General features: G+C 39.5%; 2 protein-coding genes across 3 annotated transcripts in view; one reads left to right on the top strand and one right to left on the bottom strand.

Moving 5' to 3' along the window:
• Positions 1-3,192: 3,192 nt before the first annotated feature.
• LOC140143028 (3-hydroxyisobutyrate dehydrogenase, mitochondrial-like) lies at positions 3,193-29,923 on the bottom strand. The gene is given in 9 exon segments (XM_072165060.1): positions 3,193-3,781; positions 10,417-10,573; positions 11,614-11,690; positions 12,378-12,511; positions 13,525-13,560; positions 13,563-13,645; positions 15,952-16,205; positions 17,111-17,127; positions 29,719-29,923. Coding segments are annotated over 9 exon segments (1,020 nt in total). The 5' UTR covers positions 29,819-29,923; the 3' UTR covers positions 3,193-3,619.
• A 9,687-nt stretch (positions 29,924-39,610) lies between these two features.
• Positions 39,611-50,503, top strand: part of LOC140143042 (synaptic vesicle glycoprotein 2A-like) — a 21,194-nt gene continuing 10,301 nt past the window's right edge. Inside the window, exons 1-2 of one of the 2 annotated variants that reach the window (XM_072165086.1) lie at positions 39,611-39,688; positions 48,116-48,504. In XM_072165086.1, the coding sequence (XP_072021187.1) occupies positions 48,186-48,504 (319 nt within the window). In that variant the 5' untranslated portion in view covers positions 39,611-39,688; positions 48,116-48,185. Of the gene's footprint in view, positions 39,689-46,544; positions 46,671-48,115; positions 48,505-50,503 lie in introns of those variants that run through there. The other variant, XM_072165087.1, reaches the window with a different exon arrangement.

Here is a 50,503-nt window from a genome sequence, read left to right as displayed (position 1 = left end):
ATAAGAAAACAAAAGAAACTATATCTCAAAATTGTTGTTTCCAACATCCAACTCAGTTTTGTTTGATCTCATATTGTTTTGAGTTTGACAGTTCCTAATATTGATTTGTCTCGTTGTTAAATTCATGTTACGGCATTCAGAATCATAGAACAGGGGATCAGCCAGCACAGCACTGCACCATTAACTAACCCTGTATATTCCACCCTCTGGTTCATCATCACTCATCAGGGACTGTCTTTTGGAATTTGCAGGAGAGCATTAAATAGCTCTTCTGGAGCCTTCAAGGAGAACTGTTTAGAGCATTTACATTGTACAATAAAATGTAAGGATAGAATAGTCAACTAAAGAGAGCTAAAAATCACTCTCCTATATCAGATTTAAGGAGAGCAGTAGAGAGAGACTGCTCTCGCTCTCCTCACAGGCAGTCCCTGACTCATGCTGAATCACTGATAAATAAATGATATGCTGCCCTCTGTGATATGCTGCCCTCTGTCTCTTTATATCTTATCCCCTCTTCGCTGATTCAAGTGAATTCATGAGTAACATGAAGGCAAATCGATATCCGGCTGTCTGCCAAACTCATAACAATATCTATCTAAGAGATTATTATTTCTTATACAAATGCTACATCTTTCTGTTCATGTACGCCAGTTAAATTTATTGAAAATCAGTCAGTCGCAGCCGATTTTGAAATGATTTTAACTGGAATACGAGTAGAAGTTATTCTTGGTGTATGAATGGCAATCTCCCAGTTATTAATAACACCTTTACCCCACCAACACATTATGGCACATTCAGTAATATATATCTGAACTTAACTTATATATAAACAATACAAACAAATAAACATGAAGTAACTACATGGTAGCTATAGGTTCCAAACCAAAAGGTGGGAATATTGCTCCCTTCTGAATTCATACCCTTTTCTTGTGCAGTTCTCCACCTCAAACCTTATGAACTGACAGTACAAACACATGGCCAATCAGAAAAGCAGTAAAAAAAATGTGAAGTGCATACATATTTAATTGCACTACTGTACAGTCACATCTTGCAGGATTTATTGACTTTTGGAATTTTTATTATTTTGTTTATAAAAATAGCAGAAATTCTTTGTCGTGTATGAAATCGCTTAATGAATGTGGGTCCCATATTGCTCAACAGATTGGACTCACAAATGCGCTGAATGTTGATACGTCCAATGCAACTCCCTGCGGGGCTCACCCATTGGACACATCAACATCTCAGTGCGCATGCATTATTGAGTCCTGATTTCTCTCTCAAAAAGTGATACACATTTATTAACCTGGTAAGTAATGATAAATACACTAAAATGATGAATTCCCTTTAAGCATAGTCCTCGTATAGGACGCACATATGACATCAAGCATATTACATCTGACCTTGTTCAAAATAATATGAGCTGGACAATTAGTCGTCTGCGAATTTGGTAAAAGGGATTCTGATTCCGATTTACCAAAAGATAGTAATTCCCCACAGAACATGAAAATAACATGATCCGAGTTTAATCTTCAGGAGAGCTATTCTGCACCTGCACACAGCACAGTATACCCTGCTTATCCTGTGGGCAGAACTGGGTTACAGCAGGATTACATGTCGTCACTGGGCGGGAAAAACCTCATATGTACTTTTGTCCCTTTAACATGGATGTGTAGACTTTTTATTGAAGAGGTTGCTTCATCCATGTTCAAGGGCTAAAACTACATGCAGGAAACACCTCATTTTTACTTTTGGCCCTTGAACATGGATAAAACCTTGTAGGTGTAGACTTTACATTGAATGGTTTGCTTCATCCATGTTCAAGGGCAAAAAGTACATATGAGGTTTTTCCTGCCCAGTGACGATGTCATTTTTGTTTGTTCATCAAAGAGCTGATATTTTATATCATAATTATCATATCAGTACCCTTCTTCCATTTACAGCAGTAAAAAAAGTGTGAAAAGGCTCTGATGAAGGTGTTGGAAAGTACAAAAGTTCTGCTTTTTACCAAACATTTGTGACCTAATCAGGAAAAATGAAGACAGTTACTATTTGAAATGTTTGCACTAGGCCTGGCATTTTCGGGTAATTTTGTACCCGGGTACCCGGCGTATTTTTAGGTCAACCATGAATGATCCTAGCATTTTAGGTCTAGGTCCAGGGACACTACAAAACCGAAAAAATAAAAAACTTAAAAAATATATATATATTTTTTTTTGAATTTCGGGTGCCTGGGTAATGTAATCTCGGACGGGTACCCGCAAGCCCGCCGAAAATGCCAGCCTTAGTTTGCACTCTCACAAAAGTGTTGCAAAATGATGCTGATAAAACAATGGAAACTACAATATGTTTAAGCACTCTATGAGCATACCTGTACTTCAAAACTTGCATCATTTTTAGTCCTGCTTAATTTGATCGAGTTGGAATAATTCTGGTATACCCTGCGCACATGTATAACCCTAAACCCTAACCTATCCCTAAAACAGGGTAAACCAGTATTGTACCATATAGGAATACAGGGTGCGTAGGGTAAACCAGAATTGTACCATTGAGTCACATTTGAGCCAGTCTTTCCCACCAACCAACAAAGGGATTAATTCCAAACCACATAATCATAATATTGTATGGGGATGAGGGAAAACATATAAATATATTGAACATGATTATCTCACTGTTTTAATGAGTACATTACAAATCGTGCAGGAATGGACAAATACATGATTCTTTTGACTACAATTCAAAATTTCAAAAGCATGGCAAGCTGCCCCTTAAAGTCTTAATAGTTATAATCATTTTTTTTTGCAAAATGCAGTTTGACTTCATCGCAAATATGGGTCAAAATTCATTCATCAGCTGCCATCAGACATTTTACCAATTCTTTATAAACTACTACTTTTTGTTCACAACCAAACTGAATGGACAAGGTTAGTTTTTTTTTTGTACATATAAACCTAAAATTGTTGTGAATTTTTAAATAGTATACACTAGGTTTGCTTGCTCAGCACTGACATTGTTCAAAAAAGTTACAAAGCAATAGTTTCATTGGGCTATTCTAATTGACATCCACACAGACTTATAGTACTCGAGTACAATACTGTACTTTCGAGTACTGAGTACAAAATACTTTTTGGTACTCATACTGTACTCATGCATCAATACTCGTACTGCGTGACCAAGTACTCGTGACTTTCGTACTCATGGCTTGGAATTTTGCTGTACTCGTACTCGTGCCAATCTACTCGTACTCATGAAAAAATACTCGTATTCATAGAAAATACTCATAATAGTTTTCCTGTAAGTTGTTACTATGAAACTATCATAGTGTGGAGGATCCACACTATCCATGTGGAAAATGTTGGAAATATCTTCCACAGAGGGAGTATGTTTTTCAAACATAATTGATCAGAGTTGACCATTTTGAAACCCATACTCCCCCTGTATTATAGCTTTACTTATATCTTCCACAACTGGAGTGAGTATAATGGAAGTTACCCAATTATCTCTTTTATTCAAAACTCATACTCCCTCTGTGGAAGTCTTAAGCTAAATCTTCCACAGGGGTAGTGTGGATTTTAAATGGAATAGCCCATTTTGTTTCTTGTTGTGTAAAAACTGATTGCGATTACTTGCTGCTGGAATCTTCTTTGAAATACTGGAACACGGATGAGAAGTCTTTCATTGCAAAGCCTTTGTTACACATGATTCTGTAGATTTGATGAGCTAGTGACCCTAATGGTGTGGGTGTCTTGGTCATAGTGGCTGAATTCTGTGCAAGGCCAAGATCCTGTCAAAGATAAGATAAAAAGTTATATGCATTATACATGCCGATCTGATGGACTGCACACCTTATCAGTTCAGTTCAGTTTTATTTCATCAAATTCAATCCATACAAATAAATACAATATAAAAAAGCTTTTACAAACACCGTATAATATGGTGAAAATGATGAGGATGCCACTGAAACGCAGTGGGTGGTCAGATTTGTTATATTCTCTTTGATATCTTACATTTAAAAAAACCTGTTACCAAGCTTTGATATGGGAAGCAAAAATGTGTATAACAATACCCCATATGATATACTTCCGATAGTGGTTACCACTTTTCGTTTCACACCATCAACAACAAAACACATTTTGGGTGTTAAATTTTACTGGGGTAAAGTAATGAGAAAAAATATGAGCTTTGATATCAAAAAATCAGTTTTTATGAGAACAAATGGGAGATGAGGCAATTGATCTGGTCATACATATTTAAAATGGATTCGGTATCTTGGTCATATGTTCTGAGCAGGGCATGTCAAAGAAAGTTGAAATGCATTGATATGGAGATCCGGTCTGCTAGAGAACCATCTGACTGGTGTATATTGCATCTTGGTTATGGTGGCAGAGGGAGAGTTTCTATACAAAATTGTATGTGTCGTTACACCAACACCTGCCATGTTTTATCTTACCTTAGTCATAAGAGCTGTACCAAATCCTCCTTTATAATCATTACTTGATGGTACACCTTCAAGTACTCCAGGTACAGGATTGTATGTGTCACTGGCCCAACACCTGTCACTACTTGTCTTGTCTTACCTTAGTCATAAGAGCTGTACCAAATCCTCCTTTATAATCATTACTTGATGGTACACCTTCAAGTACTCCAGGTACAGGATTGTATGTGTCACTGGCCCAACACCTGCCGCTACTTGTCTTGTCTTACCTTAGTCATTAGAGCTGTACCAAATCCTCCTTTATAATCATTACTTGATGGTACACCTTCTAGTACTCCAGGTACAGGATTGTATGTATCACTGGACCAACACCTGCCGCTACTTGTCTTGTCTTACCTTAGTCATTAGGGCTGTACCAAATCCTCCTTTATAATCATTACTTGATGGTACACCTTCTAGTACTCCAGGTACAGGATTGTATGTATCACTGGACCAACACCTGCCGCTACTTGTCTTGTCTTACCTTAGTCATTAGAGCTGTACCAAATCCTCCTTTATAATCATTACTTGATGGTACACCTTCAAGTACTCCAGGTACAGGATTGTATGTATCACTGGACCAACACCTACCACTACTTGTCTTGTCTTACCTTAGTCATTAGAGCTGTACCAAATCCTCCTTTATAATCATTACTTGATGGTACACCTTCAAGTACTCCAGGTACAGGATTGTATGTATCACTGGACCAACACCTGTCGCTACTTGTCTTGTCTTACCTTAGTCATTAGGGCTGTACCAAATCCTCCTTTATAATCATTACTTGATGGTACACCTTCTAGTACTCCAGGTACAGGATTGTATGTGTCACTGGCCCAACACCTGTCACTACTTGTCTTGTCTTACCTTAGTCATTAGAGCTGTACCAAATCCTCCTTTATAATCATTACTTGATGGTACACCTTCAAGTACTCCAGGTACAGGATTGTATGTGTCACTGGCCCAACACCTGACACTACTTGTCTTGTCTTACCTTAGTCATTAGAGCTGTACCAAATCCTCCTTTATAATCATTACTTGATGGTACACCTTCTAGTACTCCAGGTACAGGATTGTATGTATCACTGGACCAACACCTGCCGCTACTTGTCTTGTCTTACCTTAGTCATTAGAGCTGTACCAAATCCTCCTTTATAATCATTACTTGATGGTACACCTTCAAGTACTCCAGGTACAGGATTGTATGTGTCACTGGCCCAACACCTGTCACTACTTGTCTTGTCTTACCTTAGTCATTAGAGCTGTACCAAATCCTCCCTTATAATCATTACTTGATGGTACACCTTCAAGTACTCCAGGTACAGGATTGTATGTGTCACTAGCCCAACACCTGTCACTACTTGTCTTGTCTTACCTTAGTCATTAGAGCTGTACCAAATCCTCCTTTATAATCATTACTTGATGGTACACCTTCAAGTACTCCAGGTACAGGATTGTATGTGTCACTGGCCCAACACCTGTCACTACTTGTCTTGTCTTACCTTAGTCATTAGAGCTGTACCAAATCCTCCCTTATAATCATTACTTGATGGTACACCTTCAAGTACTCCAGGTACAGGATTGTATGTGTCACTAGCCCAACACCTGTCACTACTTGTCTTGTCTTACCTTAGTCATTAGAGCTGTACCAAATCCTCCTTTATAATCATTACTTGATGGTACACCTTCAAGTACTCCAGGTACAGGATTGTATGTGTCACTGGCCCAACACCTGTCACTACTTGTTTTATCTTACCTTAGTCATAAGAGCTGTACCAAATCCTCCTTTATAATCATTACTTGATGGTACACCTTCAAGTACTCCAGGTACAGGATTGTATGTGTCACTGGCCCAACACCTGTCACTACTTGTCTTGTCTTACCTTAGTCATTAGAGCTGTACCAAATCCTCCCTTATAATCATTACTTGATGGTACACCTTCAAGTACTCCAGGTACAGGATTGTATGTGTCACTAGCCCAACACCTGTCACTACTTGTCTTGTCTTACCTTAGTCATTAGAGCTGTACCAAATCCTCCTTTATAATCATTACTTGATGGTACACCTTCAAGTACTCCAGGTACAGGATTGTATGTGTCACTGGCCCAACACCTGTCACTACTTGTCTTGTCTTACCTTAGTCATTAGAGCTGTACCAAATCCTCCCTTATAATCATTACTTGATGGTACACCTTCAAGTACTCCAGGTACAGGATTGTATGTGTCACTGGCCCAACACCTGTCACTACTTGTCTTGTCTTACCTTAGTCATTAGAGCTGTACCAAATCCTCCTTTATAATCATTACTTGATGGTACACCTTCAAGTACTCCAGGTACAGGATTGTATGTGTCACTAGCCCAACACCTGTCACTACTTGTCTTGTCTTACCTTAGTCATTAGAGCTGTACCAAATCCTCCTTTATAATCATTACTTGATGGTACACCTTCTAGTACTCCAGGTACAGGATTGTATGTGTTGCTGGCCCAGCACCTACCACTACTTGTCTTGTCTTACTTTAGTCATTCGAGCTGTACCAAATCTTCCTTTATAATCATTACTTGATGGTACACCTTCTAGTACTCCAGGTACAGGATTGTATGTGTCACTAGCCCAACACCTGTCACTACTTGTCTTGTCTTACCTTAGTCATTAGAGCTGTACCAAATCCTCCTTTATAATCATTACTTGATGGTACACCTTCTAGTACTCCAGGTACAGGATTGTATGTATCACTGGACCAACACCTGCCGCTACTTGTCTTGTCTTACCTTAGTCATTAGAGCTGTACCAAATCCTCCTTTATAATCATTACTTGATGGTACACCTTCTAGTACTCCAGGTACAGGATTGTATGTATCACTGGACCAACACCTACTTCTACTTGTCTTGTCTTACCTTAGTCATTAGAGCTGTACCAAATCCTCCTTTATAATCATTACTTGATGGTACACCTTCAAGTACTCCAGGTACAGGATTGTATGTGTCACTGGACCAACACCTGCCGCTACTTGTCTTGTCTTACCTTAGTCATTAGGGCTGTACCAAATCCTCCTTTATAATCATTACTTGATGGTACACCTTCTAGTACTCCAGGTACAGGATTGTATGTGTCACTGGACCAACACCTGCCGCTACTTGTCTTGTCTTACCTTAGTCATTAGGGCTGTACCAAATCCTCCTTTATAATCATTACTTGATGGTACACCTTCTAGTACTCCAGGTACAGGATTGTATGTATCACTGGACCAACACCTACCACTACTTGTCTTGTCTTACCTTAGTCATTAGAGCTGTACCAAATCCTCCTTTATAATCATTACTTGATGGTACACCTTCTAGTACTCCAGGTACAGGATTGTATGTGTCACTGGACCAACACCTGCCGCTACTTGTCTTGTCTTACCTTAGTCATTAGAGCTGTACCAAATCCTCCTTTATAATCATTACTTGATGGTACACCTTCTAGTACTCCAGGTACAGGATTGTATGTGTCACTGGACCAACACCTGCCGCTACTTGTCTTGTCTTACCTTAGTCATTAGAGCTGTACCAAATCCTCCTTTATAATCATTACTTGATGGTACACCTTCAAGTACTCCAGGTACAGGATTGTATGTGTCACTGGCCCAACACCTGACACTACTTGTCTTGTCTTACCTTAGTCATTAGAGCTGTACCAAATCCTCCTTTATAATCATTACTTGATGGTACACCTTCAAGTACTCCAGGTACAGGATTGTATGTATCACTGGACCAACACCTGCCGCTACTTGTCTTGTCTTACCTTAGTCATTAGAGCTGTACCAAATCCTCCTTTATAATCATTACTTGATGGTACACCTTCAAGTACTCCAGGTACAGGATTGTATGTGTCACTGGCCCAACACCTGCCGCTACTTGTCTTGTCTTACCTTAGTCATTAGAGCTGTACCAAATCCTCCTTTATAATCATTACTTGATGGTACACCTTCAAGTACTCCAGGTACAGGATTGTATGTGTCACTGGCCCAACACCTGCTACTACTTGTCTTGTCTTACCTTAGTCATTAGGGCTGTACCAAATCCTCCTTTATAATCATTACTTGATGGTACACCTTCTAGTACTCCAGGTACAGGATTGTATGTGTCACTGGCCCAACACCTGTCACTACTTGTCTTGTCTTACCTTAGTCATTAGAGCTGTACCAAATCCTCCTTTATAATCATTACTTGATGGTACACCTTCAAGTACTCCAGGTACAGGATTGTATGTGTCACTGGCCCAACACCTGCCGCTACTTGTCTTGTCTTACCTTAGTCATTAGAGCTGTACCAAATCCTCCTTTATAATCATTACTTGATGGTACACCTTCAAGTACTCCAGGTACAGGATTGTATGTGTCACTGGACCAACACCTGCCGCTACTTGTCTTGTCTTACCTTAGTCATTAGAGCTGTACCAAATCCTCCTTTATAATCATTACTTGATGGTACACCTTCAAGTACTCCAGGTACAGGATTGTATGTATCACTGGACCAACACCTGCCGCTACTTGTCTTGTCTTACCTTAGTCATTAGAGCTGTACCAAATCCTCCTTTATAATCATTACTTGATGGTACACCTTCTAGTACTCCAGGTACAGGATTGTATGTATCACTGGACCAACACCTGCCGCTACTTGTCTTGTCTTACCTTAGTCATTAGAGCTGTACCAAATCCTCCTTTATAATCATTACTTGATGGTACACCTTCTAGTACTCCAGGTACAGGATTGTATGTGTCACTGGCCCAACACCTGCCGCTACTTGTCTTGTCTTACCTTAGTCATCAGAGCTGTACCAAATCCTCCTTTATAATCATTACTTGATGGTACACCTTCAAGTACTCCAGGTACAGGATTGTATGTGTCACTGGACCAGCACCTACCTATACTTGTCTTGTCTTACCTTAGTCATCAGAGCTGTACCAAATCCTCCTTTATAATCATTACTTGATGGTACACCTTCAAGTACTCCAGGTACAGGATTGCATGTGTCACTGGCCCAGCACCTACCTATACTTGTCTTGTCTTACCTTAGTCATTAGAGCTGTACCAAATCCTCCTTTATAATCATTACTTGATGGTACACCTTCAAGTACTCCAGGTACAGGATTGTATGTGTCACTGGCCCAGCACCTACCTATACTTGTCTTGTCTTACCTTAGTCATCAGAGCTGTACCAAATCCTCCTTTATAATCATTACTTGATGGTACACCTTCAAGTACTCCAGGTACAGGATTGCATGTGTCACTGGACCAGCACCTACCTATACTTGTCTTGTCTTACCTTAGTCATTAGAGCTGTACCAAATCCTCCTTTATAATCATTACTTGATGGTACACCTTCAAGTACTCCAGGTACAGGATTGTATGTGTCACTGGCCCAACACCTGCTACTACTTGTCTTGTCTTACCTTAGTCATTAGAGCTGTACCAAATCCTCCTTTATAATCATTACTTGATGGTACACCTTCAAGTACTCCAGGTACAGGATTGTATGTGTCACTGGCCCAGCACCTACCTATACTTGTCTTGTCTTACCTTAGTCATCAGAGCTGTACCAAATCCTCCTTTATAATCATTACTTGATGGTACACCTTCAAGTACTCCAGGTACAGGATTGTATGTGTCACTGGCCCAACACCTGACACTACTTGTCTTGTCTTACCTTAGTCATTAGAGCTGTACCAAATCCTCCTTTATAATCATTACTTGATGGTACACCTTCAAGTACTCCAGGTACAGGATTGTATGTGTCACTAGCCCAACACCTGTCACTACTTGTCTTGTCTTACCTTAGTCATTAGGGCTGTACCAAATCCTCCTTTATAATCATTACTTGATGGTACACCTTCAAGTACTCCAGGTACAGGATTGTATGTGTCACTGGCCCAACACCTGCTACTACTTGTCTTGTCTTACCTTAGTCATTAGAGCTGTACCAAATCCTCCTTTATAATCATTACTTGATGGTACACCTTCAAGTACTCCAGGTACAGGATTGTATGTGTCACTGGCCCAACACCTGCCGCTACTTGTGTTTAAGATTGATGCCAACATCTTTGGATCAAGCCCTAATCTGTTAGAAGTGGTGATAAAATATATCAGAGAAATTAATTAGAAATTGGTGCAACCTTTGAACTAGGTAGGCAGTCTTCTCATACACCCTCTGTTTATTTTAATGGGGCATACAGAATAAAGCAGCTTGTGGGTGGTGCACCTGTTTGTAAAACCTTGCCTAGAAATGGGGCTGTTCAAGTTGAAATCCATACTCCCCTTAACTTATGGAAGACATAACCTTCATCTTCCACACAGGGAGTGTAAACTAAGTCAACTATTCAGGTAACTCCATTTGAAATTCACACTCCCGTGTTGGAGATTAAGGGCATGTTTTCCATAAGGGGTGTGTGGATTTCAACTGGAATGGCACAAATAACACTATAACATTAACCTACAAATCATGTGCTCATGCTTGGAAATGATTCATACAAAATGTTTTTATTCCTAACTTTTCATCAAATTGTGACCTGTCACCTGATATCAGACTCATTATGTGACACAATCCAGTCCATGAGAGTAAAGGCAGCAAATTTGAAATTGAGATAAGGCAAAAAAAAAGGAGTAAAAAACAATAAAATCCAGAAGAAAATATTATACATCACAAAATCTCATAACTTTAGAACCAAGTATGCTAGACCTTTGTTGTTTTCAGTATATGATAGCCTAATGTTTGTATAAGGTAATATTTAAATTGTAGTAACTCAATTTTCAAAAATGCCTCCTTTGGCTCCCATGGAGCAGATCGTGGTACATATATAAACTCTTGGAAGTAAAGGTCCGTGCCCTTTTAATTGATGCCTCAGCAAGCCTTATATTAAGTATGCCTGGACCAGGAGCTAAAATGGGCTCCTGGTCCTAAAGATGGCACCAGGGGCCAAAACTTGGCAACCATGGGGTAATAAAAGCCTGGGATCCTGTTTAATGTAAGCCTTGTGCCTCAGTTGCTTTGAAGTTAAAAATCATCTGCTAAAACAACCTGTGGTTTTCTGTCCAAGACTTGACTACATCTCAGGTGATTTGATGCCAACTTGGTCAGAATATAAATTAGTACATACATACCTCATTCCCAAGTTCATTGTTTCTGATACCCCGATCATTGATATTGCCAACATCATATTATTACAAATTTTAGCAGCCTGAAAAATTAAGGAAAACACACACAGAAAATGTTAAAATCAAGTATAAAAAGTTGTCTGTCTTGCCCTAAAAAGAGTTTTATGTTCTCTTTTGTTTCTTGATTACATTGCATTGTGAAATTATAATTCACAATAATTCCTACATTTATCTTTGGTGGAATCAATGGCAGCACCAGGAAATTTCTTGGGGGAATGTCATTGGGGGAGAAGTGAATTTATTTTTTTTTTGGGGGCAAAATCAACCAATTTTGTGCAAACGTCCTGCAAAAAGTGGAAATTTGTGTAATTTTGGGTTTTTACTGGTGGGGGGGGAACAAGAAAAATATTTGGGGGGAGGGGCAAATGAAGATTAAATAAATAATCTGTAAAACGTATAAACAACATCTTCTGGAAAGCTATTTTTAAATGCTTTTACCATTATTATCATGTGTACTTGCATCACTAATTTTGGACATAAATTTCATTAATTTAGTTATCACTAATTAGTATTTGACATGTGTTTTTTTTTTGTGTTTTTTTTAATGTTCAACATAGGATGTCATTGATGGACATGACAGTTGGTTGGTTGGACTTGTCTTCTTTTAACTTCAACCAACCTGCTGCCAACAAATCTACAGGCAATAGATAGTGAAGGTCTCCTTCGCTGTCTATGCCAAATGGACAGGCAAACCAACAAAACCCACTCACCTGGCCAGTCCCAACTGGTCCTGTATTTACAATGTTTTTACCCAAATATTGTAGTATTTCTTTTGCTGCTTCAAATTCATCCGTTTTAGCACCCACCATAAATGTTAATACTCCATCTCTGGCTGCATTTACACCTGAAAATATGAAAATAGATTACTTGGAATATGTTTTCTGTAATGGAAAATATACCCCAAACCAACTCATTTGTTGCACTTCCCCCATACAAGGACAACATTATAAGAATGACTTCACTAATAAGATATTATGAACTGCCTTATGAAAAATACCAAGAGACTTGCTCATAATTATATAGAGAAGAGAACCACCATTAGGTTGGTTGAAAATTTCAACCAGCCTAATCATGAAGCTCCCGTGACGCAGGTCTCGTCAACCTGAAGTCCTGGGTTCGATTCCCAGGCGGGATCACTTTTTCTACTTGTCTCCTTTATTATTTGCGTAGGGCTAACCTGGTGAAAAATTATGTTTATTTATATAATTCCCCGATCATGCCACTGTTTTTCCAAGAACCACCATAGCCACGAACTATGAAAAAAAGACTTAACAGCTCCTCCTACATGCATACATGTATATGTTCAAAGCAAAAATAGGAACAACTGCTATTTTTGCGTGGAGCAATGAAGTGGAAACTTAAAATAACACACCACCTGTGTTATATCAGGCAATAGAGATATCTCTATATATTAAGTTTTTACTAAAACATGAAGTTTAGCTAAAAATCTAAAAATCACAAAAATAACCACTGTTACACTGACTAAGGCATCAGACTACAGCGTGATAGCATTTGATTATTTGTGGCCAAAATTGGCAGAATTCAATATTTAGCAGAAATGTTATTTAAAGAACAAAACAAATCATATTTTTGCATCAAGATGTACTTACACTAACAGATGCAATTTCGTCCAATATTTACCAATAATCACAACAACATGCTGTGACATGGTCGTGGCCATTTTGAATTTCAACCGGAAAAATTGACTTTTGACAAGTCATACCGTTTTGGGTGACTTGTTTTATTAGTTCTCTGTGGGACACAGATGGTGTTTACCAAGATTTTCTAAAATCATTTTTGGATGTGAATGTATTGATCTGCAACATATGCCTTGACCAAATAAGATTTTTTTCTCACCTCCTGACACAGGTGCGTCCATATAGAGGGCGCCTTCTTATCTGCCATGCCCGCTACTTCCTGAGCCACTGTTGGGTCAATTGTGCTGCTGTCAATAAGAAGGCAGCCTGTTTTTACAGTTCTGTATAAAAATAAACAATTGGTCGCATGTCATAAGTTGGGTACAATTTCCATTACATGGTCAAAAATGACAAAAAATGTGTTTTTGGATATGTTGTATATATTGACAATCTCTAATAATTAACACCATTTTTAACCTTAACACATGCTTAATTTTTGAGATAATGCTTAATTAGTAATTAATTAATACACAGGTGTCTATGTAAATCTCAATTTTCAAATGCTTTTTCTCAAATCGGACCTCAATTACAAAAATGACTGTAAATTTTTTATTTTATGCAAGAATGTCATCAGATTTGGAGGATATGTTCTCAATACATTAATGCTTCAAATGAACTTTTTAAAATAATTGCACGTAAGTTAATTACATTGTGAAGGTCAATGACCTTTTTACGAGTAATTAGCAAGATGGTTATTCTATTGTTGAGGAAATGAATATCAAGAAGAGAAATGTACATTAGCATATTGCTAAAACTACTGAAATTCAACTAGGATTTCATTAAAAATGAAAAAATGGAACATATAACCCTTAAGGTGGTACTACACACCTTAATAAATTTGTGACTATTTTTGCATTTTTCTCAAAAAATAATATCACACTGGTAACAAAAGTCATGTATATTAGAGGGGTAAAGAATCCAGTTACTACACTGGAATTTCAGTGACTCAAGACAAGCGGTACGTTATTTATGATAAGAAAAGAGGTACTGCTAGAAAGTACCTCATTTCTTAACATATATAATGAGCCCTTGTCTTGAATCACTGAAATTTCAGTGAAGTAATTGGATTCCATGCCCCTATAATATACATATAACTTTTGTTACCAGTGTGTAGTTACTTTTTGAGAAAAATGAAAAGTTAGTCACAAAATTTATCAGGGGTGTAGTACCACCTTAAGTAGTCAGTAATTGTTTTAATTGTACAAATTCAACATTCAAAGCTGTCAATACATCATACCCTCCCTAGATTTGAAAAAGTAACCAGCAGTTTTGACATGCTGACATGTGAATTTTCACATAGGCCCTATTGTACACTCCCGCATCCGCCTGCTCCACATCCGCCTGCTCCTCCACCCCTGGCATTTTTCATTTCAACTGATGTGATTTTTTTACAGAATAATGTATAATTATATGCTTCAGTAGACTGAAAGAGTATAATATTAGGCTTAAAATGAGGTATCAACCACTGCTGTAGGATATGGGGTTACGGAAAGCCAATCAAATTTGTTTCGCAATTTTCAGAAAAGTGTAATCCCTCCACCCTTTTAGCATACCCAACTTATGACATGCGACCAATTATTACAAATTACGAGCTTGATGAAGTCATTTTTGTTATGTTTACAATTCTTAATTTACTAATAAAAATGTAATTTTACATTACACATGTACCCGACAGTAAATAAAATATTCTAAACCCTCTTACTATGTGAAAAGACAAAACTATGGCTCCAATTACCAAATTATCTCCTGAAATTCCAATATCTTTTATTCAAATCTTTTTAAAATAACTTTTATTTTTTTTGAGTTTGTAATTGCTGTCTGTCTGACAGACAGAAATTATAACATCTGTGAGTGGACACTACGAATGAGCCGTAAACTCGGCAAATTTCATTCTGAGTTACAGTGTAAAATATGCGTGTCGGTCGTATTCATAGGTATCTCAATTTGGCGCGACAAGTATCTCATCAAACACTGTTTAAACTAATCAATAATCCTATTGCTGAAGAGGATAATAATAAGCTTCTACCTATTTCTATAGAATCCTTTAAATAGTTCTTGTCTTTGTTTGCTTTGGCTAAATCCTGTTCCAGTGGTGGATAACAAAGCATTGTATTTTGTCTAGGTATGTATAACCAACAATTAACAATGAGAGGACATTCCTGAACCTCGTTGACTTGGGGATGATTTAAAATGACCGCCAAGTATGACTGTTTGATATTTATTACCAGAAATGTGGAAAAAGAGACACATGTACAACCGAAAAAAAGTACAATTTTGTTGAAGGAACAGATTTCAACAAACCATAACCCGCTAGTGGATATCGTTTGAAGTCAAATGATATACCATTTTAAAGCTTATGATACATATTTTCTAAACACGAAATAAAACAAAATTGACCGGGGGCCGACTTTACGGCTGATCCGTGGTGTCCAGTCACATTATAGTGTTCTATGGGGCACTGAAATACACGCAATTATTCGTAACTTGCAAATTCAATATCCACATCCTGAATCAATTGAAATTTATACTTTTTTGCTGAACCGCTGCCCGAGCAAGCAAACAATCACAAAATGCCTAAAATACTTACTCAAATATGCCACCTGTGCCAGAATACACCTCTATTACATTAGGACTTGAGGGCAGCATGGTAATAATCCTGTCAACTTTATCAGCAACTTCTGCCGGTGTATCTACTACCGTGGCTCCCAAGTCTTGTAGCTCAGCCGAGGCTTCTGGGTAGACATCGTTGACAACCAGTGGGTATCCTTGTTTATGTAGATTCTTGGCCATGTGGTTGCCCATGTTACCAAGGCCTATGAAGCCTATTGGGGTTCTAGATGACTGAAAAACAAGAGCAAAAGTAAATATTGAGAGCTAGTTCACTTAGCCATTATTAACACTTTGTAGGCCTGCCCTGTCAATCATTTGGGAAAGGTTCAAATTGTGATTGACCACATTTTGGCTAGATGGAATCAGCTGGGTGGATGACTGAGGTCAATAATCAGTGAGTAATTTTCTTGACCCAATCCCAACTATGTGAAATAATCTGGGTATGCCTGGTCATGAAACACAATATGTTCACCCTGACCCCTTTCAAGTTCCTCTACTCCATTAAAAGCAGAATTAGATTAGAAGAATTTTTGACTTCAACACTAAAAAATTTGATCGCTTACCGGGAGCGCTTTCACAGTACCAACTGCGTCCTCAGCCTCAGAATTAGATTGATTTGAGTTTTTTCTCTTTTTCATTGAGTCATTCACTTTCTTTTGGGGGGGCAGCTACATCATATTGCTATCATTTCTCACTTTTAAATATTTTTAAAATCTAAGGGCTCATATTGAAATACCCTACCACACTTTCACACAGAAAGAAGGCAGGATTCCCCTCGCTAAGCACCCGCCTCAGGAAAGCTTGGTCATAAAACGGATGGAGTACACCCTGCCTTTTGATGTGGTCTGGTGACAAGGATTATAATAAAAGTTTATCAAAGACTGGCAATTTTATTGATTGTTGAACTAATTGAACTAATCGGCTCATCGCACAACCCAGGAAAGCACGCCCTAATTTAAGTGGCTAATTGCAGTGTTATAATCACACAGGATTTTAACAAAAGAAGGCTAGCACAGGAAAGCTGCAGGATGGCGCACACCTTCCTGTGTAAGGGAATTTCAATATGAGCCCTAATGTAGGCCTACTTTTGGTGCAATTAATATTTTCATGCTGTCTTCAATTTCAACTCAACTTACCTCATTTGTGGTAGAAACTGTGGAAAGTAAAAAATATAAAACAAATAATTAATATGATTCTACTATGAACGGTATACAATGTACTCAGAATAAGTAAGTACATGTACTATGAACATATTAAATTATTGTTATGACATGTATACATGTATCATGAAACTTCTACACTGAGTAGATTTCACTAAATGTGAATTAAAGCCATTTTTGTTATTGTAAAATTTGCTGCAGAAGGACACCCTCAATATTTTTCAATGGATTGTTACCCCGGAGGGGTCACTCCCATTGTGGCCTGTACACCATCCGTGATAATCAACTTTTGAAAAGCACCCTAAACAAGGATTTAACCCTTGGCTAAAACGATACCCTAAACACGGATTTTCTTCCTTGCATCAAATTTCATACCATAAATTTCATTTCCGCGTATTAACAATTTCAATTTTGCTACCCTTTTTTCCTATATTTCATGTTTTTGACACCCTGCGCCAGTTGATTCATAGTTGTGTGCCCTTAAGGTGCACTGAGCCTGGATGGGCTCTCTCTCTCTGTCTCTGCACTCGTGGAAGCTACATGTGCCTGGTTGTGATTATCACATTAGATTAATCCCTAATCCTTTTATTGGCGTGGTGACAGCTTGGATTCAAACCAGTCATCTCTGAAGTCTCTCAGCTGACCTTCCTGACGAAATTGGTGGTCATCTTGAACCCTAAATGTGTGATCTTTCACAAGACTGTGAGCGACCAGTAAGCTTAAAACAGTAAGCTTAAGCCTGCAAGCCTGCAAGGCTGCATATTAGCTTTTATTCTGGTTCACATACACGAGTGTAAAAACAATCAGCAATGGCCACAACACATCGTGCGCCGAAGCAATGGCCTCTAACAAAGAACGAAACAATAAACTCATTTGAAAGCTGGAAACATAACCTCCAGTATACACTGTCATTAGACCCAAGCTTTTCTCCCTACTTGGTTGAAGGAGCGGTATGGGGCAAAAAGTCAAAAACTTCCCCTCTTCGAGGTCTCACTAACGACGGTGAGGACATACAGGAAGCCCAAAGGAAAACAGCAGTCCAGAAAAATGCTGCATTAAAGCTTATGCTTGGACAAATAGCCAACTATTGTCCAATTATCTCACGAAATACAATACTCAAAAACTGCACCAGCCTGAAAATGATATGGCAAGCCATCCGTCTCCATTTTGGCTTCCAAACAACAGGTGGCCACTTCCTAGAGTTCAACAATATTACCCTTGGCCCTGATGAACGGCCAGAGGACTTGTACCAGCGCCTAGTAGCATTCACCAAGACAACCTCATGCGTGAAGGAGGCGGCATCAGTCACCATGACCAAGTCATCGATGAAGATGAGGAGATTACGCCTACACTCGAAAACTTTGTAGTGTTAACGTGGTTGCGCCTTATAAACCCTGATCTGCCCCGATTAGTAAAGCAGCGTACGGTACAGAGCTAAGATCCGCACCTTGGCTTCTATCAAAGCCGAAATTTCTCAAGCTCTGGATTCGCTCCTGGATGAGCTGAGCTCAAACGATGCTGCTCGCAGCATGCGCACTAGTAGTCAGCGTGAGACCGATGCCTAAATTGAAAGCTAAGAAATCATTTGGTAAATCCTGCCCTCTGTGTGAGCAAGCTGGTCGGCATGACCATGCGCATTTCTTAAGCGAGTGCTCGTATTCTCCCTGAAAAGGACAGAAAATACCTGGCCCAAGGCCACAGCTTAACATCCTTGATGATTGTGACAGCGACTCAGATTTAGCATGCGCCTTTGTTGACCAATCTGACCTTAGTGCGCAGCCCAATGTTCAGACAGCGCTGTAATTCATGTTGATCAGTCTCCTTATGTAGATGCATTCCACAAGCACCATGCGGTCCGCATCACCATTGACAGTGGATCCACTGGTAATCTCATTCGCGAAAACACTGTCCAACGATTAGGATGCCCCATTCATCAGAGTTCGCAGTCTGCCCGTCAAGCTGATGGGTCATCCCCTCTTAAGGTAGTTGGGGAAACAACCTCACCTTTACTCGTGACAGACACTCCTTTGTCTTTAAAGGTCTAGTTGTTAGAGACCTTGACGAAGAAATCCTTGCAGGTATTCCCTTCATGAAATGCAATGATGTCGCAATTCGCCCTGCTAAGAACCAAATCATCTTGACAGATGGTACAATTATCACTTATGGCGCCAACAAGAGCCCCAAATCCCAGCACACTGTTCGTCAGTGCCCATATACTTCGTGGACCTTCTCAAAACACTACCATATGGCCAGGCTCATACGTTGAGGTAAATCTCCCTGCAGACATCGTTGAATCAGATGCTACTTTTGCCATTGAGCCCGTGTTGATACCCCCGCCGGTAGGTTCCTACCGCCCAAACAAGCCTGGCCCAAGCCTGATGTAATCACAAGTATTGCAGGCAGGGTTCGCATTCCCAACAATACTGGTGTGCCACTTGTCATCAGAAAGCATGAACATCTTGGCCAGATACACACTGTTTTTTCACCATCACTAACTTCTAAGCCATCACACACTGCTGCAGCAGCATCAGTCAGTGTCCCAAAGCCCAGTTCACCGGTTAACTACTCAGCTGCTGTTGCCCTTGACCCAGATGGTATACTTGGCACTTGTGAGCAATCCAACTTCCGCAGTCTTCTCGATGAGTACGATGAGGTTTTTGACCCTAGTTTCCCAGGTTACAATGGTGCTGTCGGCCCTTTCAAATCTGTGGTTAATATGGGACCGGTCCAACCCCCCCAACGCAAAGGTCGTCTCCCATTGTATGCACAGGATAAACTCCAAGAGTTGCAATCAAAGTTTGATCAGCTTGAAAAAGCAGGCGCCTTTGCTAGACCTGAAGATGTCGGTGTGTGTGTCGAATACCTTAACCCGTCCTTTCTTGTCAAGAAGCCTAATGGAGGCTTTCACCTGGTTACTGCATTTGCTGATGTCGGTAGATATAGCAAGCCACAACCCTCTCTAATGCCCAATGTGGACTCAACATTATGCTCAATTGCCAAATGGAAGTATTTGATTGCCACTGACTTGACTAGTGCTTTCTACCAAATCCCTTTATCCCATGAGTCCATGAAATACTGTGGTGTTGCAACTCCCTTTCGTGGGGTGCGTGTGTATACACGGTGTGCCATGGGTATGCCAGGTTCTGAAACAGCCCTTGAGGAACTGATGTGTCGTGTCCTTGGTGACCTCTTAGAGAAAGGCGTCGTAGCAAAACTCGCTGATGACTTGTACTGTGGTGGTAATACTGTGGATGAACTTGTTGAGAATTGGCGCCAAGTTTTGCAAGCTTTGTCTAAGTCTGGGTTACGCTTTTCTGCTTCCAAAACAGTCATTTGCCCCCAAAAGACAGTAATTCTGGGTTGGATTTGGTCAAATGGAACCCTTTGTGCTAGCCCCCATAGCATCGCCACACTTTCCAGCTGCTCGCCTCCAAGCAAAGTTGGTGGCATGCGGTCCTTCATCGGTGCATACAAGGTTCTGGCCCGTGTCATTCAGAATTGTGCCAGTCTGGTAGCCCCATTAGATGATGCTATTGCAGGGCACCAATCAACTGAAGAGCTTACATGGTCTGATAGTCTGCATACTGCTTTTCACAAGGCTCAAGCAGCACTGTCTTCCGCTAGGGCAGTCACACTTCCCCATCCCAATGATCAGCTTTGGATCATTACTGATGGATCCGTGAAGAAACATAGCATTGGGTCGACATTGTATATTTCCGCAATGACAAACTCTTCCTCGCCGGGTTCTTCAGTGCTAAATTGCGTGATCGACAGCCAACATGGTTACCCTCACGAAATTGAGGCGCTGTCTATTTCTGCCTCCACCAAGCACTTCAGTCCCTATGTTATTCAGTCCAAACACAAGACATGTATCCTCACTGACAGCAAACCTTGTGTTCAGGCATATGAAAAGCTCTGCCGGGTGAGTTTTCAGCCAGTCCTCGCGTGTCCACATTCCTCTCCACTGTCAGTCGTTTCCAAGCATCTGTTCGTCATCTTGCAGGATCAGCTAACTTTTGCTAGTCGTAATGCCCCTGACTGCACTGAGCCCACTTGTCAAATATGCTCCTTTATCAAACGTGAAGAGGAAGCAACTGTCCTTCGTGTTTCCGCACATGACATTCTGTCCGGGAAAGCTAAGCTCCCTTTGCCAGCAAAGCAGCCTGGCATGCTATTCAGCAGGAATGCCCGGATCTGCGGCGAACACATGCTCATCTAGTTCAGGGCACTCGCCTTCAAAGAAAGCTACTTCTGTCAAAGATGTGAAGCGCTATTTGCAGGTTGCATCTATCGCTAGAGATGGCCTACTTGTTGTTCGTCGTGATCAACCATTGTCCCCAACTCGCGTTTTTATTGTTGTTCCCAGACAGGTCTTAAATGGTCTTCTCACTGCCCTGCACATCCAACTTGACCATCCCTCCAAACATCAGCTCAGTTTGGTGACCCAGCGTTACTTTTATGCTCTTGATATGGACAAGGCTATTGATCAAGTGACATCAACTTGTCACCAGTGTGCTTCTCTGTCCAATGCCCCTAAGACATTGATCGAGCAGTCCTCAAGTGACCCTCCCGATGCAGTTGGCATTTCTTTTGCAGCTGATATCCTGAAGCGTAGCCGCCAGCTAGTCCTTGTGCTGCGCGAAACCTCAACGGCCTACACAGCTTCTTGCATTGTCGAGAATGAACAACATGGCACGTTGTGATGCCCTGATTCAATTGTGCATTGAACTTCGTCCACTTGATGGCCCCCTGCAGTCATTCGTGACTGACCCAGCACCAGGGTTTGTTCGACTCGCCAATGACAAACTTCTCACACGCTACCATCTATCGGTTGAGATCGGTCGTATTAAAAATAATAACAAGAATCCTGTTGCTGAGAAAGCCATTCGTGAGCTTGAAGATGAGTTGCTCAGACAAGATTCTACAGGTGGTCCGGCTACAGCATTATCACTTGCCATTGCTACTGCAGCCCTTAATACTCGCATCAGATCCCGAGGTCTTTCAGCCCGTGAGATGTGGTTTCAGCGAGACCAGTTTACCAATGAGCAGGTTCCTTTCACTGATTGTCAAATGATTCAGGCCCAGCATGCCTTGCGAAAAGCCCCATTAGCCTCTGCCTCCCCAGCAGCAGAGTTGGAGGTTGGTGATCTTGTCTACCTCTACTCAGATCGCAAGAAATCTCATGCTAGAGATCGCTACTTAGTCACTACTATCGAAGGCCCATGGTGCAACATCCGCAAATTTGTGGGTTCTCAGCTTCGAATACTTCTTATCGTATCAAGAAATCTGAGTGCTTTAAGGTCCAGTATTATCCTGACCTGGATTCTCGCCCCTTTCCCAAGTCGTCTCCACCCACCGAGGATTCCGAGTTTGTTGAAGTGGTCCCTGAATGTACTCCTCCAGAGCCTCCTTTCATACCTGGCGAGTTGTCCACACCTGCTACTTGTGACCCCTGCCCAGGAATGCTAATCACTCGCACCCCAGTTCTGAGTCAGATCCTCGCGATCCCTTGCGCGATAGCGGTCATAGCTCCAGCAATACCTCCGGTTTGGTTGCACAGTCTAATCCATGTACGGGTAACAGCAGTGAGGTTAGTGAAAGTATCCCCCAAGCTAGTATGGTTGGCCCTGAGATCATGCCACCATTGCTCACACAAAGGCGTTCCGCGCGCCCTCACAACCTTCCTGAGCACCTAAAAGACTATGTGTTAAACTAAATGGACAGGTCACTGTGTACTATGACATTTATCCATCATCGGTGTCCTCCTATATGGTCACTTCATTGAACTTTGAACTGATTTACGTATGGCATGTGGAATTCTAAAAGAAAACTCAGGAACTGACGTTTACTTCTTTGAACTTTGAACCATTTTACATTCATGTTGAATGTCAGTTTGTCATTGCAGACAAAAAGACTCTTGAACTGTTGATGTTATTGACTGTTGGCACATTGCCTATTTTGAGTGTTCTAACCAGCAGTGTCTTCATTCACATAAGCTGTTTGATTGGTTTCTGCAAGTCAGTTGTTAGTAGTAGTTGTTTAGTAGTGTTATCCTCACTTCCTTGTGAGGAAAGTGATCTTTTTTTTTTTCTTAAAAAAAACAAAAAGAGAGAAAGAGGTAGTTACGCCAGTTGATTCATAGTTGTGTGCCCTTAAGGTGCACTGAGCCTGGATGGGCTCTCTCTCTCTGTCTCTGCACTCGTGGAAGCTACATGTGCCTGGTTGTGATTATCACATTAGATTAATCCCTAATCCTTTTATTGGCGCTGCCTAAACTCGTTACGCGCGTATCGTGCCTACCCACGAAAAACTACCCTTTTTACGCGTTTTCATTATCACGGATGGTGTACAGGCCACAATGGGAGTGACCCCCCGGGATTGTTACTTGTAAACAAATTGTTTCGCTGACACATTTTGAGAAGGTGAAATTCATGATCTTTTGATAATTAGTTTGGGATTGTTTTATTTTAACCTCTGGCATGAGAGATTGAGAATGTGGGTTAAAGATAAGCCACTCTGTGTTTCCTTTTTTGCAACTAAAATAGGCTTCTCATAGAGCTTAAATTGACAGGCCGGGATGCTAGCCGATTCGTTGTAATTCTAAGATGGCGGATATGCCAAGCACCCTCACTACGTTCAGGTTAGGCCTGGCATTTTCGGTAATTTTGTACCCGGGTACCAGCGCGTTTTTTTGGGGTAAACCGGTACCAAATTGCAAAAAAAAAAAAAAAAAAAAAAAAAAATTTGGTTTTGTAGTGTCGGTGGATAGACTAGGATCATTCATGGTTGAACAAAAAAAAAAAAAACCATTGAATTTGAATGCATTTTGAAATCATTAATAGAGTATGACATGAATACAAAATATCAATTTTCATATTAAAAATACAAAACTTCTTGAATTTTTTTTTTTTTTTTTTTTTTTTTTTTTTTTTTTTTTTTTTTTTTTTTTTTTTTTTTTTTTTTTTTTTTTTAGGTCAACCATGAATGATCCTAGCGTTAGGTCTAGGTCCGGGGACACCACAAAACCGAAAAAATAAAAAACTTCGGGTACCCGGACAGGGTATTTCCTGCCCGGGTAATGTAATCTCGAAAATGCCAGCCTTAGTTCAGGTCTGTGACGTGAGAGGGTGCTTGACCAGGGGTCCATTTCACTAAACTTTATGAAGCTTCATCGGCCTTTTCAAACTTCAAAATTTTCACAATAATAGTGCAAAAATACATTGTAGTCCACCAAATGGCTTCAATTAGGTCATCATGTTACAAAATTTTCTTACTTTCTCAGACACCCCATGCGTGCACAACTTTATGGGTACCGGTACATAATTATAAAGCAAATAATTCAGACAATAAAAGTCAAAACTTGTCCACAAATGGCTTCACTTGGGCTGTCTTTTCGCAAAAGTTTCTAACTTCTGAAACCCCCTCAGACACCCCCTCGTCCGGGCAAGCGCTCGGGATGGCCACTTGGCATGCCATTACTTTTTTTGTCAAAATTGGGCCTCCCCTCTGACTGCTCTGATCCGCCACTGTCTATCAGAAGTTGACAGACAGGAATGTGTCATTGATCATCAAAAGGGAAAATGGGGTAGCTCCCTTATACTTTGGTCTATTGAGTTGGGGTTGGGGCTTCACCATTCTCTTTCTTTTATGCTCTTTCCAGGGATACCAAATTTGTTGGGGTTAGTTGAAGAAATCCAAAATCCACCGGACTCGCTACCGTGAGTTCCAATTTTTCATACATAGACAGTCATAGGGTCTACATTGTCATTGGATTTTGGAACTGGGGAGCGATTGCCTATGAGGGTGCAACTCTACTAGTCTTATTACAAGACTGCCCTACCCCAACCCTAAACCCTAACCCTATTCACCTGTATTCACCTGTATTCACCTGTCTTCTCGGGCTCTGATGGAGGCTATAAAAAGCCTATAAAATGCCCACCTTAAACATCTAAATTACACTGCATAGCCTAATAAGTGAGAAGGAGTTAGTAAACTGACTTCTGCTGCCAATCGGGTCCAATTCCATATGTGTACTTGTTGTACCACTTGGAGAGAGCCGCGTCGACACCATTCTTGAATTCATTGACTGATTTGGCTGTTACTACATCGTCCGGGAGCTTATTCCACGGAGTTACTACTCTTTGGGTGAATGAATTTGACCTTAAGCTGAGTCTTGAATGCCTCTTCTGAATTTTCATACTATTGCCTCTTGTTCTCCCTTCTTTAGCCAACACAAATAAAGCCTCTTTCTGAACATCATTGAAGCCATGCATTATTTTGTAGACTTGAATCAAGTCACCTCTTACTCTCCTATATGCCAATGATGGCAACTTCAATGCTTCTATAATCTCTCTGCATAGCTGAGTTCCTTCAGTTCAGGGACTATCTTAGTGGCTCTCCTCTGTACTTTCTCGACACTCAATCTGTCCTTACATGTATGAAATGCTGGGTGCCATAGGCAATTGGCATATTCCACATGTGGTCTGACCAGGGTTTTGTAGAGAATCTGAAACATCTCTCTGTCCATATAATCAAAAGATCTCTTGATTACACCTGTAATCCTGTTAGCTCTAGATGTTATAAGGCCAACATGTTTACTGAACTTCAGTGAAGGATCAAATAGCACACCAAGATCTTTTTCTTCATTCAAAAAAACTCCGTAAACGAGGACTGGACTCAAGTCTAGCAAGTTGCACCCGATTCGGTAATCATACCGGAACATGCTCTGACCATGCATGCATCAAAGATCAAATCAGGTTTACTGCAAATTATTATTATAGTAAACTGAATGTGCATGCAGTTTGCAACTTGCAACTGAATTGGCAATGAGGTCATGCCATGGCATTGATGATCAATCTGAATCATGATCAGTGAGTAGGTATGCTAGGTGAATTCAAATTTGCCATAAAACTGCATCATTTCACATATCAAATTAAAGCCCTTGAGTAAAGAAAGCCAAAACTGAAAACATTTTTGTCATAGCACTTTCCGTAACAAAGTTACATCTTGTCAAAGATTGACTTTCATCAAAAAGATTCTGCTAGCAAAATTCCCCAAAACGGCGTTTAGGGGTGTTTCTAGATCTTACTTAGTCTCATGGCGATAGCAGCTTTTTTTAATGGAACTGCTAACAAAATCCCTCTAAAATTCCATGTGTGACTTGATTATCACCATAAAAAATCATATATTTGGGTCAAGTGAAGTATAGAAAACATATTTATGTAGGTTTCCTTCACCGACCTATTCTCGAAAAAAATTCAAATTTCTATGTAAATATGCATTGTGTTTGGGCCCCGGTCTCGGCGAATTTCGCTGACTAGCAAATGTGTTAACTAAGGTTTGCCTGGGATACCTACAGTGAGTGAGTGATGATTGACAATCTGATTGACTGAATTTCGGACTGCAGACTATAATAATAATAATAAACCAGACTTATATAGCGCCAGAGCAAAGGCATCAAGGCGCTTTACAGAACAAGAATAAAATACACCTTAAAAGTATGCTACTATATCTACATAACTTACACTACCTTAAAAGTACATCATTAAAAAGCATGTAAAAAGAACATGATAAAAGTTATCAAAAACATATAAAAAGCATAGTGAAAAGGCAATCAAACAACAATGTATTACATAAGCAACTGAGTAAAATTCCGTCAGCAAATAGGCCTATACAAAACGGAAAAACAAGTAATTGCAAACAAGGAAAGCACAAAGTTTATGAGTCGTAGGCATGGCTGAACAGGTGTGTCTTGAGGCGCGATTTGAATTGTGAAACAGTCTGAGGAGATCGAAGAGCAAGAGGGAGGTTATTCCACAGAACTGGCGCTACGCGTGAGAAGCTTCTGAGTGTGATCGGAATCCGTCCCTCACGTGAGGGACGGACATCAATAGATTAATTGCTGTGTTTAATTAACCCTTGTTAAAATTTATTCCTTTAAGTTAGTTTAATATATAACCCTTCAACCAATAGTTATTTCATGCATGAAAATGTTGCCACATGTGCATCAATTATTTCACTATACAAAATTTTCACGTGTGAGGGACGGAAATCAATAGAATAAGCAATCACCACCATTAGTTACATCTTCAAGTTTTCTATTGAAACTTATACACATGTTTAATCAATATATACTTTTCATGAAAGAGTAATGTTCCATCTCTCCAAAAATTAAGAAATTTGACTCAGTTTGTTTTCAAGGCGTCTATGAAGCAGGTCCAAAGTTTATGTGAGGGACGGACATTTTCTATGTGAGGGACGGACAAAATGTTACAAAATTTCAAATTTGGCAAGATTTCTCCAAATCCACCACTAATGCTATCCTTGACATCTAAATGAAATGCAGTTGTCAAAATAATTCAAGTTCAGTGGAAATATCATATGATTATACCCCCTAAATACTTGTGTGAGGGACGGACAGCTTGTCTGTGAGGGACGGACATATGATTGCCTAAATATCTTATTCAGTGTGTATTTCTCTTTTAATTTCAAATAACACAGAAGTTTTACTTCATGCTGTTTGTTTTCAATACCCAATTGTAGTTTTACTGATAAAGAAGCAGTAATTTACAATAATATTAATTTTAATAAGTTGGTGTGAGGGACGGACAGACCCTCTTTTTAACAGGACCTTCAATTCCAAATATTTGGGGGCATGACCTAACTGGGATTGGCCTGAATTTGTTCTAGACAGACTCTCTGACTGGGTAGAATTGGGTTTAATATTTAGTGGCCAAATATTTTCACTCAACATACATTGGTACCTGTACATCCAAAATAAGTTGGTGTGAGGGACGGACATGTCGGTCCCATAATTAATTAAGGACTAATAACTCTTAGATTTAAAGATTGGTAATTTTAGTTTCTTTATCTCTAGTAAGGTGAGCACTAATATTGATAGATAGGGTGTATGCTATTTTAATTCCTTAGAATATTTCTCAGAGAAACAACTTTTTTGGATTTTTATCTGTGAGGGACGGACAAATTTTCTAGCATTCACCTTCCATGACCTCCAACTCTCTTCTGAAAGACATCTAATTAAAAATCTCATTGATATTTCATGTGGCAGGGGTTGCACTATTGATATGTAAACAAAAATAATTTCACTCAACATACATTAGTACCTGTACATATAAAATTTAGTTAGTGTGAGGGACGGACATGTCCGTCCCTCACATTAATTAAGGACTAATAACTCTTAGATTTAAAGATTGGGAATTTTAGTTTCTTTATCTCTAGTAAGGTGAGCACTAATATTGATAGATAGGGTATATGCTAATTTAATTCCTTGAAATGTTTCTCAGAGAAAAAACTTTTTTGGATTTTTATCTGTGAGGGACGGACAAAATTTCTAGGGTTCACCTTCCATGACCCCTTCTATCTTCTGGAAGACATCCAATTACAAATCTCATTGATATTTCCTGTAGCAAGGGTTGTACTAATAATCTGTAAACAAAAATTGACAATAGCATATTTATCTTCCTAAGAGAAGTATTTTCATAATAATGCAACACAGTGTCCGTCCCTCACGCTACAAATGATGCACGCAACTTTAGCGGCACGGAAAACACAAAATTTGCGACAAATTTTTCTTTTTTCTTTTAGATTATTAAAATATAATCCTTTCCACCAAATTAAAACCATTTTTTATGGAAATTTGAATAAATCCTATTTTTTCACCAAATGTTACCCAATTTCCGATCACACTCTTCTGCCGTACGTTTTTGTTTTCCACGCGGATTCCTGGAGGAGTGGGCTTGTCTTGTGTCATGTGTGTGATAAAAAAACTGTGATTGCAATGCCAATGCCAATGTCATGACTTGGGGTAGTTCGCAACGTAAACTTAAAAAAACGGGCAAAACAGACACGTCATTTATCAGTATGACATTTTCGTATTCTGTCGGTCCGTGCCACGTCACTTCCGGTTGATGATGCGACTCACGGTCGAGTGAAAACATTCGATTTTTGTTGATGATTTCTGTCATTGGTGTTATGTAAATTTCGATCGCAAATAGTCAGTGGAATCAAACAACCGTTTCTAAGTCTTCAGAGTGGAAGAAACTTACTTGATTTACCGTTTATATACTGACAAACTTAAAATTAAATTCAATGGTCGAGTGTCGTTTTTTCCGAAATTGAGGGTCACTCCAGCAACATCGCTATGTAGCCTCCTTCACAGCCGGTTTCTGTTGTTAACAACAAACCGTGAGCCACATGCAGTTTGGGCCCGAGACTAGAGATAGCCCGGATGTCCGACCGACAGAATTGGTGCTGCCCTATTTAACTAGCAGAGGCCAGAGCTAACCTATACTAAAATGCAGAAAACCTTAGACGAGCGCGTATTGTAAGGATACATCGCGTATATACTGCGTTGCACGCACTTGTCTCTGATTGGCTGCTAAGGCGATATGTTGTTGCTGAGTGGAAATTTATGAATGAACTGTGCGCCGTACGCGTTGTTAGCGCCGAATTTGCAACATCACGGTAGTCGCGCTCGTAAAAGGTTTGCTGCATTTTAGTATAAGTACGGTACCGTATGGGTTTCTCGTACTAGACGTAGACTTGGGGTCAAATAATTTACATACCTGAAAAAGCCCGACAGGCAATATTGTTGCTTTTCCCTGACAGCAGCCTTGTCGAAAAGGCAACCGTTCGTGATGCAAATACGCTAATATTGCTGGCCATTTTTGCAAAAGCTGTTGTTTTGTGTAGCGTAAGCTTAACGATTGAGAAGTTTCGATGTATTCGCGGGGTCACGGATAAAAATAGCTCACGTTTGCGAGGTCAGTATTCAAGCAGGGCCGTGACACTCGTATTCAATCCCTGTATAAAAAGTGAAGTCACTTCGCCGGCAGTTTGAGTGACAGTGATTGACGGTTGCTATGCCGGTTGCTATGCATTTGAGTGCGCAGCCTAAATCTTACGTACTTGTGAACGGCTATCATGCGCAAGACTGCTTTATTACTTAAAAGGACTTATCCTGTATTTGATTGACAGTTGCTAGGTCATTTGAGTGCGCAAGATTTGATTGGTTAATTTAGTTCCAGATCTCAGTTCTAATCTTGAACGACTGTCGAGGAAGTCTATTTCGAGCTATTTTCCAAGATGGCGCTCATCGACTGCCAATTATTCGGACCCTTTCCAGCAAAAATACAGCTTATTTAACCAGTCTCGTCATGGGGTCATCGAAGAGAATATTTTCCTAGCATATTGAGCTAACTCCTCAGCTGTTTGGTTTTTCACGATATGATAGTAATGGAAAGATTCGACCAAATGTTCGCCGTTTTTCGCCATTTAATTTTTTTTTTAAACGATGACGTAAACATGATCATCTCTTCCACAGAAAATACACTCCTACACGTACAGGGGTACAGCTAGGCCATCACATGTATCATCCCGCACAGGCTGAATGACTGACTTCATTTGCGCAAACGACTGGCTTATCCTATAGTATATTAGTACTCGAGAATCCTTGATTCAAGGCTCACTGCACCAAGGCATCATAGGCATGGGCGCTTAGGAGCACGCGGGGGGCACTCTGTGATTTTTTTGATGAGAGGGCTTGCTGCTTCAAAACCGGTGGGGGGTTCTTCAAGATGAAATGATATAGTGTGCGGCTCACTTTTGCAGTAAGGGACTTTTTGTGAGAGAAATATACAAAATCAGTGTAATCAAAAAGCAAATTTTTCTCGTGGAGCGGGCAATTTCTAGGCATTGTAGGGCCTACCGTAATGACCCAGTTTACTATTTTTTCCTCTTGGGCCACTGTATTGCAAAATTTAAACTTATTTCCTTTGTTTTTTATTTTTCTTTGATATTTTTACTCTGAAAGTACGGTAAAAGTGCATATTTTGGTAGGCCTACATATAGGCCTAAATTGAAATGATAGATAGGCCTAGGCCTAAATTTGTGCGGCTCACTTTTGCAGCAAGGGACTTTTTGTGAGAGCAAAATATACAAAATCAGTAGGCCTAGACCTAATCAAAAAGCAAATTTTAATAAATAATAAATTTAATGTATTTATTTAGGCCTATGCATGTTTTAGGTGGCCTTATAGTAGGCCCCTATTGCCGTGAATGTGCTTAGAGCCCTTTCTGAGTTTTAGACCCCTTTTTTGAATTTAGGCCTAGGCCTACACCCTTTCTGTGTAGACCCCCCTATAGGCCTACCACTTTCTGAATTTTATAAACCCGTTTCTGTGTAGGCCTATAGACCACTTTCTGAGTTTTAAACCATTTTTTAATTTTACAACCCCTTTCAGGGTTTAATAAACCCCTTTCTAAATTTTAGACCTCGTTTTAGATTTTTACCCCTTCCTGGGTTTAGACCCCTTTTTGAGTTTAAGACCCCTTTAGACCCCTTTCTGAGTTTTAGATTACTTAGATTTTACACCCCTTTCTGGTTTTAGACCAGTTTTTTTGAGTTTTAGAGTTTTTTGATTTTACACCCCTTTCAGTGTTTAGACCCCTTTCTGAGTTTTAGACCCCTTTAGAATGTTGGCCATAATCCTTACTAATTTCCTGGCTAAAGTGCTTAAAATGTCCAATTTCAAACAATTTTAGCTCAAAATGAAGGTAATTAAATATTACGTAAAGGCCAGTGCTCGCGAAGCGCGCAAAATTTTGCAGTGTTACCATAATTCGGTCCAAAACATGGTGTTGTTTTGGGGAACATATAGGCCTACATTTAGTGCACAGCGCTATGTTGAACAAAGGGGAAGTCGTGCGATTTTTTTGTTAAAAGCAATTTCTCAATTTATTTCATTACATTGAAAGGTAAAGATTGAAATAAAACATGTTTTCATTTTTTTAAAGACCGTTTAGTGCCTAAAATCCAAGATGGCCGCCGTGATTGAAAATTTGCCATATTTTACTCAATTGCGCTTTAGGGGGCTGGCATTTTCTTCGGGAGTGGGGGGTCACAAAAATACAGGGGGGGTCATAGAATTTTCAGACCAAAAATAGGGGGGGTTATAATTTTTTAACACCCAAAATAGGGGGGGGTTATAGAATTATTAAGGGCTGGTGACTCAAATTTTTGCGCGCTGCGCGCGCAGTCTTTAACTTTGCAATCGAAATGTGCATACAATCTATGCACAATTTTTACACGCTCCGCGCCTTCTTTACACTTACAATAAAAAAGTTTTAACGCTCAACACACTTTTTTTCACTTTTAAGATTTGACGCCAGCTCCAGCCTTAGTTCCTGCAATGAATAATTTTTCTTGAGTCTGTGTAGTTGGAAGGGGGGGGGGGTCATAAAATTTTTCGACCCGCGATAGGGGGTCGTAAAAATTTTGCCCGCGATAGGGGGTCATAAAAATTGACTCCGGTCACTGACATATTTGTGACCCCCCCCCCCCTTCCGAAGAAAATGCCAGACCCCTTAGTAGGGTACAGAATGGAAGTCCCATTCTCGGGTTGAGTACAAGAAGTTTTGAAGGTGTTTCTTTATAAATTTGAGGACGCTGAATAAGATGAGAGGGCTCTGCACCATCGAAAAGTGTGGGGAACTCTTGGTAGAGGGCGTTTTTCAAAATGGCCGCCAAAATCCCTTAAAATCACCATAACTTGGTCAGAGAAGCCCCCAGCAGCACGATTCTGATGTCTATACCCATGTTTTCAGGGTCAAGGAATCCAATAGAGTCATTTACAACAGCCTTTGACCTATCATTTCAAGATGGCTGCCAAAATGTCAAAATGGCCGCCAGTGAAAATTAATTTGGCTATATCTCGGGTGCAGAAAGTCCTAGAAGTATGATGCTGGTGTCTATACCCATGTTTACAGGGTCTAGAAATCCATTGGTATAATCTAAAACAGCACAGGACCTTAAATCCCAAGATGGCCGCTAAAATTTAAAAATGACCACCACTAAAATGCACAATTTAGCCTATATCTTATCGTATCAGTGGTTTATACGGCCTTATCCGGAGTTTACGATCCTTACCTGGGGCTAAGATACCTTAACCTTAGCATAATGCAGTCTATACCCCAGATAAGATATCTAAACCCCAGATAAGGCGCCGTAACGCCAGATTAAGGGACATAGATTCCAGGTAAAGCAGTCCAAACCCCAAATAAGGCGCCTTAACCCTAAATAAGGAACATAAACCACAGATTAGGCATCTAAACCCCACGTAAGGTGCCTTAACTCTAGATAAGGATCGTTAACCCCCGATAAGGGTCGCAAACCCCAGATAAGGCACCTAAACCCCAGATAGGACGCCTTAACCCCAGATAAGAGACGTAAACCCCAGATAAGAGACGTAAACCCCAGATAAGGCAGTTTAAGCCCCAGATAAGGCGCCTTAACACCAGATAAGGAACGTAAACACCAGATATAGGCTAGATAAGGCATCTAAATCCCACATAAGGCATCTAAATCCCACATAAGGCGCCTTAATTTCAGATATGAGGGACGTAAACCTAGGATAATACAGTCTAAACCCCAGATAAAGCATTTAAACCCCATAAGGCTCCAAATAAGGGATGTAAACCATAAGGGATGTAAAACCCCCCAAAAGGGATGTAAACCATAGATAAGGCAGTCTAAATCCCAGATCCATTCTTTAGGCATCTAAACACAGATAAGGTGCCTTAACCCCAGATAAGGGACGTAAACCCCAGATAAGGCGGTCTAAATTCCAGATAAGGCACCTTAACCACAGATAAGAGATGCAAATATAGGATAATGCAGTCTAAACCCCAAATAAGCTGCCTTAACCCCTGATAAGGGATGTTAACTGGGGATAACACAGTCTAGACCCCAGATAAGGCATCTAAACCCCAGATAAGGGACGTAAGCTCCAGATAAGGCAGTTTAAAAAACCCAAATACGGCACCTTAAACCCTATAAGAAACACAAACCCCATATAAGGTATAGTCTAAATCCCAGATAAGGCATCTAAACCAAGATAAGGTGCCCTTACCCCAGATAAGGGACCTGAATCTAGGATAATGCATTTTAAACCCCAGATAAGGTGCCCTAACCCCAGATCAGGAACGTGGATCTAGGATAATGCCGTCTAAACCCCTGATAAGGTGCCCCAACCCCCGATAAGGGACGTGAATCTAGGATAACGCAGTCTAAACTCCTAAACCCATTACACTGTTGTCAATGGGAAAATGGCTGATTTCGGGTGAAATTTTCTCAAATTTAGAACTCTCACAGTTAATATAGGTAAACGCCACCAATATCAGGTGAAACTAGATGATTTAATGATCAAAAATGATCAAAAACTCAACATACAGCCTGTCTCAAAAAAAATTGTGCAAGTGAAAAGCGCCCTCTTTGGCAATTAGAAAATACCGTTGTGACATAATGCTTACATCAACGTCACGGGCGTAGTCTTAGCTCTCAAATGCCGTTTTTTCTGTTCAATTTGCTTGTTCCATTTTCGAGATATATTTATTTAACAACGAAAGGGTAAAATCACAATTGTGCCACTTTTACTAGGGAAGAGTGCTGTACATGTAAATCAATGATAGCTGATGTTGATGCGTCTAATGCACTCCCCCTTTCGGGGCGCATGCATTAGACGCATCAAAATCAGCACGCATGCATTATTTTGTCTAATATCTCTCTCAACAAGTAATACGCGTTCATTAACCTAATAACATGTATAAGTGCGCAATATTTGTTTGTCTTTTAACATGTCTTAAGTAACTAAGAGAACAGTATTTACCATGATAAAAAAAATTGACATGCACATGCAGAACAGCAGAATGTGAAATCCATTTTTATTTTTTTTTTTGAAATATTTATTTATCTTTTAATCTCTTTTAAGTGGAAAAAGAGAATCATCATTCCTGCATCATGATAAAACAGTAAAAACAGTCAAACAATTTTTGTATTGTGTAATTGATGCATTCTATTGATTTCACGAAGGAACTCTTGATAAACTTGATGTTACCTCTGTTACATGTAAAGCCCTCTTCCCTAGTAAAAGTGGCACAATTGTGATTTTACCCTTTCGTCTTTAACTAAACATATCTCGAGATTAAAACAAGCAAATTGAACAGAACAAACGGCATTTGAGAGCTAAGACTACACCCTTGACGTTGATGTAAGCATTATTTCACAACAACATTTTCTAATTGTCAGAGAGGGCGCTTTTCACTTGCACAATTTTTTTTGAGACAGGCTGTAGGTTGAAATGAGACTTTTCTTGTTTAAATGCACTGAACCGCAAACAAAATGGCATTGCGCCCTCGAAGCTGGCTGAAAGATACAATTAATTAGATAGGGCGATGTGTCATATAATGAGAAAAATATACCATTTCGAAACATCAAAACCCAAAATGTACTTTTTTGGCAATATAACTTGGTCATTACAGGGATTTTAAACAGACGTCTTTTCAGATGCCACGCAGACAAATAGAGCATCATTTCCATGCATCGCTCAGGCCTATTAGTGTAAAACCATGCACTAGTGCCATGAGTAGGTACTGTATATGATATGCCGTCCATCTTGGACCTGGCAAGGGGTCTGGTTATGTAAAACATTGTGCCTTTGGTTCAAAGACATAATTATACACTTGGAAACGTGATCATAAAAACAAACTCATGCATTTATATACATTTAAGCAGTATATAAGCAGCCATATTGGTCGCCATATTGAATAATAATCATAATTCTAGAATATTAAAGTTATCTTTGAGTGCATGACACAATGCTAGTTCCATTGTTTGAAATTTAGATTTTGAGCATACTTTGAGAGAGGTATGTGGCTTTTTTTTGCACGTGTCAGTCAGTCAGTTTTACAAGATTTTGGCGGCCATCTTGGATTTTACCACTTACCCTGAAATATTAAATCTTTCTTTGAGTGTCTGACACAAGGCTACATAGTTCCAGTGTTTGAAATTTACATTTTTAGCATACCGGTATTTTGAGAGCGATATATAGCTTTTTTTGCATGTGTCAGTCAGTTTTACAGGATTTTGGCGGCCATCTTGGATTTTACCACTTACCCCGAGATATTAAATCTTTCTTTGAGTGTCTGACACAAGGCTTCATAGTTCCAGTGTTTGAAATTTGCATTTTTAGCATATTTTGAGGGCGATATATAGCTTTTTTGCATGTGTCAGTCAGTTTTATAGGATTTTGGCGGCCATCTTGGATTTTATCACTTACCCCGAAATATTAAATCTTTCTTTGAGTGTCTGACACAAGGCTTCATAGTTCCAGTGTTTGAAATTTACATTTTTAGCATATTTTGAGAGTGATATATAGCTTTTTTTGCATATGTCAGTCAGTTTTATAGGATTTTGGCGGCCATCTTGGATTTTACCACTTCCCACGAAATAAAAAATGCAAACATCTTTTTTCCCATTATTTACCCCCACAAGAGACAAAATCAAGTGAAAGTTTGCTTTTAACACCGAAATCACACGACTCGACATAGTGCTGAGCACTAATTAGGCAATTGTAGGGGCCTGGGCCCGTACCCATCTGGTCTAATGGTAAATCCGGCCTTAAGTTTGAAATAGGCTAGCTCAATGGTAAATGACTAAACCGGCCAATTTTGTTTCGATATACTGACAATTTTTGGTTGGGGCATGCAATACAAGAAACATGTCGACACAGCCTTCTTGATCTTTTTCGACTTTTCTTTTTGGGTTGGGCCTTTTATTGTTTTATTCTTATATTAGTCAATATACTGCTCCTATAGGTGCTTTTGTGAAATTAGCATTTCAAAAGATTTCTATTTCTTTGTCTTCAAGAAGTCAAGTATATTGTCGAGTTTATTGATAATAATCGTATGGAACTACATTATCGTATGGGATATTCCCTCTTTCTCTTTCCTTTCTCTCCCCCTCTTTTTCCTCTCTCCACAAGTTTTCTTTTTCCCTGCACTATGGGGGGGGGCAAATAGACTATTTTTGCATTTTGCCAGGCTTATTGATAATAATCATATGGTATTGCATATCGTATGGATTCCCCATCTCTTCCCCCTCCTCTCCTCTCTCTCCTCTTTTTTCCTCTCTCTCCTCCTTTTTCCTCATTTTCCTTGTACTATGGAGCGGGGACCAAATAGGCAATTTTGCCAGGGAGCAACCCCCCCCCGCCCCGGCATCTACGCCACTTTGCCATAGGCCTATTGAAGCTGAATTCATGAAGTGCTCTATTTAAAGCATGTTTTAAACAGATTATTTGAGTAGAGCAAAGCAGAACTTGATTTGCCTTTTGTTTAAAGGGCAGGTCTATTGCAAAAACAAGTTTATCTTTATTCGAAGAGAATAATTATTACATTACAATTTGACACTTGTTGGAATTTTTTATGCGTATTTCTCCAGAAAAGGGAGAAATTGTGTGGGTAAAGTTCAGCCTCGTACGTGTTCTTCCCCCGTTTGATTAAGCGTACGTGTTCTTCCCCCGTTTGGCTGATGACGTAGGAAAATGAAAAATGCTCTCATCATATATACAATCACAATCACTTTGACAAGTTTGACATTAGCAACAATGAGTTGTACTATCATTTACCATAACAATGCTGCATAACAATATGCAGACCATTGTTCTCATTTCGGGAACAAAGCCCACACAGTATTGTTACTATGCGTTTGCTTTGTAATATTTCATCCAACTAACTGGCTGTCATCTACCCAGAATAATAGACCAGGGTAATTGAGGAGAGGGAGCCGCGGAGCGATATATTTAAATCAGCTATGGAAAGCAAATAGCGTCATAACACAACTGAAACTATAATAACTATTATACAGGGAAATCAGATACATGAGTTTGTGGACTTAACTCAGAGGAAATTCTAAGCTCAAATTATGTAGGCCTATTTATTTTTTAGGCCTAATATTTCTCATGATATTGATATACATATGAATTGTAATATCACAATTTACTAATATATAAAAAAAGAAGCGGCTGATTTTATCCATATGTTTAAAAACCATTAAATTTGTAATACTTAATTTGTAGTTTTTTTCTGTGAACAACAACAGTAAAAGCGGGCACATCTCATTTCATGACGCGTCGCCTTTTTTCTAGGCCAAATTTGTCTCGTTCGAAGGAACTCACCGCTTAAGTTGGTTTTTGCGGAATATCGATTTTAAACGTATTAGGCCTATTTTCTCAAAAAAGGAGTCATTTTCATTGTCCTCATAATATTAGCTTGCCAATGACATGATGTTGTTTTTGCAATAGACCTGCCCCTTAAAGCAAATCGGACATGGGGCCTACAGCGGCGGTCTATAGGCCTACGGTTTTCAAAATATGACATATGGAAAGGTTTCTATACAAAAACGATTCTCTTATAAACCATCATGCGCACAGTTTCCACCTTGATACACCTGAGCACACATTTTCGTCCCAAGAGCTTCCAAGCAGAGAACAACAAGCAGCAAATGTCTCCACCACAGTCTTTGATAGCTTTTGATTACACTACACGGTTGAGTGCATAGCAATGTAGGAGCTGTGAAGCGTCTAGCTAAAAATGGCCTCTTTGATTGGTTTTGTCGAAACCTTCATCCAATCAATTTTTTTTTTATATCAAACGAAAGCTAACACTTCCCTCTAAAAATACTTTTAGTCACCAGGTCAACAGATAACACAATTCTATGTTAGCCTATAGCAAGGCGAATGTGGACTAATCTGCATGTTGAAAGCTACCTATTTAAGCACATTTTTTGAGCAAAATGTAAGTTTTAAAATTCAAAACCTCACGTGTTCCTTACAATATTTTTCAAATTTTATGTCATTAAATGAAAAAGCACACTTTGTCTATACTAGAGTTACTAAAATGAGAGCTAATGAGCAATGGTCAATTCTCTTTAAATTGCAAATCTTGTGCAAAAACTTACTATTTTCGCCTGTTTTGTCATACAGTTGTAAAATCAATGAACTATGACTTTTAAAAAAGAGCGCTTACAAATTGATATGTTTATATTTTCTTTGTATCTTATTGTTTTTATAATAATCAATAAAGTTAATGAGCTAAAATGACTGGAAAAGCTTATTAACATATAGGCCTAGGCCTAAGTTTTGCCAATATTTTGAAACTTACCGTAGTCCATGTGTCTAATGCATTATAGTGAAGCGGCCCCCAATTTGCATAATAAATTAGCATTTATGCAAATTAGCTCATTAATTATGCAAATATGCATTAAAAATCTGGTTCAGTTGGCAAGACCCTCAGCTTTAAACCAAACACAAACTTGTCAAAGCAATTATTTTATTGTCCAGCACTGATATGCGCATTGAGCCCTGAAAGAGTCTTACCATTCCTTTCCAGGGAGTGATTGACACGATTAAATGAGAAGACCATTTTGATGTACATACAACATTTCGCGACATTCAGTGTTGTATGGACGAATTACCGGGACGAATTATAACAGCACGTGCGTTAATACGCATGTAGTGCGGTGTATGTAAACATGGTAATAAGTCATTGTCGTGAACTAGCTCAAGTTCGAAAGTAAAACCGGCGGCCATATGATAACTCTACATGATTGAAAGCTTAACGTACTAGTACTAAAAGCTTACGTGCTGCATATATGGTACCGGGGACTACCGTCTGCTGGGCCTGCTGCGCCGGCTACACTGTGAGTGGAGCAACACTTCTTACACTAATTTTCTATGTACTCGATGCACCCACCCGCTTTTTAATACCCGCTCCACTTGAGTGAGGGATGTTGAGGCATCACACATGATGTCTTAAAGGGGTATTTAACCTGGTGTGTGAGTATCGTGGAAATAGATTAGGTTTACTAACAATATCAGTGGCGTAACTAGGGGGGGGGGGGAGGCAATGTGTCCCTAAGCAGGTGCCACCCTTAGCTTTCAGCATCGATTCTGCGCCCCTCCAAGTGATGAAAGCCAAAATTTTCGCGCGCTTCGCACGTATTTCAGCACAAAATCAATTGAAGGAACAGTTTAAGACCGATATTAAACTTCTAGAAACCACTGAGTGGTAGGCCTTATTTGTCCAAAATTTCGCCGCGCGCTCCGCACGCGATTGTTGCAAGAGTTGGGGGGATTATGTATTAGCCCTGGCACGGCTGTTTGATGTATATAGAATTGGCTTCATTATTAACTAAATGCAAACTATAGATGGCGCTATTTACCCTAAATCATATTTCTTTATTTGCAAGGGTTAGGTGATTAATACCGTCATTAAACCAGCTGGAATAGGTGAAACAAGCAACAAGGAAATTTTATAAACATATTAATCAAACAATAAAAGGAATTATTTGTATTAAAAGCTTGAAAGGGTAATTTCCAGTAACTAAATAGCGCCACCAATTTTGGCATTAATACATACATTTTATATCCGAAAAATCTATAAAACATACTATAAAAGTGAATAATTTTGTTAAAGAGGGGAAATTAAAGTTGAGAACGAATCAAAAGCATCCGTATACATAAGCACGATATCACTTTTAGCTGTTTAAGCCTAAAATTTGGTTATACATGATGTTTTGTTTGAAAAACTAATAAATGATCCCATCAAACAACCGTGCTGGGGCCACAACCCCTAACTACGCCACTGCCCGCGTCTAAGATATTGGGGGGGGGGGGGGGAGGGGCGCCAATTGTGTTTGCCCCGGGCACTACCAACCCTAGCCTAGTTTAATACACCACTGAACAATATTTAACAAGTAGGCCTATCATCTGAGTCCGGCATGTCAGATATCATTGTTAATACTGATTTAGACTGCCTTTATTATATAGGGGCCAAGGGCTAGGCCTATTAAAAGTATTATCATCATGTAGGCTAGAGGACCATTTTTTAGTTTATTAAGTGTCACAAACCACTCATCGAAGTAACCTGTGCTATCCTATCATTTAGAAACTTCCAGTCCTGCTGAGCCTCGAATCCACGAGTGAAAAGGCGAGCGTTATGGTGCAATGGTCCGGGACCCATCCATTGGAAAGAGTTAGGACCGCCTATTAAGAAACACCAGGACCAACCGCTGCCACCATTTCTGTCACAACCTGTTCATTAAAGTATCGTGCGCTATCTTCTAGTGACTTCCGGTCCTGGCCTCGAACCCACTAGCTCCTACTCCTTGTGGTGAAAAGGCGAGAGTGCTAGTGCATAGACCGACCAAAAGAGGACTTCCCCGCCTGGTCTATGACACTAACTAACCTCGGTTACAATAAATAGCGCCAGTGCCTAATTGGCTACAGGCGCTGGAAAACTTAATCCGGGAACTAACGGAACTTAATGCTGAAGACAGAGGTGTGTTGGGGGTGTGCACGTGTGGTGGGTATGTGATCAACTTTCATTTCGACCATGCCAAATAGGCCCCTTTGGTTAATGACTAACCTGTGTAGGATCTTAACTTCAGTAACCCTTAAGACTCTAGGATTTTCAAGTTCACCCAATCCTTGGACCCAGTCATCACAATAAGAACAAAACTTGAACGACGGGAACGGCTAGTCCCCCCTGCAAATTGGTGTCAGAGGAGGGATTCTTGTATATAGTGGAGGAGAGTGAGAGTGAGTGGCAGGTCATCAGTAGAATGAAGGGGTTGAAGACGCTCAGGTAATAAGATCACAGTATTTGGAAGGTACCACGTGTAAAGCAGGATGGCTGTGAGTCTGATCTTGCATTATAGAGATATAGTTTCGAATGGGGTCTCCCCGTCAGTCAGAAACACCGTCAGTCCGAACCACCGTTGGTCCGAATTTTTAGAGTTAGGCTTTAATAGGGTAAGGGTTAAGTTTAGGGTTAGGGTTAGGGTTTGGTTAAGGTTAGCGTTAGGTAGGCTTAAAATTCGGACTAGCGGTGGTTCTGACTGACGGGGTTTCGGACTGACGAGGTGTACGTACCCTTTCGAATGACCTTTAAGAAGGTACAGAAGGGAGGACGTTGGTATAACAAGAGAAGCGATAAAAGAGCGGGCGAACTTAGAGTGCCCAGCTGTGACAGTACAGGTATGTATTTTGCCTCTGTCATTTGAAGAACCACTGCATGATCTAGGGCTTTCTAGTGCTAGGCATTGAGCAGATTTAGCAAAATGTACGCGATATGGAAAGGGAGGAAGAAATGAACATTGAAGTTATTGCAGAGCTTAATATAAGGAGGTAGACCTACCGTATGTGATAAGTTGGAAGCATACGGTGATCTTGTGAAGGAATGAAATTGCTGATGAGGGATATGTAATAAAAAGGAACTGATCTGTTCAGGCGCGGATTCAGGGGGGGCCCGGCGGGCCTGGCCCCCTCCTCCCAAAAAAAAAAGAGGAAAGGAGAGAAGAGAAGAGAAAGAGGAGAAAAGGAGAAAAAAATAAGAAAAAAGGGAGAAAAGGAGAAGGGAAAAGGTTAAATTGCACGTATAGTAGGCCCATGCCTAAATCGCAGTCGGGTCAGTCTATAGGCCTATAGGTATGTGATTATTTTGCTTGAAGGCGGGTCCTCTGCCTAAAAGCATGTGAAAATTACGGCAGCCCACCGATATGTAGGGCCCGTCACATTTTGTCACCAAAGTCAGTAGGCCTATTAAGACGGACTCCGAGCCGACTTCAATTTTACAAAATTTTCTCACTTATGAGGGGGAACATCCCCTCAGACACCCCCTGCGTGCGCAACTTTATTGGTACATAATTATATAGCAATAATTCACACAATAAAAGTCAAAACTTGTCCACAAATGGCTTCAATTGGGCTGTTTTTCTCAAATTTTGGGCTAAAATTTTACACAATAATAGTGACAAAATGGTCCACCAAATGGCTTCAAATGGGTCTACATTTTCCAAAAGTTTCTAACTTCTGAGGGGGGGGCACATCCCCCTCTGACACCCCCCTGCGTCGCGCAAGCGCTCTGGCATGCCCGCTTCGCAGTCATTAGTTACATTTTTTTTCCAAAATTGGGCCCCCCCCCCTCTGACTGCTCTGGATCCGCCACTGGATCTGTTTATATATCAAAAGTCTCATGGAAATGTGATGAAGAGTGCTGGTATGGCCGGTTTAACAGATGTGGGAACATTAAAGACGGGATTAAAAAGAATGTGGAGTGGAAGAAATGTGTGTAATACAAAAGACTGTTGATGATGTTGACAGTGACGTTAATTGATACCACAAATGCTACTCCATTAGCGGAATGGATGTCTGTGGATACAAGTTCAATAATGCATCAGAAGCTACGCTATAGAAGACAATAATATATGGCAGCCTGGCAGGGTTTGTAGAAAGATGGGCTACCTGGAAGATGTTGAAAGTTATTAGAGAGGGAGATGCAGGAGAATAAGGTTTACGTACTTGGGCATGGTGCCCACTAAGGAAAATGACCATCCATTTTCCAAACAGGGAAAACTTGGGGAATTTGAGAAAAACAGCCCAGCAGGGAAAACTCAGGGAATTTGAGTGGCACAAAGGGCAACTTATTTTGTTATTTTGAAATACACGTGTATTGCATACAACGTTTGACTCCAAAATACAACCAAATATAGACTGAGTTGATATATTTATGAACTTTTGGAAAGAATTCTCCCTTAATTCTCCCCTTTCTAGGTGTTTTGTTAGATTAGTCCAAACCTTGATTCAATCAAAGTGTAAATAGGCCTATTTTCAGGGAATATTTCTCATGGAATTTTGGAAATTTTGTCAGGGAAACCCAGGGAATTTTGTTTTTATAGAACGCTGGGAATCTTGCTTCGGGACGTTTAATGGGACCAATTTACGGCAGAGCTCAGATCCGGATCCAGGAACCATATTTAATGGAGAGGGTAAACAATTTTATACGAATATGATATAAGAGGATTAAGATCATCCATGGGATCGGAGCGTGTGAGCAGCACCATTTTCAAAATAGAAAATAGTGAAATCACCGTATCAAAATAATAGGAATGAGAAGTGTGGGATAACCGGAGTCGAGGAACGCCGAGTAAAGTGTAAGAGTGAATAATTGGAGGAGACGGAGAAATGTAATACGGACGTGCATCGGTAGGCAGGAGTCGTAAATGTTATTGTGAAGTAGCCCATTATCTACCTATACCTACCTACCAATCAGCATCGTGCATGCATTTCTGCACCTGCTGCCTGACGTAGGAAAAAACTTTCATATGGCCCGGTCCTTGGTAGCAAATTCAGCTTCTTCCACAGACCACCTGGTGCCAAGTCTATCAAAGTCCCTTTGAATAACGCTCTTCCAAGTTGTCCTAGGGTGGGATTCCAGTAGTAGTAGTAGTATAGTAGTAGTAGTAGTAGTAGTAGTAGTAGTAGTAGTAGTAGTAGTAGTAGTAGTAGTAGTAGTAGTAGTAGTAGTAGTAGTAGTAGTAGTAGTAGTAGTAGTAGTAGTAGTAGTAGTAGTGGTGGTAATGGTAGTGGTGGTGGTGGTGGTGGTGGTGGTGGTGGTAGTGGTAGTGGTAGTAGTAGTGGTAGTGGTAGTGGTAGTGGTAGTGAGTGGAAGAAAGCGAAGGACGAAGACGTACATGGCCTAGTCAAAAGACGAGACAAATAGAGTAGATGACATATTAAGCTAAACTGTCACATATGCGTGCTAAGTTTGAGGTTGAGTGTTAAGTGCTGTATATACTTTGTGAGAACACTTTGTCAAAGAGAGACATGTTAAGTTGAACAAAGAAGAACCTGGAGCTGCAAACAAGATGATCATAGTGATACGTAGTTGGAGAGAAGGCAGAGAGTTAAGGAATAAGAAAGATCATAGAGGTCTAAGACAAGGGTATCGCGCGAGTCGAAGCTTTGGCGGCGCGGCTTAAGGTGTTCATGAAGTTGAGCCGGCCGGGGAAATAGCTGTATGATTTGATGAATCGAAGATTTGGACCAAACGAGTGTTTCAGAAGCTGGTATCCTCGCAGTTTCCTGAGATAAGCATGATAGCTAGACAGGATCAAGATGATGTTGCAAGCGGACATTTTCCTAAGAGCAGCTGGGACATTCATAAATCTTGGGAAAGAGCTTTTAGGATGAATCCAAAGATCTTGAAGGAGGCAGTTGACAGGGATGAGGCGTTGAGGTAATTTCATTATGCTGATGCGTAGGTACTACTAAGCGGTTTCTACAGCTAGTGAGCATGATGAGGAAGTTATGGTAAAACGGATTTGTTTAGTTCAGAGTTCACCATGTTCACCGAGTTAGAAGAGAGGCAAAATATGGCAAGTGCACACAGGGAAGAAAGACCGGGGAGCCTTCTATCAACCAGCAAAAGGGCACGCCTAAGCGATTTGAGTGTAGTTGGAAGAACATACAAAAAGGAGTTGAAAGTGGACGAAGACGGCTCCAATCCCATACGTGATGTGGTAAAGAAGACCGCTTTACTTGTTGTAGGTGGCGTTGGAGAAGAGGTTTTAAAAGAACCGGAAGAGGGTGTAAGTTGGTGCCGAATGTGCTGACGAAGTTGGTAAGGGAGTGTCGCAAATTGGATATGAAGAAGAAGATGCATGTAATATACGGGTGGATCAAAAGCATGAGGAAAGGAGGCAGAAAAGAGAGAAACTCAGAAAAGAAAGAAAGCACAGGGTAGGAAAGAATAGGGCGGACAAAACACAACGTTGTTGAGGTCATTTAATTACCCACTCTGAGGCAACGAGACTGACGTATACGGAGATTAACCTAAAAAGGCTTTTTATCTTTTGGAACCTCAATCGGTTGTACGAAGATCCGAAACTGGTTCTGGAAAGGCTAGACTATACCTACGAGCCATTTAGACCTGAAAAGGTTTTTGGCCACAAAGAACGTTTGTTCTTCATGTGTTCTTTAGAACCATTGTTTCTAAAAGTGTGCGTTTTGTCCATCCCTTAATTGACAGTGACGTTGTTGAGTCATTGGATAGTTGTCAAGGGGTGATGTGGTAGTGGGGGAGGTTCTAGCAGACCTGTTCAAAATGACTTTTACACTATTTTAGCCCCAAATAAGGTTGATCCCGGGGATTAATCTTGCTGTGCAGTAGGCCAAAAAGAAGATGGACATCGCAGACTATCATGAATATCTGGAGATGGTTTGCTCGGCAGTAAGAGCCGCATGGCTGGCGAGAGCACTCTCTGCATCCCTCCTCCCCCCGCTTAACATGCTTAATGCACCGCTTGTTACCAGTGACTACCGCTATAATTTAGTACATGTATATAACTTCAGCATTTCAGTTATCTACCAAATTCGTTTTCCGGGATTGGTTTACATACTAATATTTTCACCGGGCCGGGTTACATAATGTAATGTAATTATTTATCTCTTATCATTTACTGCATGCCCGTCGCTCTAGATATTGTTAATTATCACATTAAGGATTCAATGGGAATATGCATTGACCTATAAAGCAATTATACGCTTTTTTGGAGCCAAGCTTTGTAGTTGCTGCTGGTTGCAATTAATGCTTTTGCCATATACCGTATACATCGGAGTTTTCACATTTATATATAGAGAGAGATTTTAGTTCGTGTAGTACACTATTCATAGCACTACATGTATAGCAATAAAGAGGATGTTATAATGCATATTGAACGGGGTATTGAATAGCACAAACAATGGTAATGATGGTAATACGTACGTGTAAAATAGCGTTTAAAAAAACAGACGGTACTTTTTCAGCATTGGATATTTGTATTATGTGCTAATACATGGTGGGTAAGTTGGTTTCGTTTTACTATACGCCGTGCCTTTCAGCTATAACAGGCCTTTTATGCCTTACACATATTGTGAAACACAATACTGTTTGTCAATATAATATATCTTTGGTACATTATTTCTATTATAAAGCTAGTATAATTATATCAAATTTGTGCTATTGCAGCAGGATATGATATTTTGACATGGTCTGAATTTAAATATTCAGGCTTCATTTATATTTAGCCTATAGCTATAGATGAACTTTTAGATAGGCCTATGATTTCGAAATAATTCTGCTTTTCGGGGTATTTCATAGATATGCCTATAATGGTTTCTCGCTGGCGGGTTCTTCAGGATTCGTTTAGGGTCGAGTTATTTGTACTGATGAACAGCTATTTTTAAATTTAAAAAAATTGATTTTATGATCAACAGATGGATGATAGCTCGAACACACTTGACATAGTATGAGGTCTATAGCCTGCATGCAGTGTCAGTCTAGGCCAGTGGTGGCGCCAGGATTTTATCGGGTGGGCGATGGGGTGGGGAAAAGCGGGTAAAGTGAAATTTTGCGAAAAATTGCCGCAAAGTCTAATGCCTGTACATCCAGGCATTGCATACCTAAATTATATAAGGCATCATGAACAGTATTAATATTATTATAATGTAGAAAAGATCAGTGACCTTGGCCTTGGCATTTCCAAAGGACGGTTAATTTTATTTTCAAGTTCATATCGACCCACCAGCAAAATAGCTAAATGGACAACGTGATTTACGTTTGAATGTTAAATATTAAAATTTGTTTTTTATTTAATTATTTATTTATTTATTTATTTATTTATTTATTTATTTATTTATTTATTTATTTATTTATTTGTTTTTTTATTTAATTATTTATTTATTTATTTATTTATTTATTTATTTATTTATTTATTTATTTATTTATTTATTTATTTATATATTTATTTATTTATTTATTTTTATTTATTTATTATTTTGTTTGTTCTTTTTATATTTATTTAAATATATTTAGTTGGTTGTTGTTTTCGTTGATGTACTTAAATTAATTAATTTCGTTACATCTTAAAATGAACGGTAATGAATAAATAATGAGCAGCTGCGCGTGAAGTACATTTAAATGATTATTATTAATATCTATTTGGTCAATATTTCAAAAGTATTCAATAAAAAAAAACCGCGCAACAAGTCTGTGATTGATCACATCATGACACTATCCAGGTGCTACCTAAATTTAACATCGAAGGGTAATCAATTTATTATAATAGAAAAATGCTATGAAATTGATTGAGAGAGAGAGCAGCCATAAAACAAATATCACATGCTTACTGTACTTCACTATACTCAAATAATATACATATTGAATACAGCATAAAAGTAAACATATTATTTAATTTAAAGGCTTCAATGAACCAAGGATATTCTCTGTGTTGCCTATATATTTACAGGTGTATTTGATAGTGTGGCATATCGTTATAGCCTATGTTCATATGCATGTAAAGTGTTGTGGCATCGAATATGTCTTCTGAGGAGGAGGAATATGATGTATTCGCTATCAGTAGAGCTGCTGGGGATAGTAGACCAAAAAGAACATCCCAAACGTCGCAGTTTGGAGCCGTGGATGAAAATGTGAACGTGCAATTTATTGGTGATGATGATGATGAAGTGACAGAGAGAAGTGAAAGCTCTCAAGGAGCTGGAGGTGGTTATCATGCAGGGGCGGCTCCTTATGTGGAGGAGGAGGGGAATGAGAGAAGAGCGGCGGAGTTTGAGGAGGGGGACATTGATGAATCGTCGGCTTCACAATTGGCTGAAGTAGCGGATCGTTTAATAACTGGTAAGTCAGTGTGATTATATCACTTTTTAATTATTTTTCATTAATAGTGGAGGCTTCATGCATGATTTATATGGTGGTTCAGTAACATTTAAATATCTGACTCATCTCATAGCTTTTCATGTAATCATGTTCATGATGTTGATAATTTATAGTCACTATGAATAACCATGACCATCATATCAATTTAATTTTTATAGTATACACGCAAGCATCATTGGGTCAATAACTAAACATTTTTAATGTCACGGTGATTTCACGATTGATTAAGATACGGATTTTTGTTGTTGTCAATATGTAGATTTAACTACACTGTAAAAACAGTGTTTAGCGATTAAACACTTTTCTAAACACAATTTTGCCACCACTTTGTAAACATGTTTAAAAGCTAAACATCATGTGTCAAATTTCTCAACATTGGTCAGTGATGGTGTTTAATTTCTAAACATCTGACATCCATATTCTAAACATAACGTTTCTAAACACATTCTTGCCACCACTTTCTAAACACTGTTTTTACAGTGTATTGAATCACGATAATGTATACATGCGCAGGATGAGCCTGGGATTGTAAATTCAAAACATGGATGATAGTCCGTATCGATATTTATCCACTGAATTGATATCTAGGCATATTGAAGATCAGGCGATGAAAAAAAACTCTGTTCTACCGTCTCGACCGACCCAGAATTTTGTGTTTTGGAGCGTTTTTTAATGTTGGTAAAATCAGCCGTTTGGGGGCCAAAATTGATTAAATTTGGCTGAACATTTGTAGAAAATATGTTTGCAAAAATTTGTTGATATTTTCGGATAAATTTATCCTTTAAATGAATATTGAAAAGCAAACGGCAGATTCAGTAATCTAATCCGCTATTGGAAATGGTGCAGTTGGAGGCGGAGGCTCTAGTCCGTCCTGGAAATCTTAGGTGCGCTGGTTCGATCCCCACTCAGTTCTGTTTTTCGTTGTTTTCTCTATCAGTTCGTCTATGTTCCCCTTTTCTGTTCAATTGCCTACACAATTTTCTGCTTGTATGATTTCAAAATCCTTGAGTTTTGTGAAATTTAACTGAAAATAGTTACCACTTGTCAATCGAAATTAGCGGTGAATACCATCTCTCATGCAAACCAAGCTATACACTATGGACCACAATAGCCTCATCCCAATGGCATATTCTAATAATCTCAATTACATAATCATAGTGCAAAATTTGACCTCAAGTTGCAGAGTATGAGTTTTGTACTCAAATTTTCAAAGGTCATTCAATGAATGTGCAAATGTATTGGGGTTTAAGAACTTTGTCCTGATAGATGAGCATGTTGTGGATCTTAGTGATAGTATGCCCTACATTAGTTGAGACTGGATTAAGAATTTCCTTCCTGTCTTGACCGGGATTTTGACCAAAGGCTAACAGCAAAATTGCTCACATTTAACTTGTTGGGAGTGGCCTAATCTCCTTGTTCTCAGTCTTCAATTCTGTTTCTTTTCTTTCTAGGCCTGTAATACTAGTAGCCAGCATGCTTATTGTCATTTTTATCATTTTGTTTTGCTTGATCATTTTGCTTTCCATTGGTGGTGATGTTGCTTTATATATCGCATATAATTATAATAGCTTTATTATGGTGTGTGTTTTTCATCTTTTATCTTTTCTTTCATGTTCATGGCTGTCATTCTATAAAACAGTAGATCTTCATACAATGGTATAGTTTGTCTCATATCCACTCTATAAACAAAGACCATCTCAATAAATTTACTATTTAACCACATGAGAACCACCTGCCGATTGGCCAAAAAGAAGTTTTCATTATCAATTGGCCCTATCAGCAACATTGTTAGAATAATTTCACCACACAAAAAAATGGGGTGAATTATTTGTAAAGCTCCATTCTGATTAGTCATTAAAATGAAGATATCATGTAATTGACCAATCAGAGGCAATGTTAAATCGGCAGGTATGCTCGCAAGATACTAACAACCATGATATTTTACTTATGAAACAAACGT

Source organism: Amphiura filiformis, chromosome 20, assembly GCF_039555335.1.
Source record: "Amphiura filiformis chromosome 20, Afil_fr2py, whole genome shotgun sequence".
NCBI lineage: Eukaryota > Metazoa > Echinodermata > Ophiuroidea > Amphilepidida > Amphiuridae > Amphiura > Amphiura filiformis.
The sequence above is the reverse complement of the archived record's forward strand: the minus strand, read 5'-3'. Positions and strand labels throughout refer to the sequence as shown.